General features: G+C 44.9%; 1 protein-coding gene and 1 non-coding gene across 2 annotated transcripts; both read left to right on the top strand.

The window, feature by feature from the left end:
* The first annotated feature begins 23644 nt into the window (after positions 1 to 23644).
* LOC136481780 (subtilisin-like protease SBT3.8) lies at positions 23645 to 26594 on the top strand. The gene is made up of 8 exons (XM_066479075.1): positions 23645 to 23749; positions 23887 to 24045; positions 24130 to 24761; positions 24865 to 24935; positions 25063 to 25329; positions 25442 to 25559; positions 25656 to 25827; positions 25950 to 26594. The coding sequence occupies exons 1-8, from the start codon at positions 23653 to 23655 to the stop codon at positions 26486 to 26488; spliced, it is 2055 nt and encodes a 684-aa protein (XP_066335172.1). The 5' UTR covers positions 23645 to 23652; the 3' UTR covers positions 26489 to 26594.
* A 16333-nt stretch (positions 26595 to 42927) lies between these two features.
* On the top strand, positions 42928 to 43036 carry LOC136484437 (small nucleolar RNA R71). The gene has a single exon (XR_010765957.1). It is a non-coding gene; the product is annotated as a small nucleolar RNA R71 (small nucleolar RNA).
* The last annotated feature ends 29053 nt before the right edge of the window (positions 43037 to 72089 follow it).

The raw sequence follows: 72089 nt of genomic DNA, 5'->3' as shown, positions 1-72089 counted from the left end.
AGGTTCGATCGGATGCCTGGGTCAGGTTTCCACCATCTTCCCAGTTCCTCGGGTCAGGCTTCTACTTCCATCTTCCCGGTGCCATCCCCCTTGCCAGTTTCATGGCTAGACCGATTGCAATTAGTTACTTGGCTTACCACCCCCATTTGCGGTATGTGGTCTATATGGGTGATTACTCGGACTCACGTATCCCAATACACGGTCCTTAATGCTCCACAAGATACGTGTTTTGAGATCCCACACTCACAATGACCTACCCCTCAGCATGAGAAATATATCCATGTTACCATCAAGATTATCACATAGGGATATCATCCCTCAGCTAGATTAGTAGGGTGAGTCAAGTTGTACCCTCATTGGTTTTAGTAATTAATTATCTAGGTGTAGCATCCTACATGCGCGAGTATGAGTTCCCTTCTCACGTTTGACTTCTACCGTTGCCCAAGCAACTAAGCACTAAGCAATTACGTGTTCCCATTCCCATCGTTTAGGTGAAGGGCTTCTAACAGATTAAGAAGTAAACTCTAGGTGTAATGTAAATGAGACCACTATCCAGGACTACATGTAATGCATAACTCATAATGAAACTCAATAAGTATCCAAAATAGGGTTGATAGTAGTGGGGTGCCTGCCTGTTGGATGAGTAAGGATCCCATAGCTTGGAACATCACTTGGCGTCTCTCTGATATCACATGCCTATATATATGTCCATGTATGAGATACTTATATATGCATGACATAATACTAAACGTGCAAGAGGAGTGTTCGGGTATACATTGAAGGACTGTCGGTTTGTGTTATCAGATAGTCCGACGTGAATGTCGGATAGTCCAGTGGTTCTAGGACTTAGTGGGAAAAGGACATACTAGGAACATCGGACTCTCCGAACTAAGATCAGACTCTCCGGTATGAAGTCTATGCTCTCGAGTAGCTCTCTGTGTTCCATTTATAATTCAATGGGACGTTCCATCGTGATGATGCACCATCCATCGAAATAGGTCTATAGGATACTGGTGGCTGCTAAGTGTTCAGGTTCCATCGGATACTCCGCATGTGTGGTAGATCATCCGGTATGAACTAGGTCACTCTTGGGTTCAGGCTCTATGATTCAGCGGACACTCTGGAATATCAACGGATACTCTGCTGTACCAGAACTAATGGTTGTGCTCTCTAGAAACTCCTCTGTCTATGATTTATAACTTATCGAACACTCCAGTGCGTGTGGCGGAGCCTCCGGTAATTATAAAGGCTTAGCCTCTTCCGAAGGTCAAAATGAGATATGTCTTTTGGTGCGATATTAATGCTTAGGTGATAGGGAATATTCTATAGAGCACAACAAAACTCGTTCACCATTTTTGAGGGTCAAATGCACCTTTTATGGATTTTACAAGTGTAGGCAGTACGCATGTGCAGAGATTATAGGACACTCCGATAAACCTTCTGATAAACCTTCCGATAACCCAGGCTACTCTCGGGTTTTGGCTATAATTTAACGGAGACTCTGCCAAAATGACGGACCATCCGATAAACGACGAACAACAGCCGTGCAAACATGTTAGGATCGATTGTCCCGAACTCCAAATCGAGTGTGGTTTGTTCCTATGGCTTTTCTAATGATGTGGGGAAGCTTCTACAAATGATGGATGTAACATGCATGGGCTATGGTGAACTCGACCCCATCCATGGTGGTGGTGGCCATGGATGAAGGTGAAGCTCATGGGTATGGCCATGGGTGGTTGGGGGAAATGGTTGGGGACTTCAGGGATGTGCTTACCATTCCTTGGGGAAGCTCCATCTACAGCAGTTTGGACCAAAACACCTTGTGGTGGGAGATCCACGTCGGGCTTGCTCCATGGCTCGAGGAAGAAGACGATGAAGCTTGGGGCTGTCTCCTCCAACTCCGACAAGGCAATGGTGCGGTGGAGGTGCGGCAGCTCGCCGGCGACGCTCTCCTGCCATGGGGTGGCCTCCTCCTCCTTCCTTCCCCTTATCTTCCTTCTTCTTCCTCTTCTCCTCTCCTCCTCCTTTCTCTCTTCTCTGTTTCTTGCTTCTCTAAATACTGAACGTGAATGAGAAATGGGGAGGGAGAGAGAGGGCTGGTGCCTTTGTGTGTGTGCTTGGGCTAACGAGTGGGGGCGGGTGGTCTGTGTGTGTGACAATGCAACACCATGCTTGTTACAGGTGTCGCTGTGATATGATGGATAGTCCACCGGAGTGTCAGACCGTCCGCCAGTGCCCAACCATGTCTGACAGACTGACTGGTTGTGCAAGGGTTTTGACGAACACTCCGCTGTGACAGCGGACACTCCATCAGTGCATGGGTTGGCCAAGGTTATCCTAAGTCTATGAGATATCCTGGCGGATGGTTCGGTGGTGATGTCAGACGATCTGCCAAATCGGGCAGTGCTCGGTCTTGGCTAAGCGAAGCACATGTTGATTTTCAATTTTTTATGTACTTGATGTTCTAGATGCTTATGACAAATTGTAGCTATTTTTGGGTCATGACAACTCTTCCCCCCTTAGAGGAATCTCGTCCTCAAGATTTGAAAGAGGCCGAGGTGAGGAAATACATTAAGGAATTTGAGGTAAGACACTTTGATCAAGGATTCCAAAGTTGACAAGGTGATTCTGAGAGTGATTGGCCATGGGTGTCTCTCATAGGAGAGTGCATTGCGCACCAATTGGCATAGAGAGTAGCAAGCAAATTTGTATCATCCATGCAAGAAAGATAGCTTGGATGTAGACATCAATGAAGGATTCACCGGAGCCACCTATCGCAGCAAGGAGAATATTTGGGAGGGACATCACTTTCAATAAGAAGGTTCATCGATGAAGTGTTACAATGGTCATGACAACTCCGCCTTTGATACTTGGGGCATCCATAAGCTACTCACGTGGTCACGATCCATGTGGAGCCTCAATTCCCTTGCATCCTTAGAGGAGAGATGTTCATACCATTGTAAGGCACACCATTTATAAACATCTTATTGAGGAGAGCAATGCAACATGGTTTCAAAAGGAAAATAGGGATGTGACCAAAATATACAAGGATATATGTTGGTCATCAAAGAATTTTTGGAATAGCTATGCAAGTTAGGATAGCTCACTAGTGTGGGTCTATGATGGATCATGATAACATGTTCCTCGATGCCCACGAGCACCTAGTAGCACCACTATGTGGCTAGCACACATAGGGAACTCCAAGTTCCATCGTGGCACCAAGGTTAGCGATCACAATACCATAATAGAGCACACCAACAAGCGCAATTCCAACTAGCACAAGATGAACTTGGGTAGACCAAGGAATATAGTAAGGATGTGGATATGAAGATAAGTAGGCATAAGACAATCATCCACATAGAGGGGCTAGTAAGGCAACTTGAAGGAAATGAGGCTCAAGAAATATCATAAAGGGCCTCATTGGATAGGTTGAGATAGCAAGGTAGGAAGATCAACATGTATGTTGGTTCTTTAGATTTATGCACATGCATCAACCATAGCAAGCATAATCAAAACTTTACAATCTAGATGCACAAGAAGAAATTTTAAAGCATTAAGCCTACATAGATAATTATTTTGATCAACATGAATAACAAGATTGCAAGATATCTCAGGTGTATCAAGTTAACATCACTAAATTCATGAGACAACATTACCAAACATATATGCAAGTTCTAATTAACAAAGTTAGATTATAAGCATATGCATTTTCTGGACTGCAGCATAACTTCTACTCAATTTAACCATAACTGGAGTTCTAAGCATGAAAACAAGGTATTCTCAGACTTTTTGGAAAGCATATGAAGGGTTCTCTACAACTTTGTTATTATTGTCTAGAGCTAATTCAAAAGTTATCAAGGTCAAACATTACAATGTTTCAAATCTGCATAGACATGACATAATTTTAATATGAACTTCAAAAACATGTAGCAGGAGTTCTAGTTCACTACAAATCATGTTCATTAACATTTTAGAAAGCATGATAAAAGTACTACAACCTTTTAGTTATCACCAAGATGTGATCCTACAGTTATCATGGTAAAAAAGACATAACATTGCAGCTCTATCCAGAACACAGACAAAACCTGACAAGGTATTTGTAACATCTATAACTCTCAGACATGTTGTTATAAAATCATGAAAATTTGGGACAAGCTAGATAAGGAAGTTATCTACAACTTTTATATTTACCCATCTACAAAAAACATCATTTTCATAACGATATTATCAACATAACAGAAACTGCGACAACACCTAACCGTTTCTAGGTAACAAGGCTTAGGGTAATGCAACATGTGATGCACAAGCTAGGTGAATGCAATGAGATGCATATGTAGGCAATAAGGGATCAACTCATACTCCGTGGAATTTGAGATACAACAAGGAGGTGATACGGTAATGAGCATGTACAAAGACTTTGAACAAGAATGGAAGATCAAAATACTTTAGGTAGCAAGGCAAGGTGCAGGTAGCTCATAATCAAGGAATGCAGTAGGGATAGGAAGGTCGACACACATTTTATTATCATTATCATCATCATCATCATCATCATCATCATCATTATTATTATTATTATTATTATTATTATTATTATTATTATTATTATTATTATTATTATTATTATTATTATTATTATTATTATTATTATTATTATTATTATTATTATTATTATTATTATTATTATTATTATGGTTCTAGCAACACGTTCTCCTCACTCAACTACTTTTCACAAAAGGTTTCATGGCAAAACTTGGTAAATGATGAAACATCACTTAAGTGTAAACATCGATTGCATACACGGTTCTAGCAACACGTTCTCCTCACTCAACTACTTTTCACAAAAGGTTTCATGGCAAAACTTGGTAAATGATGAAACATCACTTAAGTGTAAACATCGATTGCATACGGACATGGGTTCCCCAAAATTTCAGCAAACTAGTATAAGGATAAATTGCAGAAATTTAAATCCATATAGTACCACTTGCACCAAATAAGCACGCACAAGTGGCACCCATGCAATTAACGCTGCATGGACAACTTTCCATACGTTATTGCCAACGTATTAACTTCCTATACTTGGTACTATTGCAAAAGCAAGACAATATTTGCTCCTAACAAATATGGTAAGTTGTATGTTCATGATATGAAGCATGTCATTATAGCACAAATCTTTAAGCATGGCATTGCATAAGGTATGAGACTCAACATATAATTAGGTACAACATGGCAACAAGTCATGGTTTATGTGTGACAAGTAAAGCAAAACACATCTATGATGTAGAGCATGTTATTATGATTTCACAATTTTAAACTTGTCATGATATGTAAAATTAAACATGTTAAGAAGTACCATAAGGTTAGCAAGACATGGCTATATGGAAATTAAATCATAAAAAGAGCTCATATACTAAATCAAGGCTTGGTACTAATAGCGTATACTTTCAGGGTACAAAAGCAAAACATGGTTTGCATTTAACACGCAAGGTGAGATACACATACACATGTATATAAGCATGTAATTATTCACAATTCTAAGCATGACAATGTATGTAGGATTAGTCATGTTAAATAGTGTAGTGTGGCAGCAAGACATGAATATGCGCATAAAAGGTAGAGCAAGAAATAATTTATGTACAACAAATAAGGCAAGACATGATTTTGGTATGACAAGTAAAACAAGATATACATATAATACAGAACATGTCACTTTTAAACATTGCATGGTATATGACAGTGAGCATATCAATAAGCTTGGCATGAGTAGCAAGACATGATTGTATATGAATCAAAATCTAGTTAGAGCTCACATACTGAATCAGGGCAAAGATTAACTAAAGTGCTTGATGAAATTCTAGACTACTAACACCCATATGCAATCCCAAGTCACGCAAAATGAATCTGAAATTTTATGAAACATAGGGCTATAAACATTTCCTAGTCATCTCTTATTCTCACTCGGTTCTAGCTAACTTCAACTCTCAAAACCTAGCTGACTATACCTAATCTTTGCTCCAATTTGACCCATTCTGTTCCCGGGAATAGACAAGACATGTTGAAGAATCACTTAACAAGATTAATTAAGCGCAAGGGGAGAGTGAAACTAGTAGCTAAATTTGACCCATTTGCGATATGTGGTCTATACAAATGATTACTCGGACTCACGTATCCCAATACACGGTCCTTAAGGCTCCACGGGCTACGTTGTGTGAGATCCCACACTCACAACGACCTACCCCTCGCATGAGAAATATATCCAAGTTATCGTCAAGATTATCACATAGGGATATCATCCCTTAGCTACATTAGTAGGGTGAGTCAAGTTGTACCCTTAGTCCAGTGGTTCTGGAACTTAGTGGGAAAAGGACATACTAGGAACATCGGAGTCTCCGAACTAAGATCAGACTCTCCGGTATGAAGTCTATGCTCTCGGGTAGCTCTATGTGTTCCGTTTGTAATTCAACGGAACGTTCCGCCGTGATGACAGACCATCTGTCAAATTAGATCTATAGGATATTGTTGACTGCTAAGTGTTCAGGTTCCATCAGATACTCTGCGTGTGTGGCGGATCATCCGGTATGAACTGGTCACTCTCGGGTTCAGGCTCTATGATTCAGTGGACACTTCAGAATATCGATGGACATTCCGCTGTACCAGAACTGATGACTGTGCTCTCTGGAAACTCCTCTATCTGTGATTTATAACTTATCGGACACTCCGGTGCGTGTGGCAGAGCCTTCGGTAAATTATAAGGGCTTAGCCTCTTCCAGTGGTCAAAATGAGATATGCCTTTTGGTGCCATATTTATGCTTAGGTGATAGGGAATATTCTATGGAGCACAACGAAACTCGTTTCATCATTTTTGGAGGTCAAATGCACCTTCTATGAATTTTACAAGTGTAGGCTGTGTGCATGTGCAGAGATTATATGACACTCCGATAAACCTTCCGATAATCCTAGGCTGCTCTCGGGTTTTGGCTATAATTCAATGGACACTCTGCCAAAATGATGGACCATCTAATAAACAACGAACAACAGCTGTGCAAACATGTTGGGATCAATTCCCAGAGCGTTCGGACTCCAAATCGAGCATGGTTTGTTCCTATGGCTTTCTAGTGATGTGGGAAAGCTTCTACAAGTAATGGATGTGACATGCATGGGCTGTAGTGAGCTTGACCCCATCCATGGTGGTGGTGGCCATGGATGAAGGTTGTTGACACCGTTTTTTGCACGTGTCAAAATGATCGGGGTGGACTAATCGGCAAGGGGAAAGTTACTGTATACTCTAATAGCCGATGAGAGCCAGGTTGTGAAGATGGTTGCCGATAGCTGGTGGTGGTCGATGGAAAGGTTGATTTAGACTCGGGCGTTGCCGATGAGGTTGGAGGTGTTATTGTCGATGCCGATGAAGGGAGGCTTGAAGACTACTGCCGATGAAACAGGGAGTATGCCGGTGAAGGAAGACTTGAAGACTACTGCCGATGAAACAAGGAGTATGCCGGTGAAGGAAGACTTGAAGACTACTGCCGATGAAACAGGGAGTATGCCGATGAAGGAAGACTTGAAGACTACTGCCGATGAAACAGGGAGTATGCCGATGGGAAGGAGGACGGTGAGATTTCCATCGTAATTGAGGCAGACAGGGAAATAGATAGGAGTTGATTTCCTTTTCTATATTTGTTAGAGTATGATTCATGTAAGAGTCACGTGTTTCCTTAGATACGGGCTTGGTGTCCTAGTTGTGTTTGGTTGTGTCTCTTTAGATCAGGGTATAAATATGGAGTGAGGGGCAATGTAATTGATATATCAATCAATATCAAAACCAATTTTTACTCCTATTTGCATCTACTTACTTTTCGGCGACTTCATCAATTTGCATATTTTTCTTTTTCACGAGTTCTCATTGATTCGGCGAGTTGCATCGCTTCAGTGTGACCTTCGGCGATCCTCGAGTTCCGCGTGAGTACCTCTTGGCCATGACTTCCGGGCGTATCGCTGTTGTCAGGACCAAAGTGCTCGTATCTTCATCCTTGTCGATTAACAGGTCAAATCGACTAGCACGCCTTGGATATCGATTCGGGTATTAGCCCTTTGTGTTTGCAGATCCACTTTTGCATCAACACATCTTTTGGCACGCCCGGTGGGACCAATCAATCCGATCAGTATGTTCAATTCCGAGATCGATGCGGGGAACATTATCGCGGTATCAGAAGAAGATCTTAAGGAAGAGCAGAGGCAAGCTATGGAAAAGGCTGTAGAAGAATACAGGCAGCTTTGTCTGAAATCGTTTAGCCTGAACAAGAGTGGACAAGTCATCCAGAAGCAAGATTTGCCGTTGCCTCGGCAGGTTACCTTTGACTCCAATCCTGGTAAACTTCAAGAGATGGTTAATTCTGCAGTAAATCATGCTTTGATTAATCATTCCAATGTGCTGTCCAATACTGTTCATAATGCTGTGGTTCGAACTCTCAAAGAAGGACAAGCGTCACCGCATTACATTGGGCCTGCCTATCACCAACCAGAGCCAGCATCTGTCAATACTCCATCGGCTCCCTCGGCCGTTGTGGGTACAGAAGTTACTTCTTCTCCAGTATCGGCAGGTTTACCTAATATTCAATCTACACCGATACGATCAGGAGGACGAATTCAGCTTAGTACAGATCTATCGGCATCAGCTATGTCAGGCCCTGTGTCTCAGAATAGCCAAATTCCTACTAATTGGTGGGGATATGGTATGCCTCCGGAGTCATCTGCTTTCAATCCTGGATTACCTCAAGTGTTTGACGCAGTAGGAAAAGCTCCTATACCATGGCTGTTTCGCCGATGGCCCAAGTGCCTCAATATGCCATAGCAACTACTGTGCAACCAACTCCAGGGGGTTTCCAGATGCCTTTGGTTCAAGCGCCCAGTTCAAATCCATCGGCAAGCTTACTGCCGATGCAGCAGAAAGCCCCTGTTATGAGTCAAACTGGGGTTCAGTTTATGCCTCAAGCTGGTTATAATTATCCAACAATGTCAGCAAATTACCAGCCATCGGTAAGTTTTGTACCGATGAGTTCTAATAATGGTTGGTCAGAACAGTTACCTGTTCAGCATACAGTTCAGCAAAATCAGCAGGTTGCAGGGATTCAACAAGGTCATATGCAAGCTGGTTTTCAGAATCAAGCATCGGCAGCTCAGCCGATGAATCCTTTCCAACAGGTTAATGGACCATAAGTAACGGCAAATATGCCGATTGCTGGAGATCGCGGGCCACAAAGATATGTGGAAGGATATCAGCAGGTACCTCCTGTAGAAATTCAGCCAGTTCGTCAGTAGGAGGCTGATGCTTTTTGGGCCGATAAGATAGCAGAAATTATGAAGGATCAGTTTGGGATAAAGCCCAAGGTCAATACTTATTCTTATCGGACTCCATACCCTCCTGCATATGATTTAATTCCTCTCCCAAATCGGTACAAGGTACCAGATTTCACTAAATTCTCTGGGCAAGATGATACATCAATAATGGAACACGTCAATCGCTTCATTATTCAATGTGGAGAGGCAGCTAGCAGAGATGAATTAAGAGTTCGATTATTTTCATCATCTTTGTCTGGATCGGCATTTACATGGTTCATTTCATTACCACCAAATTCTATTATTACTTGGGCTGATCTAGAAAAACAATTTCATAAGTATTTCTTTGCTGGAATCCATGAAAAGAAGCTTACCGATTTAGTAAAATTGAGACAGCGTAATGATGAATCGGTAGAAAGCTTTGTGCAAAGGCTAAGAGATGTAAAGAATAAGTGCTACAGTCTGGTGCTGGATGATCGGCAGCTTGCCGATCTGGCTTTCCAAGGATTATTGCCACATCTTAAAGACAGATATGCTTCTCAGGAGTTTGAAAGCCTCAGTCATCTTGTGCAAAGGATCTCTGATCAAGATACTAGGATCTTTGAACCTAAAAAGAATTGGAGTAAAAAAGTATCATTTGTTGAAGAAGTAGGAGATTCCGATTCTGATCAAGAACCAGTTACCGGCTTAGCTGAGTGGGTTAAAAATAAAAAGCCGATATCTTGTCCCTTTGGTCAAAAAGAGCCAGAAAAGTTTACCTTTGATATCACCAAGGCCGACAAAATATTTGATCTTCTGCTTCAAGAGGGCCAAATTAAGCTATCACCTAATCATGTGATCCCATCGGCAGAAGAGTTGAAGAAGATCTTGTACTGCAAATGGCACAATGCGACTTCACACAGTACAAATGAGTGCAAGGTGTTCAGGCAATAGTTACAATCGGCTATTGAATCTGGGAGAATTAAGTTTGGTACTTCCAAGGCCCAGAAGCCGATGAAAATTGATCAACACCCTTTTCTAGCAAATATGTTGGAGGCCAAAGGGAAGACCAAGGTATTGACGTCAGAGGCTGCTGAGAAAAACGCATCAGTGGATCCCCAACATCGGATAACTACCGATGATGCAAAAAGTAAGGGTTTGCTGGGAGAAAGCAGTAGTTCCAAAAATCCTCCTCGACCTGGCATTGTGATTACTCATCGAAGGCAGCAGGAGAGTTGGCGTCAGCGAAATGACCGATATCGACAACAGCAAGAAGAGAGACGTCGGGAAGAATGGCATCGGCATAAAGATCATTGGAGGTGCTCGTTTTTCATCCATTGCTGGGAAGAAGGTATTAAATTGCCAACTGTTGAAAATTGCCCTGAGTGCAATGGTTATTATGGGGTTAATCGGTCAGAAAGGAGGTTTCAACCTGGCAATCAGGGTTTATTTATTAATGAGCCGATCAGAGGCAGAGCATCAGTGCATGATCGGCTGGGGGGCAGACTTAGTGTACATGAAAGGCTTGGTAAACGCGCTGGATATTTTCCAAGGAATCAAGAGGAGCTTGAGGAAATGGCAAATGCAAAAGTTCCCGATGAGGAAATATTCTACAGGGACCCTAATATACGCCGTGTAGAATCGACTAGGACCTATTATCAGCCGGTTTGGAAAACCAAGTTTCCTCGATGGTGCCCAGAGGGTCTAACAAAGACACAGAGAAGGAGGATGCAACGTGAGCGTCAGGAGGATTTATACCAAGAGGAAAGTTCCTCCAATGAGAGGTCTGGTCATCAGTAGTGGCAGGTAAAACACAAAAATAAGGGTCCATCGGCAGATGTTAATATGGTATTCATGTTGCCGATGGAGTTTTTGGCGTTATCTGATAATGAGGAAGAAGTTGTTCTCTCTGATCAAATAGCTCAGTTGACACTAGATCCAATGATGGCTGTTTTTGAGAAACCTACCGATGACGAGAGACAGCATCTTAAGGCTTTGTTTGTGAAAGGCAGAGTTGATAGGTAGCCTGTATCTAAAATACTTATCGACGGAGGGGCTGCGATTAATATTATGCCTTATGTGATGTATCGGAAACTTGGTAAGGGAGATCAAGACTTGACCAAAACCGATATGATGCTGAAGGATTTTGAAGGCAATATGTCACCGGCTAAAGGGGCAGTATGCGTTGAATTGACCATCGGCAGCAAAACCTTGCCAACAACATTCTTTGTTATTAATGGCAAGGGTGCATATAATCTGCTTCTAGGGAGGGATTGGATTCATGCTAATTGCTGTGTTCCTTCTACAATGCATCAATGCCTCATACAATGGATTGGGGATAAGATTGAGGTTGTCCCTGGTGATTCTTCTTATATCATCGGATCGGTAGAATCAGATACTTATGAGCGAACTAAATGTATATCAGGAGAAGTTTGGGAAAAAGAGTTCCTTAGAGTTGCTGATTATGAAATTCCACCGATCCAAGCAGTCGGTTCTGAAGAAGAGTTTTAATGGATAGATTTGCCGATGATGGAAAATTAGGTCAAGGGTTCACATCGACAGATGATTTAGTAGAAGTAGATATTAGTAATGGCGATAGGCCAAGACCTACTTTTATTAGTGCTAAGTTAGATTCCAAGTGTAAGCAGCAAATAACTGATTTGTTAAAAGAGTATAAAGATTGTTTTGCTTGGGACTATACTGAGATGCCTGGATTAGACCGATCGATAGTTGAACATCGGTTACCTATCAAATCTGGATTTCGGCCACATCAGCAGCCAGCGCGCCGATGCAACCCTAATATACTTCCTGACATTAAGGCCGAAATAACTAAATTAATTGAGGCGAAGTTTATTCGGCAGTATCGATATGCAGAATGGATCTCTAATGTGGTTCCTGTTTATAAGAAGAATGGAAAACTTCGTGTTTGTATTGATTTCAGGAATCTCAACAAAGCCACACCGATGGATGGCTATCCAATGCCGATTGCTGATTTGTTGATTGATGCTGCAGCCGGACATCAAATTATCAGCTTCATGGATGGTAATGCAGGTTACAATCAAATATTCATGGCTGAAGAAGATATTCCCAAGACTGCTTTCAGATGTCCAGGTCATGTAGGGTTGTTTGAGTGGGTAGTCATGACGTTTGGCTTGAAAAATGCCGGTGCTACTTATCAAAGAGCTATGAACTTTATTTTTCATGAACACATCGGCACATTAGTGGAGATCTACATTGATGATGTGGTGATTAAGTCTGGAGATATCACAAAACATCTAGCCGATCTACGAAAGATACTGGAGTGCACAAGGAAGCATGGATTGAAGATGAATCCTAATAAATGTGCATTTGGTGTATCGGCAGGTCAATTCTTGGGTTTTATGGTGCATCAGTGGGGCATCGAAATCAGTAGGAAGTCTATTGATGCAATTAATAAGGTGGTTGCTCCTGCCAATAAGACTGAATTGCAATCTTTGATCGGTAAGATTAATTTCATTAGAAGATTCATATCTAATCTGTCTGGTAAGATCAAGGCTTTCAGTCCATTACTTAAATTGAAAGCCGATCAGGAATTTGTATGGGGAGTTGAGCAGCAGTTAGCTCTCGATGAAATTAAGAAATATTTAACAAATCCTCCAGTGCTAGTTCCACCTCAACACGGGAAGCCTTTCAGGTTATATTTATCAACTGATGATACAGTTATCGGTTCAGCTCTTATTCAAGAATTTGAAGGGAAAGAACGTGTTATTTATTATTTGAGCAGAAGATTAGTGGATGCTGAGACGAGGTATTCGGCCATCGAAAAATTATGTCTGTGTTTATACTTTTCTTGTGTCAAATTAAGGCATTATTTGTTATCTGCCGAATGTACGGTCATATGCAAAGACGACATAGTCAAGTACATGCTGTCAATGCCGATATTAAGTGGTAGAATCGGCAAGTGGATTTTAGCATTATCAGAATTTGAACTACGTTACGAATCGACCAAGGCAGTTAAGGGGCAAGTTATGGCTGATTTCGTCACTCAGCATTGTAATACAGTGGACTCTCTGGAGATTGCCCCTTGGACACTTTTCTTCGATGGGTCCACATGCGGTGAAGGAGCAGGTATCGGCATTGTGTTGATTTCACCTCAAGGAAGGAAGTATGAGTTTTCATTGCCGATTGTTGCTACATCGACAAACAATCAGGCTGAATACCAAGCCTTGATAAAAGGGTTAAAATTACTGAAGGAGATACGTGCCGATGCTGTTGAAATCTTTGGTGATTCTATGCTAGTTATAAATCAATTGGCTGGAATTTATGAATGCTGAAGTGAAGCTTTGATTTCGTATTATGAAAGATGTTTGCAATTGTTGAAAGGATTTCGAGATTTTCGTCTTGAACATATCTCTCGATTGCATAATGAGGAAGCTAATCGACTAGCTCAGCATGCTTCAGGGTATCAGCCTATTCAGGAAGTGCTAACATCGACAGTTGATACCGATGACTAGAGGAAGGAGATTGTCGATTATTTAAAGGATCTATATAGAAAGGTTGAGAGACGTATAAGGTTCCAAGCTACCAAGTATGTGCTCCTCGATGATGAATTATATTATCGAACTATATATGGAGTTTTACTTAGATGTGTTAGCAGTGATGAATCAAAAAGCTTGATGGGTGAAATTCATGAAGGAGTGTGTGGGGCGCATCAATCGGCTTTCAAGATGAAGTGGATGATCAGAAGGAATGGGTACTATTGGCCGACTATTCTTGAAGATTGTTTTAAATATTTTAAAGGATGTCAGGGGTGTCAAAAGTTTGGTAATATTCAAAGAGCGCCTACATCGGCTATGAACCCTATAATCAAACCGTGGCCGTTCCGAGGATGGGCTATTGATCTCATTGGTCAGATTTATCCGCCATCGAGTAAAGGACATAAATTTATTCTGGTTGCTACCGATTATTTCACAAAATGGGTTGAGGCAATTCCTTTAAAAAAGGTGACATCGGTTAATATGATTGATTTTGTGAAAGAGCATATTGTTTATCGATTTGGTATTCCTCAGACTATCACTACCGATCAGGGCACTATGTTTACATCAGGAGAATTTGATGAGTTTGCTGTAGGTATGGGAATTAAAGTTTTAAATTCTTCTCCATATTATGCTCAAGCTAATGGTCAAGCTGAGGCTTCTAACAAAGGGATCATCAAACTCATTAAGCGCAAAATTGAAGAAAATCCTAGGAGGTGGCATACAGTATTAAATGAAGCCTTGTGGTCATATCGGATGTCATGTCATGGTGCAACCAAAGTAACGCCTTATCAGTTAGTATATGGACACGATGCAGTATTGCCTTGGGAAATTAAAGTTTGCTCTAGGCGAATACGTTCTCAAAATCAGCTGACAGCCGATGATTATAATACTCTTATGAAGGATGAGTTGGAAGATGTGGCGGGTCATTGGTTAAGGGCTTTAGTTAGCATCGAAGAAAATAAGAAAAGAGTAGCCAGATGGTATGACAAGAAGGTGAAGGTAAAGGAGTTTGCCGATGGAGATCTGGTCTGGAAATTGATTTTACCGATTGGGACTAAAAGTTCAAAGTTTGGAAAGTGGTCTCCTAATTGGGAAGGTCCATATCGGATAAATCAGTCTGTTCCTGGTAACGCATATATTCTAGAAACCCTCGAAGGGGTTGTGTTTCCCAGAGCATTAAATGGAAAATATTTAAAGAAATATTACCCTAGTATCTGGATGGATGCATAAAAGTATAAGTGCCGATAACAGTCCTATCGGCTAGAATTATGCAAGGATGTTAGTGTCTCATAAAGTGCCGATACAATAAACAAGATTACAAGTTCAACAAGGATTGGATAGCTAATATCGCACGTAGGCGAATCTGGTCGGCTTCCTCCATTTCTTTGATATCGTCATCGGCAGCACCCTCCACAGGCTTGAGTTTTTTCTTCATGGCCAAAGCTTTGTGAGCCTGGATATCTCTTTCTTGCTGAAGGGCTTTGATGGCATTGGGTAGCTGGCTTTCTTCTTGTTGAGCATGAGTTAAGGCTGCATCGACTTCTTTCAATTCAGCCAATAGAGCCATCTTCCTTGCCGATAAATCCAAGATTTTCTGCTTAAGTTCAGCACCCGAAGTCTGCAAGTTGCCGATGCCCTTGTGCTTCTCATCGGCAATTTGTTTCAGTTGTAGCATCTCTTCTTTGAGTTGAGCCTGAGCTGCTCTATCGGCAATACGTTGAGCAGCCCGTTGATATTGTAGTTGCGGCTTTCTAAATGGGCTGCTGGGAAGAGTACTTCTTCAACATCGGCAGGGACCTGGCCACGGATTGTTTTGAAAATTGCCTTTGCGGGGTCCGAGTCATCTACCAGTTGGGCGGTATCCTGCTGTAGCAAGTTCAGGAGAGCTTCCAACTTGGACTTAGTTTCTGCCGATATTGTTCCTAGTGCAAGGGAAGAACTTGTTTCCTCTCCATCATCATCAGAGACATCAATAGCAAAGGAGAATAGGCTGTTTGGGGAGTCTTGTTCCTGAGGAAAAGAAAGGGAGGTCAGTTAAGGATAAGTATGAGTATTGTAGATCAGTTAGGTTAATCGGTTTACCTGTTTCAAGGCAATTTCCTGTGCTTGACTGGAGGAAGCAACCTGGAGTATGCCGTGTGGGGGATCGGCTGAGCTTGCTGATGGGATATCCTCTGTGACTTCATCGGTGGTTGGCTCTTGAGGTATGATGATCGATGACATTGGGGCAGATGTAGGGATCGGCATGGACCTTTGTCGTTTTGGCTGTGCCTCAGCATCTGTTAAAGCTTTGCGCTTTGCTTGGGCATCGGCAACGATTGGCTGGGGGGCATCGGCACTTGTTGGTTGTGAAGCTTGGATATCTGGTACGCTTGCCGATGTACCCAATTGTTGCTGCAAAACAAGTGTAAGGTATGATATTTAACAGATAAAATGAGAAGTCAAGAGGATACCTCTGAAGGTTTGTCAAAAGAAGTGGTGCTTGATATTGGAGGAATTGCCGATGACGATCCAGCAGCAGCTCTTACCCCCTGATGATTAATGTTAATACAGTTTGTGATCGGCATAAGTAGAAATAAACAAGGTTGTTACCTTGAATGCCTTGACCAAGGTTGTAGCAGCAGCCGATGGAGTGGCCCTGGTTGTAGCCAATTTGGACTTAGAGGTGATGGTCTTGGTACGGATCTTCTGGTGAGTCAAAGCAGTTAAAGTGGGGGCGTTGTAGCCGATTGGTGATATCGGGGAAACAGGCTGAAGATCGAAGGGTTTCCCACTTTTGCTCACAGATGGTGCTGGGTTGTTAACCTGTCATAAGAGAGTCAGTTACTGATATATGAAGGGAAAAGCAGAAGGGAGTTAAAAGAAACTTACTGCGTCGTTAGGGATGGCATATTCAGGGTCGATCATGTGCCGATATGTGTGAGCAGAAGTTGCAAACAGTTGTTCCTTCCACTCTCGCCACCATTGCTTATATGACTCGGTGATGAAGGATACTGGCGTCCAGGTGGATATATCAACATCTGTAGTATCGGCATCGGGGGAGAGTTGTACTACCTTGTTCCAATCTGTTCCACAGGTGATTGTTTCCCTGGGTTTGATCACATCGGCAAAGCAAAGTTTGATTGGCAGTTGCCCAAAAGCCAATTGACGGTATACTGCCGATGGGTTGTAAAATTCATACGTAATGTTGGTGTTTTTCCCGCTACCAAATGTATTTACTGGAATTGCCCTGGGAGTAATGATGGCCATCATGAGTTCCTTATCCTGATTCAGGGTGTCATCGGCAAAGTTGAAAAGAAGGTGGAATCTGTTTTCCTCGTCAATATAAGGTACCCAGGCCCTATGATCACGAGAAAGACCATTGTAGAAGCTTTGGAAGAATCTGCCGATCTGGTCTTCATTGGCCTCTGTTCCAGGAAGGACAATTATGGCTTCACCAAAATTGAGGGGTGAGCGTGTTGCCGATTCATCGTCCCCGAGCACATGGTCTTCAGCAATTTCTCGTGGGAATTGTTGGGCAAAAAAGTCCCATTGCAAACGTTTGTGCATATGGGCATTCAGCCACATGTTGATAAACCACCACGGGCCTCCTAGGTTGCCGATGGGTTCGCCAAGCAAAAGTTTCTGAGACACTTGATGAAGAAGATGATAAGTGGAGCTCAGAAGGTATCGGCCAAGAGGAAACCTTACACCATTAGCCAAAAGTTCAGCTGCGGGGAGGAAGGCGTTGGTTGGTCCTACTGATCGACCACAGAAGATAAATTTTTCTAACCACATATTCAAGAATGTGGCATATTCCCTCTGGTTAAGTGTCCCGGTCTTCTGGTATTCTTGAATGTATCCCGTCCAACCGCCGATGTTGCGGGTATTCACCCTATATTCAGGTTTTCTACCATAGATGGAGCCTTCATCGGCAGTTGAAATATCCAAGCCAGTGAGCATGTGGACATCAGCAAGTGTGGGAGTAGCTGGGCCATGTCCAAACATAAAAGTGTTTGTTGTGTCTGACCAGAAGTAAGCAGCTGCAATCATCATTGATTCATTCTTCTGCATATCGGCAATAGATAGCCTAATGCATTGGTCTAACTTCCGTTCTGCCCAGTATACTTGCATCGATCTATTAACCCTCAAGTACCAATCTTTCCACCCTTTGGTGGTTTTGGGCCAAGATCGGAATGTGTCTTTCCATAAATTCAGAGAGAAATTTTGGGCTCTAAAGGGGATTCTGTTAACTTCTGCATTAATCAGATCAGTTGGATCTGGGTTGCCCATTGGTCCTAGGCATTGGACATGCGGCTGATTGGTTGGAATAACTAATTTGTTGCGTAGTTCCTAAGTTTAAAGGATCCGGAGAACAAAAGAAAGGAAAAATCACCAACTGTATGGATTTGCAAAAACTAGGGGAATCAAAGTAAAAGGTAATGGAAGTGGAGCGAACCGCAGGGACGTCGAAGTTGATTGCCATTATCTTGAGGAAGATGGGGGCACGAGCCGGAGACTTGAGGTTAACGCTGGAGAAGAGTTCTTGTTGGTTGAGGTCGCGCAGTTGTTCATCGGAGTCGCCGTCGGAAAGAGAAAATGTCAAAGATTGGAGTCTAAGGGTAGAAGACGGGTGTTCCGGAGGAATCTATTTATAAGCCGCTTGGAGTAGGGGTATTTTGGACTTATCTCTATACCGCGCGCATGTAGGTCGAGGTGGTTCAGATGGATATGGTAACTGTTCGCATGATAATCAGGGGATTGTACAGATGAGTTGATGGCAAGTAATCATGACTTGGAAGAGATATTGGTACAGGATATTTTAATTCTGAAAATAACAGCATTATCATGTTAAGATCTTGCCGATGGGTTATTGTTTCGGTATCTTAACCATAATCAAGGCAAGAGTGGTTGGCGATTGTGCGATATTTACTGAAGTGCGTGAATCAGGATTAGATTTGATTGGATTGGATAACAGATCAAGTTTTGGCTTGGAGAATGAGTTATGGTAATCGGGCGAAAGCAAACGTTATCTGGAGTAAATTTCGGAGCATTAATGGTTTTATACTCCGAAATTGGGGGGCATGTGTTGACACCGTTTTTTGCACGTGTCAAAATGATCGGGGTGGACTAATCGGCAAGGGGAAAGTTACTGTATACTCTGATAGCCGATGAGAGCCAGCTTGTGAAGATGGTTGCCGATAGCTGGTGGTGGTCGATGGAAAGGTTGATTTAGACTCGGGCGTTGCCGATGAGGTTGGAGGTGTTATTGTCGATGCCGATGAAGGGAGGCTTGAAGACTACTGCCGATGAAACAGGGAGTATGCCGGTGAAGGAAGACTTGAAGACTACTGCCGATGAAACAGGGAGTATGCCGGTGAAGGAAGACTTGAAGACTACTGCCGATGAAACAGGGAGTATGCCGATGAAGGAAGACTTGAAGACTACTGCCGATGAAACAGGGAGTATGCCGATGGGAAGGAGGACGGTGAGATTTCCATCGTAATTGAGGCGGACAGGGAAATAGATAGGAGTTGATTTCCTTTTCTATATTTGTTAGAGTATGATTCATGTAAGAGTCACGTGTTTCCTTAGATATGGGCTTGGTGTCCTAGTTGTGTTTGGTTGTGTCTCTTTAGATCAGGGTATAAATATGGAGTGAGGGGCAATGTAATTGATATATCAATCAATATCAAAACCAATTTTTACTCCTATTTGCATCTACTTACTTTTCGGCGACTTCGTCAATTTGCATATTTTTCTTTTTCATGAGTTCTCATTGATTCGGCGAGTTGCATCGCTTCAGTGCGACCTTCGGCGATCCTCGAGTTCCGCGTGAGTACCTCTTGGCCGTGACTTCCGGGCGTATCGCTGTTGTCAGGACCAAAGTGCTCGTATCTTCATCCTTGTCGATTAACAGGTCAAATCGACTGGCACGCCTTGGATATCGATTCGGGTATTAGCCCTTTGTGTTTGCAGATCCACTTTTGCGTCAACAAAGGTGAAGCTCATGGGTATGGCCATGGGTGGTTGGGGCAAATGGTTGGGGACTTCGGGGATGTGCTCACCATGCCTCGGGGAAGCTCCATCTATAGCAGTTCGGACCAGAACGCCTTGTGGTGGGCGATCGACGTCGGGCTTGCTCCATGGCTCGAGGAAGAAGATGACGAAGCTTGGGGCCGTCTCCTCCAACTCCGACAAGGCAATGGCGCGGTGGAGGTGCAGCAGCTCACCGGCGATGCTCTCCTGCCGTCAGTGCCAGTCCTAGGATTTTAAGGGCCCTCCGGTGATCTCGTCGCAACAACCCCTCTTGACCATGTATAAAATCTTATAATATATATGCGCTAATTTTACTTGCAAAACGAAAGCAAATTCAATAACATATTTTTAATTTAACATGTCTGATAATTATCGAGGAACAATGTAGATTAGGCAATATATTTGTAGATGTATGATAATTATCGAGGAACAATGTAGATTAAAAAAAATTATATTCATTTTCTTTTCTCACCCATGACAAATGTTTCTTAGGTAACATTCTAAAATTCTAACACCTAAATTAGAAGAAAAATATGACTATATGGGTACAAAGTACTAGAAGTCTGAAATACTATATAAATAATTAATTTAGATTAAAAATAAAAAGAAAAAAATACCTTGGGCCTAAACAACTGATCCGTGATCGCAATTCATAATAAGCCAAGAATCAAGATGCCGTTGTTGTGGAGCCCTGCCTGGTCTCCATCCTCGTGTGCCGTGTCCGTGTCTCTGGTAGTCTAGCTCTTCGCGGCGGCGCGGCTCGCCAGCTCCGCGTGTGTAAGGCGCACGTCGCGAACTCACGATCAGAGTGTGCTGTGTGCAGCGTGACTCCTCGCCTCCTCTCTACCCGAGGGCCGTGGGAAAGGAAACTAGAAAAGAAATACCGATGTTGTCTTTTTAGGCCGCCTGACCAATTCTATGTCTCTCTTCTTATTAGTTTGCTAATACCTAATGGACTATAGGCCCTGGGAGTTATATACCTAGGCTTGAGTCCCTCCTCTACTTGGGCCCTCGGCCGTCGCACCTCATGCCCTACCCCTAGGGCCGGCACTGCCTGCCGTGGGGTGGCCTCCTCCTCATTCCTTCCCCTTCTCTTCCTTCTTCTTCCTCTTCTCCTCTCCTTCTCCCTTCTCTCTTCTCTGTTTCTAGCTTCTCTGGATACTGAACGTGAATGAGAAATGGGGAGGGAGAGAGAGAGGGCTGGTGCCTTTGTGTGTGTGCGTGGGCTGATGAGTGGGGCCGGGTGGTGTGTGTGCGTGACAACACAACACCGTGCATGTTACAGGTGTCGCTGCGATCTGACGGATAGTCCGCCAGAGTGTTGGACGGTCCGCCGGTGCCCGACCGTGTCTGACACACTCACTGGCTTTGCAAGGGTTTTGACGGACACTTTGCCATGATGGTGGACAATCCGTCAGTGCATGGGTTGGCTAAGGTTATTCTAAGTCTGTGAGATATCCTGGCGGATAGTCCGGTGGTGATGTCGGATGATCCACCAAGTCGGGCAGTGTTCGGCCTTGGCTGGGCTAAACACATGTTAATTTCCAATTTTTGATGTACTTGATGTTCTAGATGCTTATGATAAATTGTAGCGGTTTTTGGGTCGTGACAGTTTTGGTTTGTTCATTGGTTTTAAGGGACCTCGTTCTTCTTTGTGGCCAATTCAGGTTTATTTGAAAGGTAGGTTTTAGCTGTCAAATGCAACGTGGTGAACAGCATCGACCTCGCCTACATTCGTTGCAGTTCTCAGCTCGGTAACTGGACAGTGGACACCATAATTTCGGAAATGAGACTGATGGCCGGTCCCGGGTACCATTGTTGCATTTCAGCCAACGGATGTTTCGATGCTGCATCTAATGAATTGCTTGTAATCGTTTGGATTGATGTTATAAATCGGAAAAAAAAATCATTAGGGATGGTCCTCACCAAAACACGGTGCGGATGTGCAGCTGACATGGGGACCCTAGGGCATCTGATTTACCATGTGTACGGTTAAAATAATATGGTGGCCCACATTTCAGCCATGTCCTGGTAGGGATGGTCCTCACTCAATTTTTCCCCATAAATCAGGCCTTGATCTGCTATCCTCTTAGGCTCCGTTCGGCTTACCCCATATTCGGCTTATTTTTTAGCCGAAACAATGTTTTTCTCTCACAACAATTTAGCCAGAACAGTGTTTTTCAGTCAGTTTCAGCCAAGATTCAGACCAGCAAACGGGCCTTAGGGTTGATGTGCCCACCTCCATAGTCAAATGGTACGTTGAAAAATAAAAAAAACCCACAAATGACATGGCATAGGCTTGAAAAATAAAAAAACCACAAATGACATGGCATAGGGTGCCATAGGATCATTGTGGCTACAAAATATGGAGTAGAGAATGGTTGTTTACGCTTTTCAATAGTACTTCCTCCATTCCAAATTATAAGTCGCTTTGACTTTTTTGTTCAATAATTTTGCTATATATATATATATATATATATATTCTGTAGCTGGCCGTAGAATAAGTTATTCTGTGGCCACTTTGAGTTACAATAATTACTATACTAATTTATGAGATTATGGTAACTCTCTCATAAGCAATTTACTATAACATTATGGTAAGTATCTTCTTGAATTATAGTAACTCATGTATCGTAAATGTGTATTGTCATTATCGTAAATTGGTACAAATATTATCGTAAAATAAAGTGGCTATAGAATAAGTTATTCTATGGCCAGTTGCAGATTAGCCTTACCGTATATATATGAATATAAAAAAAGTCAAAGCGAGTTATAATTTGGAACAGAGGGAGTAGCATGCAAATATGTAATGAAGATTGGAAAGCAATGAATGCAAGTTCGTTTTTGTGTCCTTGAATTAGCCAGGATCCTTTTCCCATGACTGGAAGGAATTGAACTCGTCTTGAATGGTAGTTTGAGCGATTCGTCGTGGAGACCAACGATAGCTGTCGTCATTGGGCCCCCTCCAGGGAGCCTAGCTAGAACACGACTAATCACACAATCTAAAAGGAAAACGTCTCATAGTACGCTACCACGCTCTATCGTCATTGCGATGCGGAAGTAGTCTCTGAAACCTTCTGCTGTGGCACGCGCTCAAACCTGACGAACGCACATCTGTTTCGTCGATCGATTCGGACTAGGCTCGTCGTTGCCTCCGCCAACGCGGACGATAGAATTAGTCATAGAAGAAGCCTAATTGTACTCCTCCTATGTGTGTTTTTGGACTCTTGATAACAGAGCAAGCCTTCATGCATATATATGTATAAGTACCGGATCACGAATGGCACATGCATCTGATCACAGCAAAGGAAAACATGGCATTCTTCTTCTCTACTTCATCACGCGTCCCTCCTGTAGCTTGGGCCCTCGTACTTAGCTTCTGCATTCTGTTCTTGGGAGCACACGCAACCTCTCGCTCGGTAAATAGCGTGTGGTATATATACTAGCTGGTAGATTTATTTGATGACATGCTAATTAAGAATAATTTGTTCCTAAAGTATATATAATTTGTAACATGTAATTTTTGCAGCTGTATATCGTGTACCTAGGAGATGTGAAACATGAGCACCCCAACGATGTCGTCGCTTCGCACCATGATCTACTCAGCAATGTTCTTGGAAGGCACGTGTGTGTGTGTGTGTGTGTGTGGTGTGTGTGTGTATATATATATATATATATATATATATATATATATATATATATATATATATATATATATATATTCTCTAGCTCGGTTTATATATTCTGCCCACGTACCATACAATATTTGTTTAGGCGATGAATTTATGCGTATGTTACTTTCAGTATGGAAGATTCTTTGGCCTCCATGGTTCACAACTACAAGCATGGCTTCTCAGGCTTCGCAGCGATGCTCACTGAAGACGAAGCTAAACAAGTAGCAGGTGAGGACTTCAACTTGCGATTGCTAGCTGAATTTTCTCCACAGCTGCAGTAGTCTATAATCTATATATATTGAGGAAACTAATTATAATATAACCACGCCGCACCTTGTGGCTTAATTTGTTAACTCTATCTATAGGGTTTCCAGAAGTCATCAGTGTGGAACCTAGCACAACCTACACGACGACAACCACTCACAGCTGGGATTTCCTTGATCTGAGCTACCAAACGCCCAGCGACGACTTGCTCCAGAAAGGCAGATATGGAGAGGACATTATCATCGGGGTTGTTGACACAGGTCCGCTCCGTACGCAATCTCACTCTAATCTGACACGCATTTCTTCACTGTCTGTCTCTAAAAAAACCTAACTTGCTGCTTCAGGTATCTGGCCGGAGTCAAGAAGCTTCAGCGACGAAGGATACCCGCCGGTGCCGTCGCGGTGGAAAGGCGTGTGCCAGGTCGGAGAGGTCTGGGGCACCAACAACTGCAGCCGCAAGATCATCGGGGCACGCTTCTACGACGCCGGAATCGACAGGGAAACCCTCCACAGGAACGAGTACCTCTCGGCCCGGGACGCCAACGGCCACGGCACGCACACGGCGTCCACCGCGGCGGGCTCCGCCGTGGACGCGGCCAGCTTCCACGGCCTCGCGGCGGGCGTCGCGCGCGGCGGCGCGCCGCACGCCCGCATCGCCGTGTACAAATCCCTCTGGCTCAACGAGAACGGCCGTAGCAGGGGCAGCGACGCGACGGTGCTCGCGGCCATCGACGACGCGATACACGACGGGGTGGACGTGCTCTCGCTGTCCCTCGGTGCCGTCGGTTTCCAGGGCTCGTTCGCCGCCCTGCACGCGGTTCAGAAGGGGATCACCGTCGTGTACTCTGGCATGAACGACGGTCCAAGGCCGCAGACCGTCGGGAATACTGCCCCGTGGGTCATCACCGTGGCCGCGAGTACGATTGATCGCTCGTTTCCAACCGCCATTACGATGGGCAACAAGCATCAGATATTGGTAGGTTAGGTACAACCGAATAGTACAAATTTAGCAGGAATATAAGTGATTAGTCATCTACGAAGTACGAACTCATCCTGACCGACATCTACCAATTTTGCAGGGACAATCTCTCTACTACCAAGAGAAGAACTCACCCAGGAGCAGTTTCAGAAGCCTTGCCTTTGGAGGCCTGTACGTTATTAAGCCACTAGTTTCACTTCATTTTAATTCGACCCAGCTAAAAGTTTTCCGACAGTCTAGTACATCACACACGTCTTGAATCGAAGCTGAGCAGTTAATTTTTGCTTTCTGTGGTTAGCTGCACGGCGGAAACTCTCAACGGTACGGATCTGAAAGGGAAGACTGCCCTGTGCTTTCCATTATCAGACAACCAAAGAGCGCTAGTCCCGGTCCAGCAATTCCAAAACGCGACGCAAAACGTCCTGGATGCCGGGGGCTCGGGTCTTGTTTTCGCTCAATACACGACCAATCTTCTAGATGTCACAGAAAACTGCGGAGGAATTCCTTGTGTTCTTGTGGACATTGACACTGGGTACAAGATTCTACGATACATCAGAACCGCGAGGTACAACTATGCAACTTCTTGATTCATTCTTGTTCTTTAAAATGAATCAAACCCTCTTCCTCTCTTGCATGAATTATATTTCTGATTGTTTATTTAAACTTTTAATAAGCAGCTCTCCGGTGGCAAAGATTGAACCATCGCGCAGCGTTACAAGTAAAGAGTTACTGGCTCCCAAAGTGGCTGCCTTCTCCTCCAGAGGTCCAGCCATCGACTACGCTGATGTTATCAAGGTACCTACCATTGTAGCACTAGGCAGTAGGCACTAGGCACACTACTACAAGCCATGACAAATCACGTATCTAACTCCACTGTTGCTTCCCCAACAGCCTGACATAGCTGCACCTGGAGCTAGCATCTTAGCAGCAGTGGGAGACTCCTACATGCTTATGTCGGGGACATCAATGGCCGCTCCACACGTCTCGGGCATAGTTGCACTGCTGAAAGCTCTGCACCCAGATTGGTCTCCTGCTGCGCTGAAATCTGCCATTGTCACCACTGGTAATTAGCACAACAATTAATCTACCAATAACTTGCACAAATTATATATGAAAACATGACTAGTCAACGACTAGGCGCAGCATTACAATTGCTTTACCTCTATTTCTTTTTGCATGGTGAAGCATCTGTAACTGATGAACACGGCATGCCAATACTGGCTGAAGGGTTGCCTAGGAAGATTGCTGACCCATTTGACTATGGAGGTGGCCACATTAACCCTAACAGAGCAGCAGATCCTGGCTTGATTTATGACATCAATCCAAACGATTACAACCAATTCTTTCGCTGCAGCATCGAAACATCCATTAGCTGCAATGCAACATCGGTACCCGGGTATCTCTTAAACCTGCCTTCTGTCTCGGTACCAAATCTTAGGTATCCAGTTACCGTGCCGAGAACTGTCACAAATGTCGGCGAGGTCGATGCAGTTTACCACGTTGCGGTTGAGAGCCCTGCTGGAGTCAAGATCGAAGTTGAGCCATCGGTTCTTGTGTTCAACGCTGCAAACAAGGTTCTTACATTTCAGATCAAGTTATCACCTATGTGGAGGTTACAAGGGGATTACACGTTTGGCAGCCTTACGTGGTACAATGATCATAGGACAGTAAGAATTCCAGTTGCAGCCCGGATCACGATTCATGATTTCTTTGCAGATGTTTGATAAGAAATCAAGGTGAAACATGGAGGCAAATAAATCTAATACCCTTTAATCTTTGGAGTCAATATCATGCTAGGTGTTCCTTGCACTATTCAGGGGGAGAAAAAGAGATGCCATGTTCTACCATGCATGGTTTTACTTGTATGGTCGTAAGTACTAGTTGGTATATATATATATATATATATATATATATATATATATATATATATATATATATACTGCATCCTAATAAAGGTGAATAAAATTTGTGGTTATCAGTTAACCATATAACTTTTCATGATGCAGTAGTTTTGTACAAATGCTTATACATGTATATATTCTGTAATCAGCTATAATAATATAAGAGATTTTAAGTTTCCTTTACATCAATCCCAGGGAGAAATATATGTTAGTACAATTTATGGTGGACGTCTTTCATATTTCTTTTGTTCTCCAAAATATGGATGATAATAACTAATGAGAACCCTAAGACTAATTTTTTACCATTGAGTGTTGTTATCATGGTCGGTAAGATGTATGGTAGGAGAACACGCCCAGACATGTTAGTGGGCTGATTAATTAGGGAGGAGGCTCAGGCCTAGCTGTTATATATTAGATCTAAAAAGGATTAGTAGGGGATTTGGACTCTTATTGATAAATAGGCCCAAAGCCCATTAGCATTCTTGTAAACCCCTATATATGGAGGAATGTAGCAAAAGAAGACAAGCAAGTTTAAGGTTAATCCCTTATCTCTTCTCCTCCGACATTCTCTACAAGCGCTGCCTCCTTCTCTCCTCTCTCTGTGCCACCTTCCTCCCACTCTCCTACACCGTCGCCGCTGCCCCTGCCCTAGTCACAACTGCAGCCTCTACTGCCCCCTGTCCAGCCCCAACTGCCTGTTGATATTTCTTATGTCTACCGGATATTTCCGCATGCACACTGAAAATATTGAAGTAGCACTTCGCTCGAGAGTACTCTGAATGTCGTATTTATAATTCCCATAGGAAGGCTAAGATGATTGATAAATAGGATTCCTTATGACTAAGTCCTCAAGCAATTGCACGACTTTAGTCGGGGGTAAACGATTGGCGCGCGTTATGATCACTATAGAAGATAGCTAGATAAAAGAGTAGACAGCGTAGCTAGTGGGAGAGAGAGTGAGTAAAAAAAGAGTCCTATGTAACTTCTACTTATCAAGCACAACTTAACTATATACTTAGCAACTTAGCTAAACCAAGAAAGAGAAGAGTTCTCAAGCACTTCGGGGCGCACCCTGATCTAGTCTTCCGTTTCACGGGTAAACTGGACAAGGAATACAATGAGCCCTAAGCTTTAAGAACTAAACCTATCGTAATGGAATATAGAGGATGGACAGGGCTGTCACCACCTGCCAACCTACCACTAACTATCCGAAGCCCTAGCCGTATTCACAGGCAAGTTATAGCCTAAGCACCATGTTTAATCTATGAACTCACCACTTTGATCCTAGCTCTGATGAAATGAGATCAAAGCAACCTAACTAGACGGTGGAACCCATGCAAGATACCACACTAACAGGGTATTATGCTAGCTAAGCTTGTAACAAACATCCAAAGCACACTTAGCTAAGTAGTAAGCTTGAATGAAATACTTAAATAAAGTAGAAGTATATTCCAAATAGAGTAAGTGTACAAAAGAGGAAAGGTACAAAAGGGCTATACCCGACTTTGAAGAGTTCTTCCAGACTCCAAGCAGAGATGTTACTCTAACTCTATCTCCCACTACTTGCCTAGCTACTATGGAATGGACTAAAGTAACTAGAGCTCCCTCCCTTGAGTTTGAGTGATCTTCAGTGATGCTTTACCCATAGCTCAACACACCTATTTATAGTGTATAGGAGTAAAGGGGGTACTTGTAGGAGATGGAGGGTTCTACCAATGATGCCAGAGATATACCAATGGCTCCATCTGAAAAAAATATTTTTCTAGTACCTCTCGTGTGCATCATCCTAACTACATAATAAAATTTGTATGTGGAGAGCTTTCTCCCACAGAGAGCCCATATATATGTGAATTCTATGTAAAATAAGTGGCCACAAACATGAAATCAAAGAAATGGTGCAGAGCTCAGGCTTCTACAAACATGTGCCACGCCATGGATATCTCAGGCTACCGTGCATGGGCCCTTTTATAGCCACGAGCAGCGGTGGTAGGTGAGAGGAACAGTGGAGAATCGGTGGCAGGTGAGAGCAATGGTCGAGATTTTCAGCCGATGCTACAAGCGGTTCTTTAAGTGAACCACCAGTGTAAAACAAATACACTCATGGTTTTCGTTACGCAAACCGCTAGCAGTGTAAATGTATCTACACTAGTGCTTGCATAACGAAAATTGCCAGTGTAAATACACTATTAATACTGGAGTAAAACCGCCAGTGTAAAGTCATTTACACCGGTGATTCTTTGCCTGGGGCCATAGATTTTACACTAGTAGTGGTCCTGCTCCTTATGAACTACCAATGAAAAAATGGCACCATCAAGAGAAATCATTTCTGAACTAGTGTGTGTGGTTGGTCTGCCATGTTCAGAATGTGTAATAGGTCTCTATTGTCTGATATATGGCTCTGTGTCTACATAAGATGGTCTCGATCTAGGTACCCCTGTCTCACTATTAGAAATATTCACTTCTATGATGAAAATCATAATGACGAATCCGTGATCGTCATAGAAGTTTTTATGACGAATATTTTTGTTTCGTCATAGATCAGTGGTGACGATCCTGCAACCCTCCCTTTCCATGATGAAATCAGGCATTGTCACAAAAAAACATCATAGAAGAGCACAGAGTTTCATCACAGATCACTCACGCGACTCATCTATGACGATCTCTTTTAAAACTATGACGAACAAGGCTTCGTCATTGAACTAATTACACATCTGTGACGAATAGTATTCGACCTGTAACGAACGGCTTCATCATAGATCTCCACACGGTACTTTCTCCATCCGACATTTACCTGTGGGACCTGCAGTTACTCATCCGTGACGCTTGCAATTCGTCATAAAAGTCTCTGCTCGGTCCTTTCTTCGTCCGACATGTACCTATGGGACCCTTCAACATCTGACCTATGAGACCCGATGACTTACGTGTCACGTGTACCCGTGGGACCATTCTCCATCTCCATCCAACCTGTGGGACCCGACGGCTTGCGTGTCACGTGTACCTGTGGAACCATCTGACCTTTGGAACCCGACGACTCACGTGTCATGTGTACCTGTGGGACCATTCTCCATCTCCATCCGACCTATGGGACCTGAAGGCTCACGTGTCATGTGTACCTGTGGGACCATTCTCGATATCCATCCAACCTATGGCACCAGACGGCTTGTGTGTCACTTGTAACTTTTGTGCCGCCGGGGTCTAATAAATTAAAAAAACCTCAATGCCTAGGAGTCAAACCTGGGACCGGAGGAAGAAATGCACGCTCTTTACCATTGCGCTAGATGCCTGGTTGTATTGACATGTCTTTGGAGTCATTATTGTATTATATTCTCTGTGTGAATGCCCTACAAGTTGACCTATATTGGATATTTCTCCTTCAAGTGGGCACAAATCTGTGCCCATTTGACTAGCGGCGGCGGCGGCGGCGGAGGATCCCCAGTGTGCTGTGGTGGCTCCAGCGTCCTTTTGGAGGCTAGACGGTGGGGCTTGTCGGTGGAGTGCGGCTGCATTGGCATCCATGTCTGTTGTGTGCTGTGGCAGAGGCGACAGATCTAATCAGCTGGTCTCCTTTCTTGCCTTTTCCTGTTTGCTTCACTGTTTTGGTCTTTGCTTGAACATGAGGTATCCAAGAAACATTGTAGCATTACAGATCTGGTTAGGCCAATGCTGATAAAATAACTAGGAGGTGGCGCTGGTTGGTTTTCTGTTGGTGCCTTGGTTTTCTGCATATGTTCAGTGTTCGTATTGTAAATGCCTGTGTGCAACTAGGCCTGTTAATTGTCAAGTGCTTGCTTGATTATACCTATATGTCTAGGTAAACGTATAGGCCCTTCGATTCTGCCTTAAACTATTTTTTTGTGTCTAGTGCTTGCTTGATTCTACATTTCTGTTTCGTATGCTCCAGTGCCACCAGTGAGTCCTTATGGTATTTTGAACTTGTAACATATCTAAGGACATATTTTTGTGCCATTGATGTCTACATGGCTGTTGGATGTATTAGGATGCAGCTCATATGTTTGCTTTCTGTGTCTTCTCCTTCTTGACAACCAAGTTATCCACCATTTGGTTCCAAACAAGAGGAAGGCATCAAAAGCAAATCAATGCTTTGTGTCCATCATTCACATCACTAAGGCCATTAATGTTTAAGCTGCACATGTTGCTACTGATGCCAATGATGATCACTACCACTTGTTCACTGACATTCTACTTGTGAAAACTGAGGAAGCTCAATTAACTGCTGAAATTGTAATGGTTATAGCTCCATTAACTGCTACTCTAGTTTGAGTTATATATATCTATGTGGTGCTACTCTAAATTTACATGAGGTCGTACTATGAAAATTGTTAATGGCTGTTAAAGTTACACTTTGGTATGAGTTATGGACTTCACTGATGGATCTTTGTTGGATTATTTTCCTCTTTAGAGATCACTGAGGAAGCTCTCATCGTACTACACACTAACGAAATGGAGGAGGCCTCAAAAAGAGGAATGCACTGGCCAACCTCACGGAGGATATCATTTTTGAGATCCTACGCCGCCTCCGCGCTTGCTCCTTGTTTTGCTACAAATGTATCTGTCACTCCTGAAAAAACCTCATCTCAGACCCCAACAACCATAATAAGCTACCCTAGACTGTGGTCGGCTTCTTCTATGACAGTGTGGATGGCAATCAAAACTTCACCAGCCTTGTCCGTGGTGTACGCCCCCGCTCCTTAGAACTTTTGCCCTTCAACATTGAAAATGTAGCTGTCTTAGATTGCTGCAATGGCCTCATCCAATGCTAGTGCCTTTGGGCTGATGGATACCACTATGTCGTCTGCAATGCAATGACCCAGAAGTTTAAAATCCTATCGCCTAGTGTCGATGTTTTGAGTAAACACCAACTAGTAAATTTGTATTTGTTGCGCGTTAGGCCCGGATGGTGTACTAAAGGACGCAAGGTTTATACTGGTATGGGTAGAATGTCCCTACATCTAGTTTGATGATGCTCGTGTTATTAGCACCGAAAAAGGTTCGTAGTAGGGGGTACAAACGGTTGAGAGATGGACAGGTCCCAAGTCTCTGATGGAAAGGTCAAAAGGATGCCAAGAGCTCGGTTGCTGCTTGGCTGTGTGTTGTGTGATGTATGAAATCAATCCATCCCCTTATTGGGGTGTCCTGCCCTCCCTTTTATAGACAAAGGGGGAGCATAGATTACAGATGGGAGAAAGAGTAAAAAACCAGAGGTAGAGAAGGTCCTTCAAAGGTGTCGGGTTTTCCTTTTCCCTTGAGCCTGCCCTGCTGACATGGCAGACAGTGCCAGGGATAGCACGTTCATTGATCCTGATAGGGCCATGCTCTGGCTTCATTCAGCAAGTGATCACGTCCCATCCTACTCCGGTAGACGGTGCGGCGTGCCAGGGTCCCGAGCCGTGACCCAACGGGGAGGAGACGGGGAAGTCACCATACGTCTATTACTGTAGATGGTGTGAGTTCCCTCCTGGATTGTAGTGGTTGTCGTATGCTTATGTTAGGGCCCACGTCCGTGGGCTGATGGCGGCGCCCACAACACTATAAGGCAAAAGTCGGTGCCTACAACACTGTTTGGGCTCTGTCATGCCTGGAAGGGCTTAAAGCACCCGTCCCATCATATCCTGATGGTACTTTCCCATAGGCATACAGGGTATGGTCCTCGGTACTGTGGTTGACCTGAGTGTCCTATCTTACCCTATGCTCATCATTTATGAAGGAGCAGGGTGTAGACGCCCGGGACGTCAGGCGAAGCGAAGCCTGCCCTTGGACATCGGGCGAGGCGGAGCCAGCCCTCAGACGTCGGGCGAGGCGAAGCCAGTCCCTAGACATTGGGCAAGGCAGAGCTAGTCCCCAGACGTTGGGCAAGGCGGAGTTAGTCCTTGGACATCGAGCGAGACAGAGCCTGCCCTCGGACGTCGGACAAGGCCAAGTTAGCCCCGGGATGTCGGGCGAGGCAGAGCCTGTCCCGAGACGTCGGGCGAGGCGAAGCCAGCCCTCAGACATTGGGCGAGGCAGAGCTAGTCCTTGGATGTCGGGCGAGGTGGAGCCAAACCTCGGTCGTCGAGCGAGGCGGAGTCCAGCCCTCATGGGTCAGGCGCAGTGGAGTTTGGCCCTAGACATCGGACGAGGCGGAGTTAGCCCTAGGACATTGGTCAAGGCGGAGCCTGTCCCGGGACATCAGGCGAGGTGGAGCCAGCCCTCAGCCGCCGGGTGAGGCGGAGCCAGTCCTTGGACGTCGGGTGAGGCGGAGCCTGCCCTCGGTCATCGGGCGAGGTGGAGTCCAGCCCTCAAGGTTCAGGCGAGGCGACGCCAACCCTTAGGGGTAGGGTGAGGCGCAGCCACTCTTCGGTCGTATGGGCAAGAAGTGTAGATGCGCTCTCGTCTATTCGGAAGCATCAACGTTTGATGGTTATTAGTTCCACCTCTTTGGGTACCCCAGTATTTGGTCCCCGACACCTAGCACCCATGATGTTGGCCATGCTGTTGGTGGGGCTCGCTTGGCGTTCGATCCGATAGCCTCCTCGCACTTCCAAGTGGTTGAATATGTGGATGTCAACGCTGTGTGCGTAGGTGTGGAGATCTACTCATCTCAAATTGCAGCATGGATATATAAGGAATCTGAATGGGCTGAGCATACTGATGTGATATTTTACAGACAACTAAGTGTATTTCTTAACGGTTATCTACACATTATGGGGTGCTCTAGGGAGTACCCTATGATACTTGCTGTGGATATGGAGGGAAACACGTGGAGGAAAATTGATGGGCCTAGTGGTCTTCAACACTCCATGCATCAAGCTCAGGGTCACTTGTGTGTATGTACTATTGGTGGTCCCAATTATTCCAAGCTTTCAATCTAGATCCTTGAATACTATGGTACTGATAATTGGACATTGAAGCATATGGTCACCACGCGGATCCTATTTGGAAGGATTAATATTAGATTTGGTTTCCCTGATTTTGTTGACAAGGACATAGTGATTACAGTTCACCTAGAATGGAATTTGATTTTCTTTGCTGGGGAGGATGGAACAATCATCACATATGACATGGACCGCATAAGTGTTCGTGTCATCCCTACCCATGTCTTTCGGTATGGTAGACGTACCATTAAAAAAGAATTTATCTACAGACCATTCTATCTTCCTTATGTTCCCTTGTTCTTAGATTCATTAGCAGAGCAGTAAATAAAGCTGCATTTAATGTATCTCTCTGTCATGCATTTTAAATGGACCAATGTTGTTTGCTTGTCTATGGACATGTTAATTTCCTCAATGATGGATGTTATCATTATTTTAGCTGAACTAGTGTGCCATCTTTGTTTTGTTTGCAAATTGAATTATTTGTTTGGCGCGCACATGTGTTACGGTGGTGTTACAGCTCTTGTTGCCCTTTCATCTGTTAATTCAGCTGTAGTAGAATACTTATATTGATTTCTAATTTCATGGGTACATGGGGTATGCTGATGAGGGCACTCCAAAATACACAAAAATGACACTTCAAAAGCACTACAATGCACCTGCCATATTGTACTACTAGGCTATGCTACTATTAAATTAGCCAAACGTAAAATCATAATCGACACAGTAACAAGCATCATAGGAAGATGAGGAAAACTACGAAGGATATTGTCAGATGCGTTCAAATGTACAGAGGTCGGACTTTCTTATGTGTGCAATAATATTTCAACACCAATGGCTCCTCTGCTCTACTAGACTGAGATGAGACTTGTGGTCAGACTTTCTTATGTGTGCATTAACATTTCAAGACCAATGGTTCCTCTGCTCTGCATTAGATTAAGGCGAGACTTGCTCCTCGCTACAAGGTTCTTTCAAGTTCAACAAATTTTATCAAAGACATGAGTTGGCTTCAACAGAGATCAAAGGCACTCATGAATGTTTAGCATATTATAGATCAAATCAAAGATAACTAGAAAGAAATCTACAGCGAATAGCAATCAACAGGGGCTACAAACTAGCTACAAAATGACCAAAGGACCTGAGCTACACCACGCTCAACATAGTTTAACAACCCACCTAAGGCCTTGTTTAGATGTGCATGTATTCATCTCAATCCACATGTATTGAAGTGGATTGGAGTTGAATTAAACTAAATTCAATTCCATTCCACTCCAACACATGTGGATTGAAGTGGATACACATGCATCCAACCAAGGATGTCCATGTATTCATCTCAATCCACATGTGTTGAAGTAGAATTAAACTAAATTCCATTCCATTCCACTCCAACACATGTGAATTGATGTGGATACACATGCATCCAAACAAGGCCTGATACAAAGTTAAACAAAAGTTAACACCAACATGCAAATAAGAGTTCACATATTTTGCTAGGGCATCCCATAGATCAAACTTATTCATGACTACTAATACTACTGATATGTCCCATAGATCAAGGGTTGAGGTTGGCATGCAGGATCTCATCCATGTCCACCTTCTGTATGACGGTGTTGGCGGCCGACTCAAAACTCTCGATCAGATAGGCAATGTCATCGTCCGTCGAACGCGGCGGAAAACCCTGCTCCGCCACTCCGAGGTTCACCGTTGTGCCAATCTAAAGCTAGGTAGCAGCCAACATCGTGGCAGCCCCCTAATGAATAGCTTCGGTCACCATGGCTCGAAGGCGGGTTGGCAGGGCCCGGAGGTGCTCCTCTATGGTGAACAGATTATCCATGTTTCCATCGGGGAAGGCTGCGTTATAGGCGACTAGCATGGACTGCTGCAGGGTGACGACCCACATGCTCAGTACCATAGTAAGGTTCATCATGTGTTGGGCCTGCTCATTGGCGATCACCAATTTGCCCCGCGCCTAGGAGACTAGATTCTTGGAAGCTTGAAGTGCATCGCGCATGGCGTCCAGGTCACTGCGCAACATCTCAGCATTTAGCCTAGTCGATGACAAAACCACTTGGACCTTATGGTAATCCTTCAATAATTAACGGTAGTCTACGTTGTCTGAGGATTCACACTCTTTTGAGGATTCGCCCACTTCAGAACTAGAGGGCTATGTAGGGACAGATGGGATCGGTGGCGGCAAGCGGCGACAGGACGACTCTCCAGCACCACCGGGGGAAATCCCCATGATCAGGGGTGGTGTCGCCATGGAGAAAGCGCTGCATAATGCAAGCCAAGTTCAAGCTCATATAGGATAAGGGGGAGAGCGATCTGATTGAGAAGGTAAATGACTTTTACCGAACTGACCAGCGTAGCCTGGCATGGAATCATGGGTGGCTGCCTCCATCGGGGAATGCCTTGCGGGGCCACTTTCCGAGCACGACCGCGGATGAAGAACCCAACAAGGCTTGGGATGCTGTCATGCCCACGATCCCTGTTGAGATAGTAGGTAAATTCCAAATACTAGTTAAATTAAACAGCATGAACATAAATACTAGTGTGAGCATTGCTCGCGTACTCTGGTTAAATGAACATAAACAACATGAAGAGCGGTGATGATCCACCTCTAAAGGGGGAGCTGGCAGGTTAGAAAGCAGGCCGATGTGAGATCCATCTGTTGGTGGAGGATTGCTGGCGTTAAAGTCATCCGGGGACTCCACATCGACAGACAACCTCGTTCGCTCCGCCATGGTCTTGGTAGGAGGCGCCGGCAGCATAGTAGAGTGGAAGGCAAAAGCTTTGGGATGGAATTTGGAGCTCTAGAGAGAGGAGGCAGCAGGTGTAACCTTCATTCTTGCCCCTTGTCTCTGCTGCTATAGTTTGGGGGTCGTCGACCACCCCACGACTGAGATGTTTGTGTGCGTGGTCGGTGGGGCTTCGCCCCATCACGTCAATGCGATGGGCCGAGAGGTGATGTCCCCTACTACAATAATCTACTGACGCCACCCACACATGTGCGCCTACATGGGAATGCAGGAGCACGTCATCCAGTTAGTCAAGATTTCAGATGGCCGGACCTTGTGTGATCCTATAAAGTATAAAATTTCTGAATAAAAATAATCCTTGATGCATGGTTCTTGCAAGTTCAACAAATCTTATCGAATACACGAAAATGAGATGAGTTGGGTTCAACACTGATCAAAGCCACTCATGACTGCTACTACTACTACTACTGATACAAATGTTGTGACCGAATCCACTCTGTAGGCAATAGTTTTACTCATAGCCCTATATTGTATAGTGTCTAACGAGATCAAATGTGCCATATTTTGGACTATCTTGCGAGCACAGTAAAATATGAGAGTGAAGCAAACGCGTTAGGAAAGCTGAACACAAGAAGTGATTCGAGAAAAGGAGCTTTTGAAACACTTGAGACTTGAATGCCTGGTGCGGTTGTGATATGTCTTTTCTGTACTTATTTGATTCCAATCCAAGCAGTCATAGCACTTGAGGGGTAGACTGAAGGCATGTCTGGCTCGATCAAATTTACAATGCTCGAACCACCACAAGAGCTCTAGGGCAAGGCAAGATAAAGATTTTTTTCCAACTGGTGTGCTTTGCCTTGGGTACCGTTGCGCTCCCTGGGGAATCGCAACCTATCATACCACAGAAGGCATGTTCGATCGGAGATGTAGGAGCATTGATGTTCCGAACCATACACTGATCAAAACAGAGGATGTCTCCTCCATTTACGCTGATGAGATGGCGTGTGTGGGGGACCTGGATTTCTCGATGCCGAAGTTTACCTAAACCGAGTGTCATCCACTTGATCAACTCAAGTTAAGTAGACCACATCGAGAGACCCCTAGGAGCGCATGTAGCAACTCCTCTTCAGGACCTTTGTGCTGAGTTACACACACATTTCTAGTACAATGCAAACCAGACAACTTAATCACATAACATGGTATAGAATTTAGTAGCATAATTCCTAAGTCATTATTAATTACAAGACAAAGCATACATTGATTAGTGAAATTACACCTAGTAGTCATGGCTAAGGTTATCTTTATATCTACTCATAAGGGATATTACTAAGGAAGATTAAGAACAGAGCTTGTTCTTCCTTCATAACCGGACCCTACTTGCACCTATATTTGGGGAGTGGACTACAAAGGACTTAACGGGAGTGTCACATCCGCGATCTACCATATGACCTAGAACATAGGGTGTATCCGCAGGTAAACAACGTATAAGCACCACACTTACACAATGTCGACAACCCACCTCGTGTACTTTAGAGTGAGCGTTATATGAACTTATGCATAAACATAATGATAAACTAGCTATACTAAGTATATAATCAAAGTAGACGTTGAACATTATAATGAAGAACATGAATAAGATGAATACTAATATTATCATAACAATTGTAACTAGCATATAAAAATAATGGAGGTACAAAAGAGAGGGGGTACAAAGATTATACCAAACCACACTCTTAACAAGATCAGGAATCCAAGCGAAGCCTACTTGCCTCCCTCTAGACCTAGCCTAACTAGCTATGCCCTAGAATATGGTGGAGCTCTTAGGATGATTAGGGTTTCTATCTTCTCAAATGACTTGATGACTGAGGTTATGCCTGGGGGTGGTAGGGGCTTGTATATATAGGCCGGAGCGTCCAACATGAGCCCTTGGATCAAACCGACTTAAAGGACGGCGTAGATGCAACCTAAGAGGCGATGGAGAACCAACATAACAACAGGCGGCTGATAGGTGGGCCCTAGGGGCCGGCTAGCCTGCAGGTGCGTCTCACCCTCCGCTTCGGTGTGGAGTCCTCTTGAGTCTTCTAGAACCTTTTGGTGTCTGTTTCTTTGCGAATAAGCATGATTAAATTTGACATGTAGGTCCACCTTGATGGTTCTATGGATAAACCCTGCAGAAAATATAGATTCACCAAAACTCGTGGAATTGGTTAGTTTAAACCCCTAGACCTTCGTTGATGATTATATTTATGCCCTTATGTATGTTATGTTGATAGTTTATAATGGTTATTAACTACCATCAACAAACTCCCCCAAGCTTAACCTATGCTAGTCCCTTAGCAAAGCTAAACTTAGCAAATATGGATTAGTAGTTGCGTCGATGCTTTCACTCCTCAAAAGTACACATGCGTTCAAACAAGAATTGTCCTCTGGATTAGAATGAACCGATCTAACTTTCAAACTTGCCCATATTAACTTCAACCATGGAGCTTTTCAGCCTTCACTTGGGTCTTGAGCAATTGAAAGACAGAATGATCAGGTCAAGCACTATGTCTCAAGTTCTTTGCTCAACCTTTATTCTAGAGTTTTTATAGGTTTTCAAAATAAAACTCAAAGCTTCCTTTGTGGATCCTCACCAAGGCAATAGCGGTGTTATGCCTTCCTCTTCCTACAACTAAAGCTTATGTGGAGCTCATAGGAGTGGAAAAAGCATGAAAGAGCATACTTGCAATACATATATTGTAAAGTCAAACCTTGGATCTAAAGAGAGTTGAGTCATACATTCAAATCAAGATGTGCATGTGTGTGGATGTATGGTGGATATATTTGGTGGCTAACCTAATTCTACTATGCTCCTTGAAAACATATCTCTCTTTTGAAACTTGGAAACAACTTTGTAAGAAAACATGGGCTATCTTATTCATCTCTTTTGTTTTTTCCTCGGGCGGGCATCTAAGTACCCATTATTTTAAATATCTCGGACACTTGTCTATTTTTTTATCTCTCTCTCTCTCTCTCTCTTATGAATAACTTTTGCATAGCCCCATATCTCTTTTCTGCAGCAAAACTTTTGAGAGATAGCAACAAGAACTTGGAGCATTTATTTGGTGGATATCCTATCAAGAATAATTTTGGTGTTTTCTCCTAGTGTAGGAGTAAAACATTTTTAGGGTGGATCTAGATGAAATGGCATGTTTGTGCGCCTACCCCCAGTGAGGGAGTAGTGCATATTTGGGTGGTGTGTACATGATCTTGATTTTAAGAGCATGACAAACCTCTCATAAGGGTCAACAAAGCTTGACTGAACTCAATGCAATGCAAGCATCATATATGTGGAAGTTTTCCTAATCTAAATATCATATATGGCTCTAGTAGGAATTCAAGCTTTGTCATACAAGAGCTCATCATGTAGGATTTTTATGTTTTTCAAAAGAAAAATTTCTAGAACTTTAGTGTCACTTGTAATAAGATAAATAGCAGCTCATACCTTCTCATATCATATCCATCAATTACCTAGATTTAGATCAAGCATATGCTACCTAGTTTAGAGTAAATTCTTATATCAAAACAGTTGTATCCAAAACACAGGAGAATTCAAGGCTAAAAACTAGGTACTTGAAAGGAATTATAACAGAGCAACTATTCCTCATTTCCATTACAAGAGATTATTCTCAGAGTCCTTTTATTTAGCTCTTAAAAATCAAACTTAAAGAAAACTTAACACACCTTTTATTTTGTTTTTAAAATTTAAGATCACACCTTAATATATATATATATATATATATATATATATATAACTGGCTAAGATAAATTTTTATTTTGCTTTTAGTTTGTTATGCATCTTTTTATTTCTTTAGCAAATATGAAGCAAACTTAAAAATAGTAAAACCAAAAGATAAAGAAATACTTAGCTAGATACATGGGGGATGCTCCTCCCCCAAGATGGATGTTGTCGTGGTCTTTCTTAGAGTGAGTCTACCAGCTGAAGTCTTTCTCATCCGTCCAAAAGTTGTGTTTCTCGTGTAGCGAGTGTAGCGACAGTTTGGGAAAATGTACTTTGGATGGATGGCTTTACTCTTGATCATCCTACAAAATACTTCAACAAGAACACCAAAACTCATGGCACAGATTAGGATAAGGGATTAGCAGTCAACCATTCAGTGATTTGTTGTCCTTAGGGGTTTAGATAGATTTCCTAATTGGCAAAGTTCTAGCAGGATGTCTATTAAATATATTTTTGGATTTTCTTATTTATATAATGCAGAAAGAAAATATGCATGCATAATATATATTATTTTTTTATGCCACCATAATGAATACTCCCTTGGGCTTTTACACACCGAGAAAATTTTTCACATGGGGCTTAGGCTTTATGATGCAATGATGTAATGCAGTCATGGAACTTTTTATCTTCCTTTTCTAAATGCAATGCTAATGTAGAAAATGAATATGCTAAAGTGAAAAGTAATTCATGCAATACTAAAAAGTAAATATGGATAACTACCGATGTTACCTCATGGCCAGGGTTCAGATTTTTAAGTCCTCTGGACAGGATTTGGCTGGAGAAAAGTTCTTCACTCTTTGGGTGCATCATCCGATCTCAACGATGGAGACCCAGATGGCTGCACATCTTGTGGCGGTGTCTCTGATGGTGATGTCACCTTCTCTTTCCATACCTGCTTGGTCTATGGGCTTGACTTAGGCGGAGTAGGTTCATCTTTCACAACTTCTCTAGGTTCTTCATCTTCTTTCCATTCATTCTTCGGAGGTTGATTCTTACGGTGTTGGGATGATCGATGTCTCCTCCTAGAGCGGGTCTTCTTGGGCTGTTCATAAGTGGTATAACTATTGAAATAACAACGTACCTTTTCTCTAGGGAATTGGAAGTGGACTTGTCCAGATCTAACGTAGATGATTGTGTTGGTTGTGTTGAGGAACGGTCTTCCCAATATAATAGTTGTATCATCTTCTTCTTCACCCATGTCTAGAACCATGAGGTCGGCAGGGCAAACTGTGTATTCTTACCATGACATCTTTTGCTATTCCTTCTAGAAATTGGATTGGTTGGTCCACCATCTACAATTGCATATATGTAGAGAACATAGGTTCATCATTGAATAAGTATTCATATGTTACCTTGGACATTAAATTGACACCCGACCCAATGTCGTAGAAGGTCTTGTGAAAAATTCATTGTACAATGGTACACTCGATCGTGGGTACACCTGGGTCATCCTTCTTTGCAAGGAATGGTGAAGCGAGGAGGTGGTCGTACTCTAATTGAAGTGTGTTGATCATGTTAACTGATTCTTCTTGAGGCTGCCTAGCCTTGTTCTTCCTCCTTCTCCTATTGTTCTTCTTCTTGGTCACTGTTGTCACTTTGGGTAGGTATGGCGTCTGTGGATGTCTAGGAGATTGCAGGATGCGATTCTTGAAAGAAAACTTCTCCTTCCTATCCTTGATTGTGAAGCAGATCTTGGCACTATCTGCGTAGATGATGGCTTTTGTGGTACTTAGGAAAGGTCAGCCCAAAATAATGGGTGCCCTTACATCTCCACCTGTTTCTAGAACCACAAAGTCTATGGGAACATATGATTGTCCTACTCGAACAATGACATCTTCAAGAACTCCCTTAGGGTAACAGAGTGACTGATCTGCAAGCTGCAAACGCATGTTTGTGTACAACAAAGTATCTCAATTAATTTGATCATAAATTACCTTCGACATGATGTTGAGACTTGCTCCGAAGTCACAGATAGCTTCTTGGAAAATGTGCGGTCCGATGGCGATGGGGATGATAGGTCTTCTTGGATTGCTCTTCTTTTTAGGCAAGGTATAATCTATTCACCTTCCCATCGATGGTTGTATATAATAATATGCTGCATTGTGAATATCAACAAGATTTGTAGTTTCTAGATCTTCTAGTTGCCCCGAAATCTTACCTTTGTCAGATGGAGGAACAACAGCTGCCAGTCGAGCTATTTGTGATTCTATCATTTTATTAAAGCTATGTTGGTTCTTAATGGCAGAAGCAAAGCTATCCATTCAATTATTTATGTTCTCTAGAATTTTATCATTGGTAGCTCAATTTCTAGATAATCTCTCCATAAGTTTGGATTGGCCAGCAATTAATTCTCTCAAGGGTGGTTGATTGAAATTATTAAAATTATTACCTTGATAGTTACCTTGGTAGTTCGGTCTCTGTTGTTGGTTCCATCCTTGATTCTGTTGAGGATGAAAGTACTTGCTGTTGTTGACAAAGTTCTCATCCTCTTGGGTTGTAGGACAGTTGTTCCCTGAATACCCAGTATTTCCACACTCTTCACATGTCATGCGAGAATCATGAATGTGCATGACTTCTTGCTTCTCATTGGCTCGATCTTCAAGCTTCTTCATTAGTAGGTCCATCTTGGCAGATAGCATGTCTACCTCCTTGAGTTGATGCGTACATCCACCTCTCTTGTGGGTCTAAAGATGTTCTTCATTCCAACCTTGGTTGGAGGCCATCTTCACCATAAGAGCTGTTGCAGCTGGTATGTTGAGTGATAGGAATGCATCTTCAGTAGCAGCATCGATAGTGTCATGGGTACTATTGGTCAACCCATGGTAGAAAGTCTGCATGAGTAGCCAATTCTCCATCCCATGATGAGGATATTCCGCAATGTAATCTTGAAAGCGTTCCCATGCCTCAGGGATACATTCATCATGTTGTTGCTGAAAGCTTGAAATTCTCCCACACAAAGCATTGGTCTTGCCTATGGGAAAGAAGTTTGTTAGGAAGGCAGTGGAGCAGTTATCCCATGTAGTATTTCTATCTTTGTTGACATAGAACCATTGCTTTGCCTTCCCCAATAGTGAGAATTGGAAGAGGCAAAGTAGTATGGCAGCATGGGTCACTCCTTTGATGGTGAAAGTGCTACAAATCTCTAGAAAGTGTTGGAGATGTGCACTCGCATCTTCATGTGCCTTTCCACAAACTAGCTTGCTTGCACGATGTTGATAAGGGCTAGTTCGAGCTTGAATCCATTGTCTCCAACATTAACTATTGGTCTAATACGGATGTTTGCTATAGCTGGAGCAGAGAATTCATGGAGAGTCCTGTTAGCCAAAGCTTCAAATTAGGTGTTAAGCTTTGCCTTATATGGTTGTCTTCCAACTTTAAAGCTAGAACTTTCTTGAGTTTAGCACTAGTCCTCCTAATTAATGCTTCTGTATCTTCAACGTAGTTTGTCGAAAGGTCAAAACCGGTCATACATTACCCTGTATAAGATACACAAGTAGACAAAACAAGGGTAAGCCTGTTTGAGAAGAGGTCAATGGTTTTCCTCGATCACATCAATAAGTATAAGTTTATCAATACTTCCTTTGCCTAGCTACCTTCCCCGGCAACGGCACCAGAAATGCTTGTTGGTATTTATTAACTTGTCACTTGTCGATAGAATATCATCGGTAGTCCTCCGAGGGGTATCCCATGAAGGTAGATTGATCGGCAGAGGAGCGTGAGATCAAGAACAAGAAGACAACAGAGACACACGAGTTAGACAGGTTCAGGCCGTCAGTATGACATAATGCCCTACTCCTATGGTCTGTTGGTTTGTGTTAGCTATCGTCTAATATTGTATGTGTTTGGAGGGGGTCCCTGCTCGCCTTATATAGTCTGGGGAGCAGGGTTACAAGTCAGTTAGATCTGAGAGATAACCGGAAAGTAATAACTGATTACAGGAATCCTAGGATCATACATATCCTAACAGATCTCATAGTATCTTTGGGATATCCTCCAGATGTCTTGCGGAAGGCGCCGACTAGAGTCGTGCCCCACAAGGCTTCATCTTGTGGGCTGGGCCACCCCTAAGGGCATAGCCTATGTGGTCTGTCGTGGGTATCCGGGGTTATACCCCCCACAGCTAGTCCCCGAGCGCCTTGTACCCGTTGTGCAACGCCATCTTGAGCTTGTCCGAGCAGGTGCGAATGAAGCCGAGCAGTCAAACTCATGGTCTGACCACCATGATGAGTTGCCAAGCAGTTCTGAGCGGTTGCCAAGCAGCATGTACTATTTTCAAGCAGCACAAACCGTAGCCGAGCAGCATAACCCAAGCATAGCTTGCCATAAGGGTGTAAGGAGCTCAAGTTCAAAATCAAAAATTTCTTCATAGTGGATGAAGTGTGCCCACTTAGAGTCCAACCACGAGAAAGGGAGATAGTCTTCCTCAGCATCGAGAGGTGCGGAGTCTTCCAGAATAAAACAAGCACATTCACCATGAGGAGAAGTCTGCCCACTTAGTCCCCGAGCCTGACAGTAGATGACGTAGTAATGTGGTGCCAGGGTCCAAAGTAGAAGAATAGAAAAAGACCAGCCGAGCAGGCAGCTAGTCCTCGAGCACAACCCGAGCAGGCAGCCAATCCCTAAGTGTTGTACGGAGATATCTGAAAAACTCCACCATGGAGAAAAAACTGGAGTAATGGTTGTACAGTAACCATTACTGAGCCTCAATAAATGGCAGAGAAGTCGGCAATTATTTGGTGAGTAATAATCAACGGCAGCGATAAATGAGCAACATGGGCTACAGTTACGCGAAAGCCTAAGCTGCGGCCCATTAATCTGCGTCGGAGAATTCGAAAGGGCGCAAACTGCGGGCATGGTTTCCCAAAAACCCTTGAATGCAAGAAGGTGGGGAAGTGCTTTATAACTACGCCGCCGCATCCCACATTCATACCTTTGCCACTCTGCCACTCCGCCTTCATCCTCAAACCTCGTGTTTCTAGATTCGCTTACACATTTGCTTCTGCCGCCAAACCCCAATCACATCGGAGATATGGCGCCGAAGAAAGGAGCTACCAAATCAAAGAAAACAAGCCCCAAGAAGGCGAGCGCCGATGCCCGACAGGATGAAGAGTGGGTGCCATCGTGAACGGGAGAGGCAGAGCTTAATAGATTGGTGGAGGGTGGCGTTCTTCCTGACCATACTACCATTGGATGGCGGCCGGCCCTCGGTGAGTCCTTCCCAACACCTCATACCAGCGAAGTGGTGGTATTCGAGGATTATTTCTGGCGTGGGTTGGGATTTCCTATTCATCCATTCCTAAGGGGTTTGTTAGAGCTTTGGGTGGTTAGTCTGTGCAACCTCCATCCTAATACCATTCTGCACATCTCGATCTTCATCCATTTATGTGAGGCATATCTTGGAATCCTCCCCCATTTCAATCTCTTCCATTACCTGTTTTGGCTGAAAAAGAGAGGCGGCGGTGGTTCCAAAGTGGTCGGCAGGGTGTACCTTCAGCTACGCTATGGGATGGCAGGCGAGTACCTTACTGTGCCACTAAACACATCATTGATGGGGTGGAACGCCAGGTGGTTCTACATGAAATAGAGCCATCCAGCCATCCGCTGCGACGCCGACCACATCCCAGAGAACCGGAGGAGCTGGTCAGAAACACCGAACAACGCTGACATGGAGCAAGTGAAGGAGCTTCTTGCCTTGATAAAGGGTGTGAGAACCAATGGCGGATTGGTAGCGGCAAGCTTTATAGTACATCGCGTGCAACCCTGTAAGGAGAGAGCGCATCCAGCCTTCAAGTTCAAGGGGGAAACCGACGGTACCCGGGAGAGGCCAGAGATGCTGTCGAGGAACGTTTGTGAAGAGCGGGCTATAGAACTATTCGCTCCATTTTCCTCTTTCAACATGTCAGGGTATACGAGGTCCTTCAACTGCAAAAATCTGCCTCCTCAGGTAAATATCTTAGTTGTATATTCCTGATGCATTTTATCCTTCTTCATTGCCGAGCAGTAGACTAATTTACCTATGCGAAGATCCATTCACAGGATGGGGCGGTGTACTTTTCAAGTGTGCTGAAGGGCAATTGGCCACCCATTGTGGATGCACGACCACGAACTCAACTTGAAGGAAGTGCCATCGGCATCTCGTCGGACTCTAGAGGCACGGATGTTGGTCGGACAGAGAGTTCTCCCCCGGTGTCGGAGAAAGCCTAGGGGAAGAGGGCAGCGGCAGACGAGCTAGCCCAGAAGAGGAGGACGATGGTGAGTTCTACTTCCATCAAACCGGGCAGCATCTTACTTGGTGATGATCAGACCAGTCGAACATGGAGGACCGCTATGTTCGACCGGTCAGATGACGACGAAGTTCTGATGGATCCTCCACCGAGCATGAAGGAGCCTCCGCGCAGCACTCTCATGAGGAGTCAATCAAGGGGAGGTGAAGAAGTCCCTGAGCCACAGACGATGGAAGTCCCCGAGCAGCGGACGAGGGAAGTTCCTATACAGCAAATGACGGGAGACCCTACGGGGCAAGCGACGGAAGTCCCCGAGCAACAGGCGGAGGCAAACTCGGAGCAACAGGCGGAGAGGGCCCTAGAGTAGTAGACAGAAAAAGGTCGACTATGGAGGAGCCAAGACCTCCCCCATAGAGCATGGGAGTCGACCCCATGGCTACGCCTGGGGGCTCAGGCAGGCACCGCTGGTTCAAGAAATTGAGCCGGCAGACCAAACTGTAAGTATTCTTGTCTTGGAGTTACATTGCTAGAGTTTCTTAACTTTTGTGGTGACTGACAAGCTGACTTGATGTAGAGCAAGCCATATGATGGATCCAGTCCCACCCATCTAGACTGACAAGCAGCCAAAGGCTGGCTCCGGGACAGAGGGAATGCCGGTGGACCCCATCCTGGAGTCCCCGGGTACTCATCAGTGCGCGGAGGAGCCAATTGCCCCTATTGGTAGACTTGACGGCGGTGAATAGTTGTTGTCGATGGTGAACGAGTCGGCGACAGCACCCTCGACAATGGCAGGCACTGTAGGGTCCTCTGGGGTAGAAGCTATAGTTACCAGCATCGCACTAGAATCTGGGGCAGAGAATCTTGCGGCGCCAAAGGAGCAGACGGTGCTCCCGAGGCGTCAGAGGGAATGGTCGGACCAGCTATCCGGCCACCTAGTCCCCAGGTGGTGCCTTTGGCTGCAGTAGAGGAGGACGAGGTGGAGGAGATCAAGCATGAGGAGCCTCGACCCCAAGCTGTCCGAATCCTCTAAAAGCGTGGCGATGACATAGTCATTGTCGAAGAGGAGGACACCACCAGGGAGTTCAGGAGACTAGAAAACGCGCTTGCCGGGGTGACGAAGCAGATCAAGGTTAGCACTATGTCTGGAATGCTCCTTTTTGATGTTGGGAATTGGATTTTGACATTATCACTGTGCATTTACAGGAGATAACTTGGACTATCAAGCAGCACTACCAGCTGATAAAAAGGATGGAGCCCCTCGCCGAGGAGAATGAAAAACTCAAAGAGGCGATGAACCTCTCAGAGAGAAACATCTAGAGGGCTCGGTGCGAATGAGACCTTGCAGAGTCCAACGCGTGGGACCTAGAATACCAGAGGGGGGTCCTGTCCGAGCAGCTGGCGGCTGCGTCCGAGCAGCTACGAAGCCAGTCCGAGCAGCTACGGAGCCAGTCCGAGCAGCTGGCTACTATCTCTAGACAACTAAGGAGTGCCTCCAAGCAGTTGGAAAAGAAATATGAAGAGCTCAGAAGTGTATCTGAGCAGAAAGCAGGTACGGTATATCGGCGAGTGTACTTTATATTGCTGAACATCCATATTTTTAGTGGTAACTATTGTGCTTGTAGAGCAAGATGCGGAGCTCGACCAACTGCGCCAAGCTATCGAACAACTTCGACAAGAGAAGGCGAAGGAGTCTGAGCGAGCAGACAAATTGGCCGAGGAGCTGAAAGGTGAATACCTCCTGGTCGGAATTACTGTTGAAGTAGTTTTCTTGTATGATGGAACATTGTAATGCTTGCAGGCTACCGTCATAAAGCCAAGGCACAATTTGATGTGCTGGTGCAGGAGGCCAGGACCCAAAGGGATAACTTCGACGCTGTAGTCACCGCAATTAAGCCTGTGCTTGAATGTGTCGACATAGAACTGGGTATTTAGCTCGATGGCAGGCGGCAACATTCGGACACCATCATCCAGAGGTGCAAGACAGCATGGGAGAACTTCAAGAGCTTCAACCACGACGCCATACTGTCCGTCGCTACTCACGTCCTTGTGGTGGTTCGGTCCCATTATCTGGCTATCGACCTTCAGGTGATAGGGGGCGGGTTCGCCAAAGGACTGAGCGATGCGGAGACCCAGCAGCTAGAGTATCAGGTAGAAGACTCGGCAAAGAAGCTGGCCAGAGATATAGACCTGTTCGGTGAGACGGACGGTGATGGCAAAGCTCGATGATCTACTCGGAGATCATCATCTGTAATATCCTGACAATGTAGTTAGAACGCACGAAAGCGCAAAAAACATTTATGGATGTAATGAATGTTACAAGGTGCAAGTGTATGCAATTTGCTTGTATTTTCGGTGGAAAAAAATCCTCGTAGTGTTGACCATGACGTATTTATGCAGAGTATAAGTAGAGTCCGAGCAGTTAGTTCGATACTGACCCCTATGGCCTCAGCTAGCCCATAGTCCATAACGTCGAGCACGGAGCCCGTGCACGTGTAGGAGGAACAGGCGTGACCAAGGAACCGCAACCAACCACCCACAACGCAGAGCGCGGAGCCCGTAGCATGTGTAAGTAGAGATCGAAGACTGGGTTTTCTCCATAGAGAACAGAGCAAAACATGTGCTGCTCGGCAAGTGTCGAGATAACCTGGAGATATAAATAGTATAAGCAGCGACCGAGCAATTAGCTCTGTACTAAACTCTCAGCCTTGGCTAGCCCATAGTCCATAACGTCGAGCGCGGAGCCCGTGGACGGGTAGGATGAACAGGCATGACCAAGGAACCACAGCCGACCACCCATAACGCAGAGCGCGGAGCCCGTGGCACGTGTAGGGAGAGATTGGAGACTGAGTCTTCTCTGAAGAGAACAGAAAAGAAAGCATGCTGCTTACTAATCGACAAAATATCTTGGAGATTTGGAGCAAAGTGTTCGGCGATTTGGAGAAGACTTATTTGGCGCTTTTTGATGAAAATGCGTCGGTGATATTGGAGAAAACCGTTTGGCGATATTGGAGGAAACCGTTCGACGATAACGTTGTGGAGTTGGAGAATCGTGGTCGGCGTAGTTATGTCTATTTCGTAGTGGAGTTCATTATGGAGTAGCATGGTGCTCAGCGACCATAAATTAAACCATAATGGAGAAAAAGTGGAGACAACTTATGGAGACCAAAACTTTATTCAACATAAAGTGGAGAGTATATATCTGGAGCGTTTCAAGGATAGAAACATATAAGGTGCTCGATGTGCCATGAGTTAGGAACATCGATTCCTTCTAAGTCGCATAGGCAATAAGACCTTGGTCTGGTGACCTCTTTGACAACGTAAGGCCCTTCCCAAGGGGAGGAGAGCTTGTGCATCCCTTCAGTTTTTTGTTTTCTACGGAGAACGAGGTCACCGACAGCAAATGAATGACCTTTGATGTTGCGGTTGTAGTACCTCCGCAAGCCTTCCAGATACTTGGCTGTGCGGACGCAGGTGATTAGGTGTTCCTCCTCGGCCCTATCGATGTCCTCTATCCGAACAGCTACGGCATGCTCTTCATCAAAGTTTTCCACCCTAGGTGCTTGGAAGGCAATGTCTGTTGGTAGGATGGCTTCTGAGCCATAGACCAAGAAGTATGGAGACACACCAGTGCTGCGACTAGCGTGAGTATGTAGTCCCCAGACTACAGCTGGCATCTCCTTAAGCCATCTGCCTGGGTGCTTTTCTTCTTTCTTATAGTCTCTTTTTTAGGGCATCAAGGATCATGTCGTTCGCCCGTTCAACCTGTCCGTTGGCTCTAGAATGAGCAATGGAGACATATTTGACAAAGATGCAATGGTCTTTGCAGAAGTCCCAAAAGTTATGGCCAGTAAATGTAGTTCCGAGGTCGGTGATGATGCTATTTGGGAGACCAAATCTGTGAATGATGTCTTCGAAGAGCTCAACTGCTTTCTTTACAGTAGCCAAGACAAGTGGTTTATACTCTATCCACTTGGAGAACTTATCAATGGCGACGTATACGTATCGAAAGCCACCTGGTGCTGGCTTGAAATGCCTAATCATATCCAGTCCCCAGCATGCGAAGGGCTAGGAAGCTGGGATGGTTTGCAGCTCTTGTGCCGGCACATGTATTTGCTTGGCAAAAAATTGACATCCTTCACAACATTGTACAAGGTCTTCTGCATCGGAGATGGTAGTGGGCCAGTAAAACTAGTTCGGAAAGCTTTGCCGACCAGTGTTCTCGATGCCGCGTGGTTGCCGCAGGAGCCAGAGTGAATTTCGAGAAGTAGCTTCACTCCCTCTTCTTGGGTGATGCATTTCTACAGTATCCCTTCCTTGGCATTTTTCCTCATCAAATTACCATCAACCAGCACGTAATGCTTGCTTCACCGAATTAGACGTTCGGTTTCAGTCTTGTTGGCGGGTACTTTGGCGTTGGTGAGGTACTTGATGAATTGTTCCTTCCAATCGGCGGCCGGTGATGGTACCGATAGTACCAACTGCTCGACGGGGGGAACTTCCTTATCTTCCTTAATGGATGGCGGCAGGAGATCTTGAACGAAGACCCCTAGAGGAATCGTGGCGCGAGAAGAGCCTAACTTGGATAAATGGTCGATGAGCTAATTTTGGTCACGTACCATGTGGTGGTACTCGATGCCTTAGAATTTTCCTTCAAGCTTCCTGATTTCGGCGCAATATGCATCCATCTTCTCACTGGAGCAAGACCAGTCATTGTTCAGCTGATTGATGACCAGCACAGAGTCCCCGTATACCATGAGGCATTTGACGCTGAGCTCAATGGCTATACGGAGTCTATGGAGACATGCTTCATATTCGGCGGCGTTGTTGGAGGCCGAAAAGTGTATCTGGAGAACATATCGGAGCTTATCCTTGGTCGGCGTAATGAACAGAATGCCCGCACAGCACCATTGATGTTAAGAGTGCCATCGAAGTACATCACCCAGTGCTCGGGGCAGGTGGCGGCGATGGGCTCTTGGATCTCAGTCCACTCAGCGACGAAATCAGCAAGCGCCTGAGACTTGATCATAGGCCTGCTTCTGAATTCAATGGAGTAAGTGCCGAGCTCGATAGCCCACTTGATGATACGGCTGTTGGCCTCTTTGTTATGGAGGATGTCCCCTAGAGGGAACTCGGTGACCACGATGATCTTGTAATACTCGAAGTAATGGCGGAGCTTACGCGATGTAATCAGAATGGCGTATAGCAACTTTTGGACTTGAGGATAACAAGTCTTGGGCTCATTAAGGACTTCACTGATGAAGTATACCGGACGTTGCACCTTATAGGCGTGCCCAGCCTCCTCGCGTTCAACCACGATGGTTGTGCCGACGACTCGAGAAGTAGCGGCGATGTAAATCAGGAGAGTTTCGTCTGGCCATGGCGCCGTCATAATTGGAGACCTTGTTAGAAACAACTTGAGCTGCTCGAAAGCTGTATCTACCTCCTCCGACCAGGAAAAGTGCTCGGAAGCCTTGAGGAGTTTGAAGAACGGTAGCCCTTTTTCACCGAGGCACGATATGAAGCGGCTTAAGGCATCCATGCAGCCTATAAGTTTTTGTATATCCATGACACATGTTGGCCATTTCATGTTGGTGATGGCGGAGACCTTGTCGGGGTTGGGTTTGATGCCACGAGTGCTGACGATGTAGCCCAGCAATATACCGGATGGAACTCCAAAAATGCACTTTGAAGGGTTCAACTTCCATCGGTACTTTTTCAGGTTGGCGAACGTTTCTTCGAGGTCGGTGATAAGATTGTCAGCGGTCCTGGACTTGACGACCACATCGTCGATGTAAGCCTTGATGCTGTGACCGATCTGTTGATCGAGGCACATCTAAATGGCCCTTTGATAGGTCGCCCCGGCATTCTTAAGTCCGACGGACATGGTGGTGTAGCAGTATGCACCAAAGGGCGTGATGAACGACATCTTGATCTGGTCTTCTTCCTTGAGGGAGATCTGGTGATAGCTGGAGTAATAGTCAAGGAAGGAGAGCAGTTCGCAGCCGGTGGTGGAGTCTACAACCTCGTCTATCCGAGGCAAACCAAAGGGGTCTTTAGGGCAGTGTTTGTTAAGATCAGTGTAATCAACGCACATTCTCCATTCTTTATTCTTTTTTCGAACGAGAACAGGGTTTGCTAACCACTCAGGATGATACACTTCTTTTATAAATCTGGCAGCTAAAAGTCATTTTATCTCTACCCTAATACCCTTCTTCTTGTCCGGCGCGAATCGGTAGAGTTTCTGCTTGATCGGTTTGGCGGTCGGCAAGACATTCAAGGAGTGCTCGATCTTCTCCCGTGGTACCCCCGGCATGTCTATAGGTTTCCAAGCAAACACGTCAGCGTTGGCACATAGGAAGGAGACGAGCGTGCTTTCCTATTTGGGGTCAAGGTGAGCCCCAATCTTCATGGTCTTGGAAGGGTCGTCGAGGCCGAGGCTGACCTCCTTTGTTTCCTTGGATTTGGCTGAGGCACGGGGAGGCTCCAGCTCTAGGATCTCCATGTCATCGACGGACAGCATCTTAGCTTCGGTGACCACGCTGGCCATTTGGATGGAGAGGTTGGTGGCTTCGGCAAGAGCGAGACTCTCTGTCTTGTAGGCATAGGCGATGGAGAGGTTGGCCCGCAGGGCCAAAACTCCTGTAGGCGAAGGCATCTTCAGCACTAGATACGCGTAGTGCGGTACAGCAATGAACTTGGCCAGAGCTGGCCAACCAAGTATGGCATGGTAGGCGGTGTTGAAGTCGGCGACGTAGAAGTTGGTGTGTTCGACGTGGTAGTTGCTTGCCATGCCAAACTATACTGGTAGGGTGATCTCCCCTAGTGGTTTGGAGGCCCTGCCAAGTACCACACCCCAAAAGGAGGAGTCGGAGGGTGTGAGATCTGATAACCTAAGGCCCAGCTCTTTTAAGGCTCTGACGAAGAGGAGATTCAGGGCGCTCCCACCGTCCATGAGCACCTTTCTGAAAAGCACCTTTTGGATGGTTGCGTCGAGGATGAGGGGGAAATGCCCTGTGTAGGGGATGTTCGCCCACTGGTTGGCCCTGCTAAAGGTGATGGGTATCTCGGACCATGGGCGATAACTGGGGTTGGCGGTGTCATCTTTCGTAGTGACGGAGAGCACCCGCCGTGTGGTGAGCTTCCATTCTCTTCTGCTTTCGGTGGTCGAGAGGCCCTCGAAGATGGTGGCGACCACCTTGTCATGGTCCTAGAAGGCATTGTTGTTACCCCCAGGTGGTCGGCAGTCTCTGGCCCCATCGTTGGTGTCGTCTTCTAGTTTTTTGTCCTGAAATTCCTTAGCCAAGCCGAGGCAGTTCTTCATCTTGTGTTTGGCGTTCTTGTGAAGAGGGCATGGGCCATTAAGGATCTTTTAGTACTACTTGTCATAGTTGCGCTTGGCGCGAGGTTGATTGACGGCGGCGACAATGTGGTCTGGCCGGCGGCGACGATTTTGGCCAGGCTTGGGTCCTTTTGTTCGATCATGGCCGCTGTTACGATGGTAACTACGGTCATAGAAGCGACGGTCGTTGTGGCGTCGGTCGTCAGGGCTATCGTCGTGGCGGCGAGGTTGGCGTTGGGTGCCCGCATCCTCGTTGAAACGCACCTCGGCTTCCTCGGCATCGGCGTACTGGTTGGCAGTAGTGATCATCTCACCAATGCCTATGGGCGGCTTGCGGTTAAACTTGGAGTGAAGCTCGCGATGGTGGAGTCCTCAGGTGAAGGCGGTGATGACCTCAGCTTCCGTGATGTTGGGAATAGAATTCCTCATCTTGGAAAAACGTCGAATGTAGCTGCGGAGGAGCTCGGATGGCTTCTGGTTGATGTGGTTGAGATCATGCTTGGTGTCTGGCCGAGTACACATAGCCATATAATTGTCGGTGAAGACTTTTTTAGCTCTTCCCAGGACCCAATGGAGTACGGGGCAAGGCTAGTAAACCAGCTCATGGCGGGTGGCATAAGCATGACGGGGAGATAGTTCGCCATTACACTGGTGTCTCCTTCGGCGGTTTGTACAGTGGTGGCATAAGCCTGTAGCCACTATGTTGGATTCATCCTACCCTCATAGGGCTCGACCCTAGTGATTTTGAAACCACGAGGCCATTGGAGTGTTCGAAGCGCCCTCGTAAATGTTGGGGGCCCTTTGAGGTTGTGGTCGGCGTCGGCTGCAGCGTTGCCAGTGTCAATCTGCTCGAGAGCTGAGTCCGGATTTCCGTACTCCTGCTCGTATTCGTGGCGGCGGCGTACTTCATCTTCATGGCGATCGAAGCAATGTTGTTCGATACGCCATTGTGCATCCCGGAGGTTGCTGAGGTGCACTCGAGCGTCCTATTCGACCTCCTAATCATGTTGGTGATGGTGTTTGGTGCAGTGACCCCTGGCTCCCCCTAGAGAGGCAGTGATTGGTCGACGAAACGGCTTTGACTAGGATGGCAATTGGATCTCGGCGCAGCTGATCGGCGAATCAAGCTCATGGAGCACGAAGGTCTCTGATCCTTGTGAATGGTGGTGACCTTGGTGAGCTCAGGTGTCTATGGGAGGTGGGCGAGCTCATTGGTGGCCACTGCCAGATTGGCAGTTAGAGTCTTGAAGATGTCATGGCCGTCAATGTGGAGAAACTCTTCGTCGAGGTCGCGGTGGACTAGAAGTGGCCTTCCTTATGAGTAGAGTCGATTATTTCGAGCAGCTTCGGCCCGTGCGATAGCTGCCTCATTTTCTTGGTGATGCACACAGTTGACATTTCGGTTCTCATGAGCGACGCGTTCCTCCTCGGTTTCACCATTCTGAGGAGGGCTGTCGATGCTGACATTGAAGATCGCGCCACCCCAGAAGGGTGAGAAAAGGAGTTGCTCGGTGAAGGTTTCGGCGAGGGTGTCCGTAGAGCCCTAAGACTCGGAGTTTGGATTTTCCTCCGAGATGGTCTGGAGGGACGCTCCGGGGCACTGGCCTATATGTAGCATGTTGACGGCTAGCAAAGGCTGAACGGCGAGCTGGTTGGCTAGTGGATGGGTGCCTTCCACCTGGTTGGCAAATTTCCCCCTTAGGGCGTCTTGGTAAGTAATGGCGACGTTGGTGAGCCTAAAGGGTAGAGCCACGACTCCTAGAGTTTTCCGAGTAGCCTCCGATAGATCTAGATTGGAGGGTGGTTAGTGTTGAACCAAAGTATCCAGGGCTGATTCAGCGATGAAGAGGCAATCAGCGTGCTTCAGGCCGACCCAATCGGTGGATTCGATCAGATCGTCATTGTTGATCTGCCTCCTTTGATAGCGAGGAAGCGGGCGGCGGATCATTGATGAAGGCAACCTTGGAAGTGGTTCCAAGATCAGATCTACAGTTGTAGGTGCGAGGGTGGTCGGCGTAGAAATGATCTACACCGGCTCGAGGAGCTCTCTAACTCCGTCAGCGTTGATGATCCACGAGATGGATCCGACCGTGAAGATCTAGCAGGGCTGTGGAAGGGACAAAGAGCCTGCGAAAAAAGCCATCTTGTTCGACAAGGAAACAGCATGCACAGCCCCTACCTGGCGCGCCAACTGTCGATAGACTATCGTCGGCAGTCCTTCGAGGGTATCCCATGAAGGTAGATTGATTGGCAGAGGAGTGTGAGATCAAGAACAAGAAGGCAATAGAGACACATGAGTTAGACAGGTTCAGGCCGTCAGTATGATGTAATGCCCTACTCCTATGGTCTGTTGATTTGTATTAGCTATTGTCTGATATTGCGTGTGTTTGGAGGGGGTCCCTACCTGCCTTATATAGTCCGAGGAGCAGGGTTACAAGTCGGTTAGATCTGAGAGATAATCGGAAAGTAATAACTAATTACAGGAATCCTAGGATCATACATATCCTAACAGATCTCGTAGTATCTTTGGGATATCCTCTAGATGTCTTGCGGAAGGCACCGACCAGAGTCGTGCCCTGCAAGGCTTCGTCTTGTGGGCTGGGCCGCCCCTGAGGGCACAGCCCATGTGGTCTGCCGTGGGTATTCGGGGTCATACCCCCCACATCACTTGTTTAGTAGTCACCTATTATAGACCTATATCTCCTAACATTACTTTACTAGGTTGTCATCCCTAGTGATGATGCCAGAGATGCTTGTTGGTACTACATAGCATTACTACTAGAATAATACTAAGTAGTTCTTTATTAATTTATGTGACTAGGAAGAATAGATATGAATATATATATATAAAAGGAAACTACAAGCGCACAGATAATGATACCATTGTAGCACTTCACCCGGTAGTATTTCAGGTATCATTATTTATATTTTTACCACAGGGAAGGTCTAGCATGGACATGTATTGATAACTTATACTATTGATGGAGAAGTAAACCATAACCAATATTCTACTCATAACAGGGGTAAGGCATAGGATAAGATATATATATATATATATATATATATATATATATATATATATATATATATATATATATATATATATATATATATATATATATATATATATATATGATAAGTATTGATCATCAATAATGATAAATCACTCAGAGTACTCCTTTCTATGGCATTAGCATGGTCAGGTAGAATATTACAAGTCAAAGCATACATTGATTAGTGAAATTACACCTAGTAGTCATGGCTATGGTTATCTTTATATCTACACATAAGGGATATTACTAAGGAAGATTAAGAACAGAGCTTATTCTTCCTTCGTAACCGGACCCTACTTGCACCTATATTCGGGGAGTGGACTACAAAGGACACAACGGGAGTGTCACATCCGCGATCTACCACATGACCCAAAATATAGGGTATATCCATAGGTAAACAACGTATAAGCACCACACTTACACAATGTTGACCACCTACCCCGTGTACTTTAGAGTGAGCGCTATATGAACTTGTGCACAAACATAATGATAAACTTTCTATACTAAGTATATAATCAAAGTAGATGTTGAATATTATAACGAAGAACATGAATAAGATGAATACTAATATTGTCATAACAACTGTAACTAGCATATAAAAATAATGGAGGAATAAAAGAGAGGGGATACAAAGATTGTACCAAACCATGCTCTTGACAAGATCGGGAATCCAAGCGAAGCCTGCTTGCCTCCCTCTATACCTAGCCTAACTAGCTACGCCCAAGAATATGGTGGAGCTCTAAGGATGATTAGGGTTTCTGTCTTCTCAAATGACTTGATGACTGTTGTTTTGCCTGGGGTGGCAGGGGCTAGTATATATAGGCCGGAGGGTCCAACATGAGCCCTTAGATCAAACCTACTTAAAGGACGGCACAGAAGCAACTTAGGAGGTGGTGGAGAACAGACATAATAATAGGGGGCTGACAGGTGGGCCCTAGGGGTCGGCTGGCCTGTAGGTGGGGCTGACCGGCACTACCTAGAGGCGTCTCACCCTCTGCTTTGGTGTGGAGTCCTCACGAGTCTTCTGGATCATTCTGGTGTCCATTTCATTGTGGATAAGCGTGATTAAATCTAACATGTAGGTCCACCTTGATGGTTTTTTGGATAAACCCTACAGAAAATATAGATTCACCAAAACTCGTGAAATTTGTTAGTTTAAACCCCTAGAACTTCGTTAGTAATTATATTTATGCCCTTATTTATGTCATATTGATGGTTTATAATGGTTGTTAACTACCATCAACAGACACTCCACCACATCGGCGGACACTCCGCCAACTGGGCGACAGAACCTATGCTCTATATCTTAGGGTGGTTAATTGCTATTTTGGGGAGGTGAACATCCATGCATGTGTACTAGACTTCTAGGATGATCTTAGGGATATGCTAGGGTAAGACTAGTGCATCTAGTGGCTTGGCTAAATCTCTTCCCATGATCCATTTGTGACCAATACATGAGATTGAGTAAGAAAGCTTACTCCAAGATTGGGATCCATGAGATGCTAGACTCCATGATAAGGGATTGAACACTTCTTGCCTTTGTGGTGAATGAGAGTTCACCACACTCCATGATCCATACATGCATGAGAGATTGAGATTAGGGTTTGAGAGAAACCTTCAACTATGGAGATGAGAGCTCATGAGCTAACCATGATCATGAGATAAGGATGGCTTGACCTTTATGAGTTGATGGCCTTGGATTGCATTCCTTCACTTCATCTTCCACCTTCATCTCCACTTTCACCTTCATCTTTTCTCTAGTTCTTCCTCACTCTTGTTCTTCTACAGAGAGAGGGAGAGGGTGAGAAATGGGAGAGTGAAATGAGTTGGTGTTGCATAAGCTGAGACTTGGTATTTCCTTTTTGTGCATATGACAGGTGGGGCCAAGGGTTGAGTGGAGGATAGCTCATTCCCCACTCACTGCATGCGTAGTTCAGTTACTAGCGGATGATCCGGTATCACACCGGGTTGTCCGATGGTCTCTGAACTCATGGACTTGATCCAAGCACTCGAGATTTGACAATTAGGGTTACTTCAATTGTTCCAAGGGTTAACAACCTGACCAATGACAACTTGGGTTATGATAATGTGCTTCCTAGTGAGTGTGCTGACTATTGTTAACTTCATGCTCGTCATGTGTAGGAACTTTGCCGATTATCTAAGATTGAGGGCTTAGGTGGTTGTAGCAAATTTGGGTCATTACAGCGTGAGCCTCGGTGCTGGTTTTTACTTACATGTTAGCTCCTCCACTGATGCCCCATCTATGCGTGCACTCCTTGCGTTTGTGACAACACTAGAAACACAAAAAAAGAAAGGCCCCGCGAGAGGTGAACGAGAACTAAGATATATCAACAAGGATTCCTCAAGATTGTCAAGTTCTCTAGTTGGCATAGCGGGGCTACAAGAAGACATGGCAGGATCAAGCCAGAGCGACATGGAGTGCTTGAAGATCCTTCGTCCTAGAATCTATGTAGAAAAATTGGTAAGTGCCCGTTTTCTATTTGCTGAATCCGATCTGTTGGGGTTTGCTATTGGGAATGAACTTGTCCCTTTATCTGGCTATGTCGATCTTTGTGAAAGCAGATGCTGCCAGCTATGATTGCCTAGGCCATCGAAGGTCTTTGGAAACTCAAGCTTTGCCTGGACGATGAGTAGGGCCTAGCCCAATGGAAGGTGGAGGTGTTCCCCGACGTCACCGATGGCGGACACTTGTACCTCCGCTGGGGATGGAGTCACTTCGCTCGCACCCTCCACCTCCGTGATGGCTACTCTCTTGTATTGCGGTATGATGGCCGGTCACAGATTAACGTCAAGGTCTTCGACATTACCAACTAACGCAAGTAGTACCCACACGACTTCGAGGCCAGCGGTAATCAGCTCTCCCTGCCCATTGTAGAGCCGAGGAGTTTTGCAGTGATCCTAAAGAACTACTACCTCAAAGCAAAGTATCTGGTGAGCACTCGTGTGAGACGTAGAACGTACCGACAATATCACAAATTACCATTGTCATCTTTGTCATCAGTCTTTTTTTGTGCGAGGCGAAGAATGTGCCAGTGGACTTTGAGCGAGCACACGACTACAAGCAGTGGTGCATCATCGAGCTACAGATGGCTGGGCAGTCCTGGTGCGTGGGCTTGGAGAGGACCTTCATGAACAAAGTCTGGCGAGTGTCATTCAAGTATGGGTGGGGCGCCTTCTATGCTGACAACAATCTCAACGTCGGCGACACTTGCTTCTTCAGCGTGATCCATGTGGCCACCTGCAGCAATGACGATGATGAGGAGGAGGAGCTGGAGGAATGGGAGAAGGAGCTAAGGACAATGAAGCTAAGCTCAAGGTGGAGGTGTGCAAGACAAACGACGGATGGAGGCGGTGAACTCGGCGCAAGAGTTGACACCGTCTGTATTTTGTTGTTTCATCAAAAGTATTATCTGGCCTATGAAGATTTCTTAGTATCGGACTGTCTTAGGCCCTATTTGGATGGACTACGACTAGTTAGCCATGGCTAAAAATTATCCAATTAGTTGTTTTATTAGTCCATACCTATTTGTATCCTGGACTAATTGTTGGGTTCTATGGACTAGTTGGATGGCCGCCGATAGTTGCCATCATTGTACTTCATTGTTCATCGACTCGTAGTGATTCGGACGATCTATATTTCTTAGGGTCGGACTATCTTAGGCTCTAGAAAATTTTAACACATATATGCCCACATCCTCTGATCAAAAAGGGCAACCACCGTTAGTATACTACTGATGAGAAAGAGAACCAGAAAGAGAACTATAGGCAAAAGCAACCAACAGGAGCTAGATAGAGTTTAACCCACCTAATACAAAGTTCAACAAAAGTTAACACAGACATAGCGATTGCGTGGGTTAAACTCTATTGAGTGTGGTGTAGATCACGTCCTTTAGTCATTTGGTAGCCATTTTCTAGCCCCTGTTGGTTGGTTTTGCCTACTGGTTTCTTTCTGGTTCTCTTTCTTATTTGTAGTATGGTAAATAAGCATAACGGAATTCATCCAATCAAGTCTCTCGTTGATCTAATGCCTAGTGGAGGAGCCACATAGCTATTCGAAGTTTACTGCACACATAAGAAAGTCCGAGCATTATAAATCTGACTGGGCCAGACATATCACACGTTATACAGGGAAACCTATTTCGTACTAGTACTTTCATTGAATTCCTGAAGGAAACAAATATAATTGAAACAAAACAATAGAAAAGCAAAAGCAACAGGAAATCAAAAACTACAGAATACACTATATTTGAGGATAAATTTCAAATGCCAGAATACACAACAATCAAAAAGAGTGAATTACTAGTTTCTTATTCCAATTTCCCATTTGAAAAAAAGGATTTCTTAGCAAAGCCTACAGTCCTTGCTGCAATATAGAGCCCTTCTTTCCCATCCGTCTGCATTGCCACAGAATCCCACCCGCGCACGGAAGATCACCGCACACCTGTGCCGGCGGCGGCGGCGACAACTTCCCCATGTCGTTCGGAGGACCACCTCGGTGGTCGGGAGGTGGCACAACACACACCCCTTGTTGCTTAGCCACATACTCATTGGTCCACCACTACCGCCCACCACCGCCGCCCACGATAGTTCCTTGCCCTCAACCAATCTTATGTGCCACCACGCAATGTCGTCGGTGGCGGCATCGTCATTGTGCCTATAGAGTGCTAGGGTGACCAGATAGGCCGCCAGATTGTGCCCGCCATCAGCGGTGTGGGTGAGATCATCGAGGCATGGCCAGGGGCTGTGCTTTTCCATGAATACAGTTTGTATCCCGGTGAGGAAGCAAGCCTTCGGGTTGCCTACTTGGGTTAGGCTAGCAAGGAGGGCTTCATAGTCGATGGGGTCATCCCATGTCCTCCCACGTCTGAACCAATCCAGTGCCAGACACCGACCGATGGTGGGGTCATCGCAGATGCAATGCATGGATGAGCAGGTCACCTATAGGCTATGGAGGTCATCCATGGACTACTCTAAGGTCGCACGAGGTGGACGGCGATCACAATTTGCACCTCGGTAGGGAGCGCTGTCAGCGACATGATTGCTGGTGTGGATCGAGCTACGGTGTGCGAAAGGTGGTGAGCCGGAGGGCTAGAGAGGTGGAGTGGTGTGACATAGGTTGATTGAGGAGGAGGCGGGGAGTCAACCGAGTGGAGGCTATAGTAGGAGTTCTTGAAATACCCTCTTCGAACTGGCTTGGGAACTCGCAATGACTTTTGCGCAATGCAAGGGAGGAGTCAAACAATGGGAGTGAGGCTAGGCTTTGTACACACAGGGATGCTAGGGCTTATATAGGCTTTGGACCTTTTATCATCCGGTGAAGTATACAGTGGCATAGTGTAGTCCAATCCAAGCAGTCGTAGGATCGCAGCAGCCAAAGGGGCAGCAACTAGCTAGAGATGGCTACATGGTTTCATAGGTTCTAATCGTCTACACTCCCTCGGCTATGTTTGATCGTCTACACTCCCATAGGAGAAGGGGGACGCTCCTTTCATTTAGACCTTACATGGCTGATGAGAGTGAAGCGAATGCAGCAGAAAAGCTGGACACAAGAATTGAATCGAGAAAAAAGAGCTTTTGACCACCATGACACGCTTGAAACTTGAATGTCGGGTGCGGTTGTGATAGGTCTTTTTTGTATACTTATTTCACGCCAATCCAAGTAGTCATAGCAGTCGAGGGGTAGACTGATTGCTACGACACTTTATACTATCCTACGAGATCAAATACATAGCGGGCGGACTTTCTTGCATTCGCATTAAAAGTCAACAGCTATGGCTCATCTGTTGTCCATTAGATCAAGGTGAGACTTGTTCAGATGAACTCCTTGCTGCATGGTTCTTTCAAGTTCAACAAATCTATAGGCAAAAGCAACCAATAGGGGCTAGAAACCAGTTCCCAAATGTCCAAAGGACCTGAGCTACACCATGCTCAGCAGAGTTTAACTGAACTAATACAAAGTTCAACAAAAGTTAACATAGACATGCATGCAAATAATTAAGACTCCATATACGGTCATCCCACAGACTAAACCTAGTCATGACTTGTACTACGGATACGTCCCACACAGATCAACGATCGAGGTGAGCGTGTAGGATCTCATCCATGTTCACCTTCGCTAAGACGGCGCTAGCGGCCGGCTCGACGTGCTCAAATAGATCATCCATATAATATTTGTCATTCGGTGGCGGTGGAAAAGCCTGCTGCACCACCAGGACTTTCACCGTTGTGCCAAACTAAAGTTGGGCAGCGATCTTGTTGGGCGACGCCAAGTGCGGCGCGTGCGGCCTTCAGCTCATCATGTAGCTTGTCGGCATCCAGACTAGCCCCTGAGTATAATTCTGTGGCCTTGTGGTAAGCCTCCTTTAACTTATAGTATTCTTCATAGTCTAACGATTCAACACCAGAAGACTATTCGGGATTAAACATGATCACTGACGGCATGCGGTGATGGGACGTCTCTCTGCACAATGGAAGCCAAGTTCAAGCCAACAGGATAAGGGGGAGAGCGATCTAATTGAGAAGGCAAATGACTCACGGAACTATTCGATTAAGCAGGAGACGAAATCATCGCTGGTGGCTGCCCCCACCAGGGGATGGTTCTCGGGGCCACTTTCTGAGCACGACCATGGACAAAGAACCTAGCTCTAGGGCCAATGATCCTTGGGACGCCGTCATGCCCACGTCCACCTGTTGAGAGACTAGGCAATTTCCAAATACTAGTTAAATTAAGCAGCATGAACACTAATACTAGCGTGAGCATTGCTTGCATACTCTAGTTAATTTAATGAAGAGAAACAACATGAAAAAAATCACCTCATCAATAGGAACTGGGGGTGGGTGTGAGACCATGCCGATGAGAGGTTCATCTATCGGTGGAGGATGGTCGGCATTGAAGGCCTCCGGGGACTCCCCCTGCCATGATCTAGCGTGTACTCTCCCATAACCTTCATCACCCATTGGTCTAGGTCATCCTCACAGATGGTGATCCTCAACTTGATTGTAGGGTCCGTCGGGCCTTGGAACCCCACTTGGGGTGGTGTCTCATCCTCAAGGGGAGGACCCAATAGCCGATGATGGTACGGATCACCCTCATCCCCATCAGGCCCCGGTCCATTAGGTCCTTGATCGCATCCAACAAGTTGGGCACATGTTGCCTGTAGGCGTCTAGGGGCGGTAGTTCCTCCCATGACTCTAGGAGGTTAGCACGCAGCCGGTTAGGAGAATAAGACAGCAGCAACGGGCTCTCATTGGGGATGTAGAGCCATGACTTTTGCCACCCCAAGTCCGCGGGAGGGTAGCGGTCAAGGCTCAGGTACCTGTCCTCCATTCAGGGACGAAGTTGGAACATGGCACCCCCATCCAAGGAAGATGGACCCCCCGAGCGCTGAGCAAACCACCCGAAATAAAGACCGCCAGAACTCATAGTGGGCAGGGACTCCCAGGAAGCCCTCGCAAAGCATGATGAAGAGGATAGGTGGAGGATCCCCTGTGGGCTCAAGTAGTGAGGCGGAGCCGGTAGTAGTATAGCAACCACCGGAGTAAGGGGTGTGCCGGCACCCTAAACCTAAAAGAGTGGAAATGGGCAAAAGAGATGACCTCATTCTCCTCTAGACTCGGCTCCACTTCAGTTCTCAGCGAGACTCTCCACTCGATCGCGTCAGTGGCCTCCGAGATCACCGTATTTAGTCGTAGCTTGTTGAACGCCTTACGGTCAATGGATGACTTCGTCCACTGCGTGGTCATGTTCCTCGCAGGAGGTGTCAACGGCGCAAAGAGCGTAGTAGGGTGGAGGGCAAAAGCTTTGGGATGGAAGGAGGAGATCTAGGGAGGGAAGGTAAATGATCGCCGAAGGCAGCAGATAACCTTCCCTTTCACGCCCTTGTGTCTTCTATAGTTTGGGGGTCGTGGAACCCCCCCCCCATGCCCCATGACCACTAACACATTTGCGTGGGAGGGTGGTTCAGCTTTGCCCTATCACATTAATGCGACGGGCCGTGAGGCGACGTCCCTGCTGGAACTGCATGTTGATCCCACCCACGCGCGCGCGCCTGTGCGGGAATCCAGGGGCCTACAAGATGAAAAAGGATGCCACACATCGTTCATCAATACTATCCGGGTAGTCACGATTTTAAACCGCCAGACCTTCTATGATAAATCTTATCGCTCCACTAGTGTTCGGCTAGTGAAAATTTTAAAGGGCCATTCTGTCTATAGGGTGCAGAAACATTTTCAATAGTTCTGCATCAGTCCTTTGATGGTTATGATCAGCCAAAATCTGAATTCAACTACTCCCTCCATCCCAATTCGACAAGTTAGAATTGTCAAATTTGACAAAATAAAAAAAAATCAATGTAATAAGAATCAACTGAAGTATATGAAGTATGAAAGAAATAAAGGAATATAAATATAGTTGGACCAACATAAAAACTTTATTCCATTATATACAAAAATACATTACGTAGTATTTCTCTAATCTCTAATGTCTAAAAGAACTCATCTTACCAAGGGGACTCATGGCAGACGGTTGAGAAATTACATTCAGTCGATCAACATGAGTAAAGATGATAGAGTCTCCTCCCACAAACACAGTAACCAAGTCTTTTCATTTGCTCAAAATTCCTAACACGGACAAAAATCTCGCCAATTTCATAGTCTTCGACAATTGTAACAAAGCAATCTTTACCAAGCATATAACAAATTGTAGCTTCAACAACGATCCGTCGGGGACGTTGATGAATATGACGTCCCCAAGCAACAAGCACCCCTTGTACGATACCTGGCGACACTCCTAGCTGCCAAAGCACAAGCTTGCTGGTGGAGTAAACATGGGTGTTGTGGTACGATGACATCTCTCTGTATACATACAGAACAAAAAAACACAAGGAAAAAATCATTAGAAAAAACCACATATGAAACACTAGACCTTGAACAAGCAAGAACCAACACAAAGCAACAGAATATTGCCTAGGCCATATCTTAGCCTCGATTGAGATCCTGACTAGAATAAAATGACAAAGAAACTAAAACTCACCTCAACAAGGACGATCATTGTTGTTCCACGGCCAACAGCCGCTAATGAAGTTGTAACGCTGTCTCCTTTCCTTGGCTAGCTACTTGCAAGTGAAAAGTAAAAGAGACCAGGAACAATATTTATACTCGACGCAGACGCTAACAAATGTTAGAAGATGTGAGTCCCCATAGCGTTACTAATTACTAATAAAATAGATTCAGAATACGAGCAGTCAGAGTAGTAGTCGAGGGGTTAGCTTGTTTTCCTGCTTTGATTATGAGAAAGTCCGGCGCATTAAATACACAGAGCTATAGACTTTCTCGTTATCATAGCAGGAAACGTGTCAACCCCTCGACTACTACACTGGTGATTTGAGTAGTAACGGCGACGAGCAATGGGAACGTACTCGAGCGATGGCATGTACAGCACCGACTATGACTCCAGCGAGGAGGAGGATGATCTGGAGTATTGTGACTCGTCCAGTGATGAGTCTGGCGAGTTGGCGAATCGCCAGAGCACTAGCAAGGAGGAGGATGTTTTTTTCTTTCTCTAGAAACTCAAATCTCCTTAGAATCCATGACTTTTTCCAGGTTGGGAAATCCATGGGGATATCAATAACCCATTTAGTTATTTATGGAGGGTTTTCCATCCCTGGGTCTGTCTTCAGCTTGCTTCCAAATTATAGGCCTTAGTTCAAAGAGTCGCAGATGCAGTCACACACATAAAAAAATAATCAGCAGATGCAGCGCAACAAGCTACAGCGAGTTAGTTTATTTTTTTCTTTTTTTGGTAATTTTTAGCTGTCAAATTCATGTATCTTTTAATTATTTATTTATTATCATCCTCTTTTAGTTTTATGTTTATTTATATTTAATATGAAAAAACTAAAAAGGCAACAACTAACTCATCGGATATATAAACAGGTGCACAGGAGCAAAATTAAAAGACAGATATTAGGTAAGTAACATTTTATCGTAATGATTTCCTATTAAAACATGAAATAAATTCTGGTCTCTGCTGAACACCACGCCCGTGCACCGAGTAGTCCCGCCAACACGCCTCGAAAAATTGATTTCGCACCGCGCCGAGCAGTCCCACCAACACGCACCAAAAATTAGATGTCTCTCTTTTGCCCTCCACGTGGAAAGTAGGTTTACCACACCATTAATTTTAGACAAGGGCATTTGTGGTAATGTGATAGCCACATAAAAGCACAAAGAGTCGCCATCTCCGCCTCTATCTCCATTCTCCAGCCGCGCCGTCTCTCCTCCAGCTCCAAATCCTAGTCCCATGGCCTCCCTCTCCACTCTCTAGCCGCCCACTCTGCCACCCAGCTCCAAACCCTAGGTGCCATCGGCACAGCAGCTCGACTCCCTCTCCACTCTCCAGCCACATCCTTTCTCATACATTTTCGAACCCTAGCCTCGACGACAGTACAAGCCAGATCCAGATCCCCTATCTCGGCACCTGCCATGACTAACTGGATCTGAACCCTAGCCGAAGCTAGATCTGTTACCCCTTCATCAACGTTGGTCACACCAGCTCCGTGACCATGATGACAAGACCGGATCTAAACACGGACACAGAGGAAGAGGTACCCAAATTCCTTTTATGATGTGTGCTCTACTGTAGAGGCTGAACCAAGGATATATAGATAGCGATGGGGTTACATATTTCCTATAGTTGAGTGTAGCTGACATGTGCTTTATTGGATTAATAAATTCTGTATAAGCTGTAGTCACTAGTTAGGCGCTTATTTGCATACTCTTGCTCTATTGTGTTGACATTCTGTAGAAGCTTTAGTTAATAAATGCCTTTATAATCTAGAAAGATGGAAGAACTTGGAATACATGTGGACCCAAAACATGTGCCTCCAAAGGCAAAAAAGTCAAGCACAAAGGGTAGACAAGGTGAAGATTTTGAATATATCCCTAAACCAGGGGAGGTAGTTGACGGATTTGATGTTACAGATGAATCGGATTTAGATTTAGAAGATAAGCCAGTACCCTAGCAATTGAGGTGCTTGTTCTATCTTGTATTTAGTTCAAAGGGGGGTGTAGGTAGCAATGCAATGCTTTACTGTTTGGATAGCAATGCAATTTGTATATGTTTGCTGCTTAAGTTTGTATCATCAATTTCAGTGTATGGGTCAAAGGAGCCATAGAGGAGGCTCTGCCAGCAACACAAAAGGCAGTGCTACCATGAGTCCTGGGCGAAGGCACTCTAAGCGGTTAAATTCAACATGACCAGGAGAGTTTGCTCATGGAGTTCGTACTCGGAGGGCTGCCGTTGGTAAAAGGGTGGAGCTATCAGCAGTAGGTGAACATATTTCTCCATCACCATGGAGGGCTATATGTAGGGATCAATTCAAACTTCATGAATTAACTAGAGACATTTGTCGGGACGACTGCCCACGGCTAGATGATGATAGCCATGCCGAAGAGGAGCCCTCTGAGCTACCTAGCCCTATGAGAGACTGCCCATGGCCAGATGATGATAGCCATGCCGAAGAGGAGCCCTGTGAGAGACTGCCCACGGCCAGATGATGGTAGCCATGTCGAAGAGGAACCCTCTAAGTAAAGTCCCATCTCCATCCACTTATAGAACAATGAAAGTTGCCTAGGTTGGCATTACCTTACAGATGTCTATCAATCAATTCACATTAGCTATTTAATATCCATGTTACTTTTCTAACAATCTAAATGTATAAAAACATTGTAGTACCATTGTCGAGAAGTGCGAGGAAGCCGAGGCCTTGAACTCGTGGAACTTTGCTTGACAAAATGAGCAAATCAATGGGAGGATTGAGGATGCCCATTTCTGTTGCCTAGGGGACCAGAAGGCCACATGATCCAGTGTAAGCTGCCAAGTTTGCCACAGAGGCAGGTGTACTAGTCAGGCATCAAATACCAATTTTGATGCATTGGCGACATTATAAGAAGCTCTCTAGTGTCGTCCATTACAGGAATTTTGTGGACAGGCTAACTGTATGTATGGGTATCCTCTCTTGATATTTAACTCTGCTTTGAGAAACTTTAACAGATTTACTTTTCATTCACACTACTACGTGCAGTCAAGGCTGGACATTGACAAGGCTCACCTACCAACACAAGAAGCTTGCTAGAATGTATTGCAGTCTGGGCTACGACAGGCACGCTACTAGTTGAAGCAAACCTACTTCAATGGCCTCCCTGCTTATTAGATCCCTACGACCTCTCCTGTCTCGTCCATGACCAATGCATAGTGGTGTGAACTTATCGAGACTTAGTCTAGTGCTAAGAACAAGGTGTGTGTGGACCCATCAATTTCCTGTCTAGTCTTGCCATAGTCTACTTGTGCTGCAGTCTAACACAAATGAAGCTATAGGAAACATCTGAGACAAACAAGCGAAACTATGAAAAAGTGAAGTACCACCAGTCTACAGGATCTTACTCATATGTTGTCCAGCTGCAAACATTTGTAAGTGATGGTTGTGTTTTTATTGTTACGCTTGTCTTTGTATAAATATAAATAGAAACTCATGTGCAATGTGAATAGAAGGAGAACAAGAGGAAGGCCGCAGAACACGATCAAGGACATGATGAATAACATGATGATCTAGGACTTGAACAACATGGTTGACCTGATGAAGATGTTAATGTTGTGGAAGTCTTCAAGGACTTCCATACCAATACGAAAAGGGCCTGAGCGATGCTACAAGAGCAGCAGTTGTAAGTATGCTCATTTGTTTTCCTTGAAATCTACTGAACCCATTGCCATAAAAGAAGGAAACGCAGCAGAAGCCTAATGGGGCAACATCATTTAATTTTGTAGTTACAATTACACTAATCAATATGGTACATGTACATTGTGCTTATGTAATCTCTATCGGCAGTAGGCTGCAAAACACCTATGTATTATGCTTATGTAATCTCTATCAGTAGTAGGCTGAGAAAGTCATATGCATTACTTGTTATGAATTAATCTCTTGGGTTTTCAATTGAAGTCCTCTTCCACTATCTGTAACAAAATGTTTTACTGATTGAATTTCATAGGAAGCTATGAAAGCTATGCAAGCAGAACATATTACTGATGGGCAGGAACCAATGACTAGTGTTGATGTTGTTTCCAACGTCCTTTGCCTCTACCAGGGCAAGCCCCCCTCCCAGGCAAGTAGGAAAATCCTTTTTTTGAAGAATGCTGGTATCCTGAGAAACTCCACCAGAGCAAAGACATCGGCGCAGATGACGCTTCAGGAGCAGCTTGCTGGTGAACAGGAAAGTACCGCTGCCCTCGTCGAACTAGTGGATGAACTGAAGAGGAAGATAGAAGAATTTGAAAGGGAGTTTGAGGAATTCAGGAAACAGCGATAGGAGGAGTACAATAGGCTCTGTGAGCAAGTCATGCGCTTAAGCTCTCCTAGTAATTAACTCTCAGTCTTCAACTCCTGCGGCTTGATGCGGTGAACATTTGTGGTCTATTGTGTGGACTCATGTGATGGTTTGTTGTGGTGAAACTCTTTCAGTGGCTTGCTGCTGACGTGTGAAATGTTAATTGTTGGTATTTGATTGCTAGCTTGAATAATTATGTTGTCAATCTATGCAGTAGTGACGATCTCAAATTACTTTTCTGATGTAATTAGTCCTGCACGTGGTAGAACCAGGACAGGCCACGTGATCAAATAAAAATGCAACACATGGACCAACCAGTTCATGACACGTGAATTGGCCGAGGCACGACACGTGGGCTGTTAAAAATCCGACACGTGGAAGGAAATCGTCAAGCCACGTGGACGTATAAAAATATGACACGTGGACGGATAGCATCGTGATGCATGGTCAAATAAGAAACAGACATGTGGACCAATAAAAATATGACACGAGGTCCAATGAATAAGTGACACGTGATCCCACTACAACACGACACATGTGCCAGTAGAAAACTGACATGTGGAACAATAAGGAACCGACACGTGGTCCAGTAAGAACCAGAAACATGCAAGAACCATAGATGACCACGTTGTGCAATAAGAAGGTGACACATACCCGAACCATCTCCAATGCAACCGGCTATAGCATGTACACATGGAAAGCATCTCCAATGGAAGCACCCACCAGTGTGGCAGCCCCCCTGCCATGCATGCCAAAACAGTTCTATGATGTTCTGTTTTTGTCACAGATCAAGCCACTTCTATGACGATTTGCGAAAATCGTCATAAAAGTTCAAGTATAACGCGACTTCTATGACAAACCGGTTTTCGTCATAAATTCATCATAAAATTGAAATTATGATGAATTTGACTCCTTCAGTGATGAAAGTTGATCGTCATAGAAGTGGATATTCCTAGTAGTGCCTCCTTACATAGCTCATGGAGTAGGGTTATGACACTAGTACAAAAAATAGTTTTTCTTGATGCCAGGCTTTTTTCACTGGTGGTTCATAAAGAACTCCCACCAGTAGAAACAGATGAGTGGGACCATGGCTATGACCTGACGTAGGCACTCATTTTTAGATGGTTGATCAATGAACCACTCCCACAGCTTCAATGCCATCAGACATGCTCTTCACGATCTTCCACTGGGATAATCACAAAGCCCCTCACAAATCCTTCCATCAATGCCCCTGCACAATTACCAAGCGGTGCTCAACGATGTCTCACTGCTCCAATCCATCTAGGTGTGACAACCACCAAGAGTAACAAGAAATATACAACAACAATGATTGTCTAGTGCCACTAGATGCTAATTCTCAAAGAAAATGCATTAGATCACTCCTAATCTCACCCAAAAGCAAACTCAAATGCGCTTATTGAGTGGAGTGTGTTCTTGATCTCTAATAGCAAGTGCCAAGAGAGCCAAATAGGTCGGCCACACCCTCTATTAATAGAGCCAACTTAAGAACCAATTGTTACACACTTAGTGGGCCGTCTACATACCCATTAGAAAGCTCTGGTGATCACCGGAGGACACCACTAAAGCTTTCCCAACGGCTAGAATTCAAAATAGCCATTTACACAACCAAACCTCAGGTGCCTTTTTATTTGGTGCTCACCGGACCTTGGCGGTGAGTACAAACACCATGCAAAAAAAATTCTCCTATGTAGAAGGGTTAGGTTGTAGCCAAAACTCCGGTGAAGGGTGGAGCTCACCACCAGAGAATTCTGGTGGCCTTAAGAACCTTCTGCATAAGGTTTTTTAGGATCAATGGAATCCTCCAGTGACCCCACCAGAGTTTTCTGGTGATCCACGTTCGTTCCAATCTGCCCCACGCGCGCCAACTTTGCCGATCATAACATGTCTAGGATAGTCTCTGGTGACCCATCTCCGGTGGTCACCAGAAGAAAAATTTGTGTAGTTGATTTGTCAGCATATATCAACAGAGGAGCCAAA

This window comes from Miscanthus floridulus, chromosome 9, assembly GCF_019320115.1.
Source record: "Miscanthus floridulus cultivar M001 chromosome 9, ASM1932011v1, whole genome shotgun sequence".
NCBI lineage: Eukaryota > Viridiplantae > Streptophyta > Magnoliopsida > Poales > Poaceae > Miscanthus > Miscanthus floridulus.
The sequence above is the reverse complement of the archived record's forward strand: the minus strand, read 5'-3'. Positions and strand labels throughout refer to the sequence as shown.

What these genes read in the sequence shown, in the direction of transcription:
- LOC136481780 (XM_066479075.1), top strand. Translation starts at nt 23,653, where the DNA reads ATGGAAGATTCTTTGGCCTCCATGGTTCACAACTACAAGCATGGCTTC. An exon ending in GCAACAAGCATCAGATATTG is followed by an intron (nt 24,762 to 24,864) that starts GTAGGTTAGGTA and finishes CCAATTTTGCAG; the next exon opens with GGACAATCTCTCTACTACCA. An exon ending in ACTACGCTGATGTTATCAAG is followed by an intron (nt 25,560 to 25,655) that starts GTACCTACCATT and finishes CTTCCCCAACAG; the next exon opens with CCTGACATAGCTGCACCTGG.